The 60,948-nt window shown below is 47.0% G+C and overlaps 1 protein-coding gene and 1 long non-coding RNA gene across 4 annotated transcripts; one reads left to right on the plus strand and one right to left on the minus strand.

Annotated features, from left to right (window-relative positions):
* Positions 1–5,263: 5,263 nt before the first annotated feature.
* Positions 5,264–18,528, minus strand: LOC135227270 (uncharacterized). The gene is made up of 3 exons (XR_010317416.1): positions 18,402–18,528; positions 15,445–15,920; positions 5,264–12,600 (listed from the first exon to the last, which is right to left on the minus strand). It is a non-coding gene; the product is annotated as an uncharacterized LOC135227270 (long non-coding RNA).
* Positions 15,892–56,161, plus strand: ANP32A (acidic nuclear phosphoprotein 32 family member A). 3 transcript variants are annotated; one of them, XM_064267335.1, is made up of 7 exons: positions 15,892–15,996; positions 47,911–48,060; positions 48,340–48,462; positions 50,937–51,135; positions 52,333–52,430; positions 54,967–55,030; positions 55,314–56,161. In XM_064267335.1, the coding sequence occupies exons 1-7, from the start codon at positions 15,943–15,945 to the stop codon at positions 55,373–55,375; spliced, it is 750 nt and encodes a 249-aa protein (XP_064123405.1). In that variant the 5' UTR covers positions 15,892–15,942; the 3' UTR covers positions 55,376–56,161. The 3 variants fall into 3 exon arrangements, with proteins under 3 accessions (XP_064123405.1, XP_064123404.1, XP_064123406.1); XM_064267334.1 differs by lacking the exon at positions 15,892–15,996 and adding an exon at positions 17,546–17,805; XM_064267336.1 differs by lacking the exon at positions 15,892–15,996 and adding an exon at positions 17,553–17,757.
* The last annotated feature ends 4,787 nt before the right edge of the window (positions 56,162–60,948 follow it).

A 60,948-nucleotide genomic window follows, 5' to 3' on the forward strand; every position in this document is an offset into this window, starting at 1 on the left:
TACCTTATTACTAGCCCATACATTTCCCTTTATTAGGGATCTTTCTTTTTATGTGTAGCTTTGAATTACTTTGTATTATCTTTTCCCTGCCATCTATAGAACTCTCATTAACATTTTTCATAGGGCCGGTCTGGTGGATATGAACTCTCTCAGCTTCTGTTTGTCTGGGAATGTTTTGATTTCACCCTCTTTCCTGAAGGATGGTTTCACTGGGTATAGTATTCTTGGTTGACGGTTATTTTCTTTTAGCACTTTAAATATATTATTCCATTACCTTCTGGCCTGCACTGTTTCTGAGGTGAAATCAACACTTAATCTTATTGGGAATTCTTTGTGTGTGACTGTTTGCTTTTCTCTCACTTCTTTCAGGATTCTCTCTTTACCTTTACATTTTGAGAGCCTAACTCTGATGTGTCTTGGTGTAGATCTCTTTGAGTTTATCCTGCTTGGGTTCTTTGAGCTTCTTGGATTTGTAGATTCATGTCCCTCATTAGATTGGGCAAATTTTCTATCATTATTTCTTCAAATGTCCTTTCTGTCCCTTTTTCTCTCTCATCTCCTTCTGGAATTCCTATAATGTATATATTAGGTCTCTTCTTGTTGTCCCATAATTCTCTTAAACTGTGCTCAGCCTTCTTGAGCCTTGTTCTTGTTGCTCTTCAGCGTTGGTAATTATAACTACCTTATCCTCTCATTCAGTGATTCTTACTTCTGCCTGATTAAATCTGTTGGTAAGTCCTTCTGTTGTGTTTCTCATTTCAGTTATTGTCCCTTTCAGTTGCAGTATCTTTTTTTTTTTTAGGTCCTCATTTCGTTCTTGCATTGTTTTACTTATTTTAGCTCTTTGCCTGTGTTTTCCCTTAGTTCTTTAATTATGTTTAATGTTGTTGCATTTTATTTTTCCTTTTTTTTTTTCTTCATTGTTTGGTTATCCCTAGATGTGCTTTCAGTCCCTTTGTCACGTTCATTTGGATGGGCCATTGCTTCTCTGTTCTTTGTATGTCTTATGATTTTTTTATTGGAGCATTGGAATTCTCAAGCATGTTAACTTTCTCAGTTTTCCCCAGTATTTTGGTGTTTTTGCTTGCACACTTTCTGCAGAAACTCTTAGGTGGGCAGAGCCTTCGGCCTTTGCTTACTGTTTTCTCCCCCTCACTGTTATAGCTCGTTCTCTCTCCCTAGTTTAATTAGGTTTTGAAAATTCCAAGTCTTGGTTTTCAACTTTCTACCTCTCCCAAACACACTAGAGAACACACTGTGGTCAGTCTGTCCACCAGCAGGCACCACCACTCAGGTGAGGTATGGGTACTAGTCAATCTGCCCACCAAGGTGGTGCAGCTCTCTCTCTCGTACTCCCTACAAGCTTTTAATTGTAAATCAGCTCAAGATATTTTACAATTTCCACTGTAATTACTTCTTCGAGTCATGGATTATTTTGAAGATTGTTCCTTAGTTTCTAGATATTTTGATTTTTAAGATATATTTATGTTATTGAGGTCTAATTTAATTCTGTGGTGGTCAAAAAACATACAATGTATGATTTTAACCCTTTTTGAAATTTGTTGAGACTTGCTTTATAAACTGAAGAATGTTTTATTTAATAAATATTACCTGTGAGTTGAAAAGAAAATATGTTCTGTACTTTTGATTGTAGTATTCTGTAAATATTGATTAGGTAAAATTAGTTGATAGTGTTGTTTAAATAGTCTATATTTTAATTTAATTGGTTGATCTATGAGTTGTTGGGAAAATTATGTTGAATTCTCCAAATATGACTGTGGATTTGTCTATTCTTTAATTATATCAGCTACTGCCTTAAGTATTTTGGAAACATGTTCTAAGGTGATATAAATTTGGCATTGTTATTGCTTTTTTTGAATGATCCTTCTATCAATATGGAACTTCACTCTTTATATCAAGTAATACTTCTAGGCTAAGCCTATTTTATGTGATACTAATATAATCATATTACCTTTCTTTGGTTAGTTGTTAGCATGACATATGTGATCCATCCTTTTACAGTAAATTATTTCTGTTTTTAGAGTTCAGTGTGTCTCTTGTCAGCAGCATACAATTGGGTCTTTTAAATTTCTAACAATTATCTTTTTTAAATTGAGTGCTATGTTCATTTATACTTTAATGATGGAGTAATTAAGTTGGTTTTAAATCTATCGTCTTGCCATTTGTTTTCCATTTTTCCCATCTATTTTTTTTCTTTCTCTCTTCATGCTTTCTTTTTTATTTATCAGATGTTTTAGTATCCCACTTTATCTTTTTGTTTTTCCTTTTACTATCAGTCTTTTAGCAGGTACTTTTTGAAATTACAGAGCGCTGGTGGCATAGTGGTTAAGAGTTCAGGCTGCTAACCAAAAAGCTGGCAGTTCAAATCTACCAGCTGCTACTTGGAAACCATATGGGGCAATTCTACTTTGTCCCATAGGGTTGCTTTGAGTCGAAATCGACTTGATGTTAATGGGTTCTTGAAATTACAAAATCTACTCTTAACCTATTGCAGTATACCTGTATATCACCGATAATGCAAGAATCTTATAACAGTTTATCTCTCTTTACCTCTATACAAGTCTTTTTCTTTTTTTTTGCTTTTATATATTTTATTTCCTACTACTGTTTATAACTATGCCACCAGGGTTTCCATAACATAGTCAGTAGTCTTTAATAATCTTTTAGAGTCAGTAGTCTTTTACCCAGTTTTGATGATCTGGGATCACTTCCCTTCAACCTGCATATATTCCTTAGGATTTCTTATTATGTTAATCTGTTGTGTATGCAGTCTTCCAGCATTTATTTTTCTGAAAACGTTTTTTCACTTTCATATATGTGTACACACACATATATGTACAGAATTATTGATTGGTTGGCAGAATTTTTTTTTCCTTTCATTAGTTTAAAGATGTTATTCCATTATTTTCTAACTTCCATAGTTTTTGTCAAGAAATCAATTATCACCTTTATTGGTTTCCCCTGAGGATACTGCATCCTTTTTCTGTAGCTACTTTTAAGATTTTCTTTTTATTTTAGGTTTTCCGATTTTGACTACGATGTGCTTAGGTGTTATTTTCTTTGTATTATCCTGCTTGGGGTTTGTGAGGATTCTTGAATCTGTGACCTTTATCATTCATTAAAAAAAAAAAAAATTTTTTTTTTTGTTAATTAGATCTGTAAAATTCTCAGCATCATTTTAAAATACTGCTTATGTCCTTTCCTCACTTTCTGGAATTCCAGTTATATGTATGTTAGACCTTTTGACTGTGCTCAAATTTCTCTCAGACTTTTTTCCCCATTCCCTTTTCCTTCTGTGTTTTAGTTTAAATATTTTCTATAACTATCTTTGAGTATAGACTGATGCTGCAACAATTCAAACCATTCTTAATTTCAGATATCGCAACTTATGTTTCTAGAATGCCCATTTGATTATTTCTCATATATTCAAATTCTCAGTTGAAGTACTCCATCTTTATATCCATTTTGAACACTTTTCCTCTAATTTCTTTAACAAACTAATTATAGTTATTTCAGAGTTCCTTGTCTGATAGTGCCATTATCTGAATCATCTCTGGGTCTACTTCATTTACTGTATTATCTCATGATGATTGTTCTTTTTTTTTTCTCTCTGCACATGATGTGTGCGTGTGTGTGTATTGGATATAGTGGCTAGTACAGTGAAGAGACTTTAGATTATGTTACCTTCCTCTGAGTGTTTAATCTTATTCTGGCATTAAGTGTCTATTTAAGTTTAGCCCTTACTCCTGTTGTATAATGCTACTAGATCATGGTCCTCAATCCTTGGATGTGACTTCTCTGGGGTCTCCACTAATTGCCTCGGTGTTCATGAAGGTTTATTTCTTAAAAGGACTGACTTTGAGGGACTAATATGTTTTTCTCATTTCTAGCAGTACTGCAAGGCTAAATGTAAAGAGCCTCTTATCAAATGCTTCCACTCAAATTCAGACTCCAAATTGAAAGTTCTGCTTTTTCAGAAAGTTCCGTCTTTTATTTGCATGCCTTTCATAATACAGTTAATAGCTTAATAAAATGCAGGTAGTCTGCGACTTAGAATGGGGTTCTGTTCTAACGACTCCATTGTAAGTTGGTTCTGACATAAGTCAAATACTTTTTTTTTAGCTTCTATAATTATTGCCTTTTATTAGTATTTTTATGAAACCAATCTTTATTTGTCTTTGAGGTTTGGCATGGAATGATAACATCAGCAAATTACATACTGCAACATTGTATATAGTACATATACTAACAATATGATGTACAAAACAAATGGATGGTTATAAATGCGGTTCATCGTAACTCAGATGCATAAGTTGGGGGCCGTCTGTATACCCAACTTAGTCTTTGATAAACTTTCTGTTATTCATACAATTGGAGTAAAATGAATAATTTAATTTAATTTAATGTAATTTTTATATTAACATTACAGAAAAAAAATTTCTTAGGGCAAACATATAAAAAAAAAATATGGAAGGGAAAAAACAAGAAGTACAAGTGCTTAGGTTTCCACCAATTGTTAAATAAGAGTAAAATACATGAGCTTTTTCATCCCATTCCTTCTTGCTTTTTGATGAATGGAGAACCTAAAGGAACAGAAGTTGTGTACCTTAACTAAACCTGGCATGGAGACAGAATTAGAGTCAGGGAAGTCTGTAATTCCTATAAAAAAAAAAACAAACCCACTGCCGTCAAGTCGATTCCGACTCATAGCGACCCTATAAGACAGAGTAGAACTGCCCCATAGGGTTTCCAAGGAGCGCCTGAAGGATCTGAACTGCCGACCTGTTGGTTAGCAGCTGTAGCACTTAACCACTATGCTACCAGGGTTTCCTGATATCCCATAACAGAGAAGCTTTTCTACCGTGAAAGTTTTGTTTGTAAATTGCCTTTTAAGACAGTTCAGTTCCTGGATAGGAACCTAAAATAAAACTTTCACGGTAGAAAAGCTCCTGTGTTATGGTCTTAGAAATCAGAATTTATTTTTGTTTCCCTTATGTTGGAAAAAATGAAGAAGTTACTTACCAATTCCACTTTTCCAAACACCCCTGTTGCTATGTACTTGACATTGAATAATGAACTAATTTGTTTCAAATGGACTTTTAAAAGCAGGGTGCCCACTGTGTTCAAAGCATTTATTTAGTCATTTAATATATATTGAATATTTAATGTTCAAATAATGGAGGTGTAAATGAGCCAAATATTTTTCTTGTCTTCAAGAATCTATTATAATTTTGTTGAAGGGGTAAATATAGTAAGTGCAAGTAAGTAGCCATTTGCTATCCTTTATTGTGATATGAAAGTTCAAGAAGAGGAAGTATGTTTGGGCGGGTAGAATGGATCATAAAAGGTTTCATAGAAAGTGACATCAAATTTGGACTTAATTTTGGATAGAATTTTGATTTGTGGAGAAAAATGGAAAGGGTGTACAAGGTGGAAGAATACAAAGATAGAAAAGGGAATATCAGAGAGTCTAATTTGCCTGGAAATTAATAATGAGACTGGAAATGTAGTTGTTATGGATTGAATTGTGTCCCCCCAAATGTGTGTCAACTTCGCTTGTCCATGATTCCTAGTATTGTGTGATTGTCTGCCATTTTGTCACCTGATGTGATTTTCCTGTGTGTTGTAAATCCTACCTCTATGATGTTAATGAGGTGGGGGTAGTTGTGTTAATGAGGCAGGACTCGATCTACAAGATTAAATTGTGTCTTAAGTCAATCTGTTTTGAGATATAAAAGATCAAAGTGAGCAGGGAGACATGGGGATCTCATACCACCAAGAAACAGCTAGGAGAGTGGCACATCCTTTGGGCCGGGGGTCCCTGTGCTGAGAAGCTCCCCTACTGCGAATGATTGATGACAAGGATCTTTTCCCAGTGTCAACAGAGAGAGAAAGCCTTCCCCTGGAGCTGGCACCCTGAATTTGGACATCTAGCCTCCTAGATTGTGAAAGAAAAAATTTCTCTTTGTGAAAGCCACCCACTTGTGCTGTTACAGCAGCACTAGCTAACTAAGACAGTAGTGTAGGGTCTCTTTGTTTGGGAGCTTAAATGCCAGGTAGAGGAGAATAGACCACAAGGAACCAAAGACTGTTGTTGATTAGACGAGCACTGTGACTAGAGCTCAGACATGTTCATCTGGCCACAAGAGGACATCAGGGCCTCAGGGCCAGTGCCGGTCCACAGAAGAGTTTCCAGCCACCTAAGTAGAAAGTCTAGGACAACATAGTGAGTTTTCATAAAATCAGATTTATTTAATATAAAGGACTGCTGTATATTCTGAAGTTGTCTCCCTTACAGTACCAAAAGTAGTCTATAAAAAAAAAAGATAGTTTTTTTTTTTAAAGAATGTTTTTATCTGGCAAAATTAAAAGTTGCCAATTCTATGATGGTCAGTACAATTTTTTTTTTAAAATGTTATTGTTGAGAAAAACAGAAGCTTGGGAACAACTGACACATGGGTTCATTAAGACATCGGAGAGTTTGGAGCTGGTGCAGGCACTCTCATTGTGTGCTGTCGTGTTGATTCCAACTCCTAACGACTGTACTATATGACAGAGTAGAGCTGCCCCATAGCGTTTCCTAGGCTGTAATCTTTATGGGAGTAGATTGCCAGGTCTTTTCTCCCATGTAGCCACTGGGGGGTTCAAACCTCTAACCTTTTGGTTAGTAGCTAAGTGCTTAACCATTGCACCACCAGGGCTCCTTACTCTCAGATTAAAACTCAGCTGCCATCGAGTTGATTCCGACTCATAGCGACCCTACAGGACAGAGTAGAACTTCCCCATAGAGTTTCCAAGGAGGGCCTGGCGGATTCGAACTGCTGACCTCTTGGTTAGCAGCCGTAACACTTAACCACTATGCCACCAGGGTTTCCACTCTCAGATTAGAGTAGTAAAAATAGGAAAACAGTGAAAGAAGGAAGATATCTGGGGGAAAAGAGCAGAGAATGAACCAACCATTGGTTATGGGAATCATCAGAGGACAATTCTAAGGGTGCTACTGATAAAAAACTGGAGTCAAGAGGATGATGGTAGCTTGATGGAGTCAGAGTAGGCAGAGGCTGACAGAGGAGATGGTTTTGGTTTTGAAAATGTTGTGTGGATGTTCCTCTAGGACAACTGTTTATAGATGCCCATCGGGCAACTGAACTGTCACTCAGAAAGGGAGGGAGGATCACTTATTGGTAAGAGACAGCAGACATTTGTTTTACACTTGCAACAAGCCAAGCCTAAAATTTGGGGGAAAGAGATATATTTGCGTGTCACTTCTATAGACTCCTTACAATTAGTTTTTCCTTCATTAAGTATTTGTCATTTAATATAATTCTTTAACCTCTGTTTTTTGGTGCCTCTGGGGACCTGTAATACAAAGATATATTGCAAACACAACAATAAACCTTTCAAATCTAGAGTTGATCTTCAAAATCATAAATGAATAGAAAACTAAGACTGAAAAAAACTTTATTAGTATGTTAGCTTAGGCTACAGTAGCAAATAGACCCAAACATGTAATGGCACCAAAACCCAAAAGAAATCAAACCCATTGCGTCAACTTGATTCTGACTCATAGCAACCCCATAGCACAGAGTAGAACTGCCCCATCGGGTTTCCAAGGAGCACCTGGTGGATTTGAACTGCCAACCTTTTGGTTAGCAGTCATGGCCCTTAACCACTATGACACCAGGGTTCAGGACCATAAAAATTTCTATCTTGGTTACAGTTTGTCTTTTGATGGACAAGCGAACATGCTGGTGTAATGGCTGTCCTTCAGGACCTAGGCCAAAGTTGGCCCCATCCTCATGAACACATGGCTTCTAAGATCACTCTGTCTCTTGCATCTTGGCCAGCATGCGTTGGAGATTTCAGGCCTCAAAGTGGCAAACATCACTTCCACTCACAGTCCAGTTAGGACTCAGTCACATGGCCCCATATATCTGCAAGGGCAACTGGGAAGCCTAGTCAAGCTTTGCATCCAAGAAGAAGAGAGAATGAATTTTGTTGAAGAGTTAGCAGTCTGCCATGATTTGCACTAAATCATCTGAGAAAATGTGAAGCTCTAATTAGTAAAACATGTGGTCAGGAAGAGCACTTTGTGTATCAATGAACAGAACCTGTAGCGCTGCTTCTCTGGAAAGACAGTCATTGCAATTAATAAGAACTTCCAGTCATGTAACAGTTAAACCATGCTTTAATAGTAGCAAAAATAAAGCTAGCAAACAGTTGAATTCCCCTATAACAGTGTTCAGAGTCTTTGCAAGGGTATCATTTGCTTTTTCTAGCTGAAAAGCAATCTAAGCTAATTGACCTGAAATGATGAGGTCAAGAGAGAAGAGAACCATGTCCCAACGTTAATCATGTTTTCTAAAGGTGAATCCTTTGCAGCCTTCTTCTTTGTTGGTAGGGATGTGGACCCCTTTGATGTGTTCGTGGTTTTTGCACTTCTTTCACCATCAGCGTTTTTTGTTCTCTTAAATTGTCCTTGAAGTAACTGCATCTTGCTCTGTACCCTTTTTTCCTTCCCTTGGCCTGTGACCACTTGCCTCCTTCCAGTAAACTTACTACAAACCTCATACCTTTCAGCTTAGGTCTACACTTGAGCCTGAACAAAGAATAGCAAATAGAAACCCATTGGCAATAATCCCTCGCTACTCAAGATCTTACATCACTTGGTATCTAGAGATCTCTGCATTTATTCATGCAACATAAAATGGAGATTATTCCTGTCTTTATCGTGTCCCTTAGGACTAAATTCCTTCTAATTTAAAATCAAATGTCTCTGTTGGGGATCCTTCTTCTCAAAGGCTTAAGGTTATTGTCAGCTGTGCTTCGTTAAGTACTTCATTGACATCGACAATAATATATTGTTTCTTCTGGTTTAGGATTTGGAAAGGGAAGCATTTTAAAGAAATTAAGGATTTCAAATATTAGCTTTGCTTTAGATTGATCCTCAGTGGATGATGCAGCCTTGTCCTGGTAAGTAGTAGGGAGCAGTTGAGGAGCTAAGGTGGGGGTAAGCTAGATGGGTAGGAAACCTTCATGTTGTTGTCGTGTGTGCCATCAGGTTAATTCTGACTCATAGCTACCCTAGAGGACAGAGGAGAACTGCCCCATAGGGTTTCCAAGGCTGTATGTAATCTTTATGGGTAAAATGCTCGGCTGCTAACTGAAAGGTCTGCGGTTTGAACCCACCAGCTGCTCCGCAGGAGATAGATGTGGCAGTCTGCTTCCATAAAAATGTACAGCCTTGGAAACCTTATGGGGCAGTTCTACTCTGTCCTGTAGGGTTGCTATGAGTCAGAAATGACTCGACAGTAGTGGGTTTGGTTTCCTTTTTATGGGAGCAGATTGCCAGGTCTTTTCTCCTGTGGAGCCACTGGTGTGTTCGATCCTCCAGCCTTTTGGTTAGCAACTGAGCACTTAACCATTGTGCCATCAGTGCTCCTTAGGAAACCTTTCATAAAATAGTGTGGTTTAATTAGAACACTTTAGTGGCCACCTAGTATGAGAACACTATTTGGGCAGAATACTAAAACAGGTAGAAGGCAGGGTCACACATCCCACTGTGGACACTAAAGGAGGCAGATCATCTTTTTCCCTAACAGCTAGGGCATCTAAAAAATACCCCTGCCACGGGCTCTGATCCTTAAGGGAGTGGTGGGAAAAGCAGGATCCTGAGAAAGCCATCATTTGCAGCAGTGGTGGAATGCAGAGTCCGTGGCATAGAGATGACTTCCAAGGGGCGGGGTCCTCTGCAGACTCTGTCTGGGCGGTCATCTTGCCTGTGTTCTAGGCTAGGCTACCCAGCTTCCTGGTTCCTGCTTATTTCCTGAACCTCGTTCTTTGCTTCTGTGATTGCTCTACAAGAAATTGTGTTCTGCTTACATTGGTCAGGGTAAGTTTCTGTTGTCCTGGAACCAAGAATTCTTGACTAGCATAAAGACCCAGAATGTCAGCTATACCTATTGTTTTCCATTAAAAATCACTCATTTTTTAATTGGGAAAATTATATATTAACTGAAAGAACTTAGAAGATATAGACAAGCAAAAAGAAAGGAGAAAAAAAAGCACTGTAACTTCATCACCCCTTGTGGTGTATACTCTCCCAGATTTTTTTCTGTGCATATGAATGATCCTCCCTCCTTCCCTCCTTTCACTATTACAGACAGTGCTATAATACTATGATCAGCACGGTTACCTATCTTTTCACACCTGTGTCCTGCATTTGCTCTTATCTATAGCATTGCTTCTACTCATGAACATAGACTAAGTTGGTCCAGCCTAGCGTAAGTATTTTTGTCACACTTAAGTTGCCTTTGAATAAATATATGTAGAAGTGATACAATTCGAACACACTAGAAGGCATATAAAATGGTTTCAGGCGAAGCGAGTCAGAGTATCAATCTAGCAGAGTAAAACCTGTGTTCCCCCTGCCAGATCAGAGTCCTCAGGCACCTGACATGGCTCTCTCATTTGGTCATACCCAAATGAATTCGACACATTTATACTCATGTTGCTAGGACCCAGGGCTTCCAGAGAAAGACTGGGACAGAAGCATGCTCTCCTGAAAAGACCTAATCTTTCCAGAGAAAGACTGGGAGGGAGGCATACTCTCCTGAAAAGACCTAATCTTTCCAGAGAAAGACTGGGAGGGAGGCATACTCTCCTGAAAAGACCTAATCTTTCCAGAGAAAGACTGGGAGGGAGGCATACTCTCCTGAAAAGACCTAATCTTTCCAGAGAAAGACTGGGAGGGAGGCATGCTCTCCTGAAAAGACCTAATCTTTCAACTAGAAATATATACACATTTTACTGATTTCTCAGAATGCAATAAATTGAGCTCTAATTCAAGACGAGTTATAGAATATATGTTTTTAAATAGATTATTACTTATAGGTATAAACAGTAACTGCCATTACTAAGTACTCTGGGAGGACAACTTTACTGAGTATACTTGAACTGATAAATGGCATTTGCAAACAGCAAATATATTAAAAGTTTTTAGGAAGTCTGTTCTCTACCTTTTCCTATTTAATAGGTTTTAGTACGCTTTTCTTCATAAACGTCAACCCCACAAGGATTAAAACAAATAGACTCTAAATTAATTGCAATTCTATTTTTCAACCTAGATCGCCTTTAGTCGGTCTCATTCTATGGCTCTTTATTCCATTATTTGTCCTTAATGTGTTGACTTTTTTCCTTTAAAGCCTTATTCTGATACTAAAAATTACAGCTTATAGCTCTTGTCTTCTTCCTGGTGAGTAGTAAGCAAATTTTCCTTTTATTGCTGACCCCAAATTAAAATTAATAAATATATTTGAGAAACTGATTTACAACATTTCTAGTGATTCTCCAACAAGTGTGCAGGCAAAACAGTTATCCCCCCCCCCCATAAACCGTCTGTAAGCTGCTTATAAGATTCTTACTATTAATTTAATTTTTAAATCACATACATATAGTGACTGTGTTCATGCAACAGCAGTCTTTCTCCATGATAAGGTAACTATTTAATTTTTATTATTATTTTTAAAAAATATCCAGACACAGGGAAAACAGGGTAGAGAGGAGGAACGTGCTGTCTCATTAGGGGGAGAGCGGCTAGGAATACATAGCAAGGTGTGTATAACTTTTTGTATGAGAGACGGACTTGATTTGTAAACTTTCATTTAAAAAAAATTTAAAGCACAATTAAAAAAAAAAATCCATCCAATGCTTTGTTAAGTACAAGAAAATTAAGAATAAGTAACTTTTTAGATCCTGGGCCTCAACATTCCTTTGCTATTCATATCAAAATGCAGTAGTCTTCACATTTGTTACCCTGGATTTCAAAAGAATATATTTCTAAAAGCTATTTATATAGAAACACAAAGGAGAACATAATTAAGCTGGAGTCTTCCCATATCATTGTTTTTGGGGTCTAAGCAGCAGAACCATGATGTAGGTAAAAGAATACAATGGCCAGGTTCCAGTGTATGTGATTCAAGCTGAACAAAAAGCTGAATGGTGAATACGTTAACCTCACTCATGGAAAGGATGCTCAGTAGAGGGTCTCCGTCTTTAGAGACCAAACAAGGGCAATTGAGCCAACATGGCAGCAGCAATGATGTGGGTATTTATAAAACAATACTTTCTAACACTTATCAAGATAGGCTAAGGACACCCATTCCTCATCCCTCTTTGAGTACAAGATAGGCTGCTCATTTGTTTGGAATGGTTCTTGATGGGAAATATTCTGCAAGACAGAAAGATATCTTTTCTAACTTGAGAACCATCTTTCTTCCTTGAGGCTTGTCTTAGTCATCTAGTGCTGCTATAACAGAAATACCACAGGTGGATGGCTTCAACACAGAGAAGTTTATTCTCTCACAGTCCAGTAGGCTACAAGTCCAAATTCAGGGTGTCTTTTCCAGGGGAAGGCTTTCTCTGGCCACTCTGGAGGAAGGTTCTTATCATCAATCTTACCCTGGACTAAGAGCTTCTCCATGCAGGAACCCCGGGTCCAAAGGACACATTCTGCTCCTGGTGCTGCTTTCCAGGTGGTGTGAGGTTCCCACTCTGCTTGCTTCCCTTTCCATTTATCTCCTGTAAGATAAAAGATAATGCAGGCCACACTCCAGGGCAACTCCCTTTACATCGGATCAGGGATGTGAATTTAGTAAGGGAGTAATAATCCCACCCTAATCCTCTGTAGCATAAAATTACAATCACACAATGCAGGACAGTCACACAATACTGGGAATCATGGCCTAACCAAGTTGACACGTATTTTTAGGGGACACAATTCAATCCATGACAGGGCTCAAAACTTTGTCTCATTCTTTCCAGTGTGAATCAAGCCCAGTTACAGAAGTCACAGACTCTACACCTCTCATAACCTAACTCCTATTGCAGAATCACTCAGCAATTAGGAACTCACCCTGTTCCAACTCCACATCAAAATTCAGCAAGAGTCCTTGGTATGGGCTTCTTTTACTATTATCTTCCGATTTGCAGAGCCATTCAGAGCATTTCTTTACTGCTATAGAAGGGTCGCTACGAGTCAGAATCGACTCGATGGCACTGGGTTTGGTTTTTTTGGTTTACAGTATGCAATAAAATGTAATCTAAGAAACAACCCTAGTAAATAAGGAATATAAGAGCAAATATTTTTTGATGTTTTGATTTTTTTGATGGCTCAGTTTTACCCGAGCTATGTCTGTTTCCTTTTGACAATTAAATCAGTACCACATGAAAATTTTCTTAGAAATAAACTTCCTGTGCGCCGTCAACACCAACTCAGAGAGACCCTATAGGACCGAGTAGAACTGCCCCATAGGGTTTCCTAAGCTGTGATCTTAACAGGAGCAGATCGACAGGTCTTTTCCCCCTTGGAGCTGCTGGTGGGTTTGAATTGCTGACCTTTTGGTCAGCAGCTGGACATTAACCATTGTGCCACCAGGGCTCCTTAGAAATAAACTACAAACATTAACTTCTGTCTGCGAAAGTGAGAGGAAGTCTCTTCTTTCAAAGTATGTGGAAAAAAGTTAAGTATTCAATTAGTTATGGAGCCTTTTTTGATATTTCAAATTCTATACTGACAGATATCCAGGAAAGCATTCTTTCAATTTTCTAACACTAATACAAAAGCAGTTAAAATTTTAAAGGGCAAGATGCTTTTAAAAACAACTGTGTTACATTTCATATTTTGATATAGTGATCAGGCTGCAATTTTTCCAATTCTAAACATTACCACTCTATGAAGGGCTCTTCCGTATCTTAATTTGTTCAGGTGCACTCTCTTTAAAGGGGGTTTGAGCTTCCAAGCCATACTCTCCCGTTCTTACACTCTAAAGCTATCTGCTTCTGTTTCAGAGTATTGGATGGGACACATCTCTGCACTTGAGTGGATGGCTTTTAAGGGATCCCTCCTCTGCAAAGGTACTGTCCCATATCCCATTTTAACTGTGGTAAACGTTTTAAGTTGAAGATGAGTCTTTACCACTTAGAACATAAACGTCAGAGCTACTATGTTACATAGATGCTACACACCTTATTGATTTCATGTGTTTGTGATGTTTTCCAGAGGTCTGTTTTGAAACAACCTTAAATACCATATTCAGAAATAACTGACTCAATGGTAAAAGAGATAATTTGGGGTCCTTCCTTATGTTTTAAAAAGAAACCAATACCATTAAAAAAAAAAAATTCCAACTATGCAAACCAAACCACACTTATTGCCGGCAAGTCGATTCCAACTCATAGCGACCCCATAGAACAGAGTAGAGCAGCCCCATAGGGTCCCAAGGGGTGGCTGGTGGATTCAAACTGCTGACCTTTTGGTTAGCAGCCAAGCTAAAATGAGATTAACAAAACTAAAGATGACAGGTATGTCAGCTAAGCCAGCAAGTTAAAATTATTCTAGGTACACCCAAATCGATTAAAATGCCTTTTTTATTTTGCATTTCCCAACTACTCAAAGTGTAAGCATTATCAGTTTTTAAATTCCATTTATTACTATTCTATCTGAAAGAAGAATTTACTGAATAAAGTGTTAAGTTGCAGGATGTCGCCTGTATCTGTCCTTGTTAACAATTCCTGTGATTTATTAAAAGCCATAGGCAGCCAATTTAGTACACGAAGGTCTAGGCCTGGCCGTAAGTAGTTGGTAACCCAGTGAGAATTAAGACTTTAAGGTCTCTTAAAACTAATGTGATTCAAACTAAAAGCAGGTAAAGCAAAAACACCTGGTGAAAATGCTCCAAGTAGAGCCTCCCTGGTAAGTCAAATCTAACCAATGACTCAAATGGACGATTAAAATGAACTGCACCGTTTCCTTCAACTATGTCTATAAAACCCCATAAATTATTTTTGGCCCAGAAACCCAGGAGTTACAATAGCACCTTCCTTTTGCACGTTTTAATGTTCTATATACATTTATCAACAGTTCTTATTCCAAGTTCATGGTCTTCATATACTGTCTAAACAAGACCCTGGTGCCTCTTGGTGACCACCCCCCCCCCACGCTGTTCCCTACGGAGAGGGTCGAGACCGCACGGTAAAGTCATCCAAAAGTGGAAGGAAACATTTTGCTTTTCTTATTTATTGAGAGGCAGCGATGGCCCTGGCCGAGGGAAAGGGGAGCGCTGGGCTGAGCCGCGGCCACCAAGTGTGTGTGTGTGGCGGGAGGGGGACGGCCACGCTCCTCCAACTCAGCCCTCCGGACCCAGAAAATGACCAGCCCCTCCGCCCAGCTGCACCCTTGACCCCTCCCCCCTTTCCGGGCCTCCCCCGGCCAGCCCGAAGGGCAGCCAGCGGACCCCGACCTCGCGCCGCCCGCCTCCTTTCGCAACCCCATCGGGCGGGCCGGAGCGGCCGCGCTAAGCCTGGGGCCCGGCGGGGACCCCGACCCGACCCCTCCGGCCGCGCCCCTCCCCCCGTGTAACGCACCTGCGGCCCCGCCCCCGGCCAAACGCTGAGGCGGCGGCGGACTGGCGCGACCGGGAGGCTCGGCCCTCGAGGCACAGTCACCTTCCCTTCCCCCGCCATTCCGCCCACCCCCCTCGCTCAGCCACCGAGCAGCCACCGCGCTCCTCGGCCGCCCCGAAATCTAAAGGGGTCCGTCTCCGGCACCACAACCAAATGGCTGAGCCTCCCTGGCCGGCTGCGCAGCCCGCCCATTGGTCCCTTCCCCCCCGCCGCCGCCACCATGGGCTGTTGCCCGGAGACCCTCGGCGATGATTGGCTCTGGCTGCTGCCACTCGTCCTCGGGGCCGCAGGTCCCGCCTCCACGGCGATCAGGTTAGTGTGCGCTGCGGGTGCTGGGGGCTCGAGAACCGAGCGGAGCTGGTTGAGCCTTCAAAGTCCTAAAACGCGCGGCCGTGGGTTCGGGGTTTATTGATTGAATTCCGCCGGCGCGGGAGCCTCTGCAGAGAGAGCAAGCGAGAGATGGAAATGGACAAACGGATTCATTTAGAGCTGCGGAACAGGACGCCCTCTGATGTGAGCATTTGCCAAAAATATCTCTGTCGGTCCATTCTCCTACTTTGTCTGTCTGTGTTGGGGGGGGAGGCACTGTTTTTTGAGAGGGGGGCGCCCAGAAGGTGTGGGTTTGAGAGTCGGACTGCAAATGAATTGCAGGGTTGGGGGATTGCAATGCCATCCGAGAATGTTCCGGCTGCTGCTGCCGCTGCCCTTGGTGTGTGACTACCTGTGCGTGTGCTCCCGCGTGTGCGCGTCCAAGTGTGCGAGTGTGGGTGCGAGTGTGCGTGCGAATGTGCACCCATCGGGGGCCAGCGGGCGCACGCGTTTGGGTCGGAGAGAATGAGGGAAAATCACCCTCTGAGCTCGCTGCTCCCGTGACTCCGTCGGGGGGAAAGATTAACGAGGGAGGGGGAGGACAGGGGCTGCCTCCTGGATTTAACAACAAAAATAAGGGGCTTTTATGTTTTATAAACGTAGCCCTCCTTCCGCGCCCCCCCCTCCCGCGCCTTCCCCCTCCCTTTCTCTCTCTCACACACAATAAGTTTTGGGCTTCGCGAGTCCAGTTTAGTTTCAGATAAATGTGGGCCGAGGCCCCCGGGGACAGCGCGTGGGGAGGGGGCTGCAGTGGAGTTGGGAATGGCTCGAGTTTAAAGTGCGTCTTCATTTCTTTGCAGTGATGAGGCGAGAGACGGGGGAGCCATATTTGTAACTTTGTAGTGTTCGTGAACGCGCCCTTTCTCTCCCTCCCTCCCTGCCTTTCTCTGCCTCCCTTCCTTTCCTCTTTCTCTCTCACTCTTTCCACCCCACCTTCGGGCCAGATGCTGATGTTTCTTCCTTTCCTTCGGAAGGGAGGATAAATTAGAAGGCGGGGGGAGGGATTTTCGAACGTGGAAAGGCACAGATAATCCCCGCGCCTCCCCACCTCGAGCCACCACTGTTGCAAGTTACCGAGAGGCTACGTCCCGGACCCCTTCGCCCCAGCTCCTTCCGGCCTCCCTAAGATGCCAGCCTCGGAGCCTCGCCTCCCCGTCAACACGAGCCCCCAGCCCGGCTTTCTCTGGGGTGGGCTCTTTGGCAGCCATTCGCGCCTGGTTCATAAATGGGCACGGGAAACTTTGTCAGGACGCGAGCTGCCCAGAGCTGGTGCTGGTGTTGGGTATTGGCTGGGTCCAGGTTTATGGGGGCATAGAAAACACGCAGCTCCGGGACGGAGTTTGCCTTCTCTTCGCCGTTATTGATTGGGCAGCGGAAGGAGTCCGGCCGGAGAAAACTTACACGGATGGGAACCGGGAGGCTCTGGCAAAAGCCCACTCCTAGGAGAGGGGACAGTGAGGGTGGGTTACTTGCACGCTCGTTTTTATTTCGGTCTGCCTCCCGCGTGCAAACATGAGTGTTTTATGCGAGTTGGCTCAGCGGAGGAGACCCCCAGGCCCGGGGCGAAGACGCTGGCCGACTCCCCTCGTGGCCCTGCGGGGAGATCTGGGGCGCGCGGGCGGGCGAGGAGGACCCTCTATAACCTCGGTGGCCGTGTTTGCGCAGAGTTGGGAATTTGGGTAGCACTGTGCGCTGACCTGTCGCCTCTCTAACCCGCTAAAACCCGAATCCCTGGCGGAGGTCGGCTTTGCTTCCCCTTTTCCCTAGTTCCTCCCCCAAACCTGAGTGTGACTTTTGAAAACAAGAGCCTTTTTGTGCCCCCCACCCCCATCATAACGCAGCTGTGGACTGGAGACGAGCGAGTGCCTTATGGCGCGCAGGGCTGGGGGATGGCCGCCGGAGAAGGCAGGAGTTTCCGCGAACAATTCGCTGGCGGTTTTCTTTCTCTGGCCGGTATCATCCCAGCTTGGACCCCGGGCCGGAGGATTTGGGGCTGGGTGTGGTGATGGGGGAGGGGGCTGGAGGCCGCGGTCTTCCCGCGTACTTTCCGGAAGCCCCCGGTGCGGAGGGGGAAGGGCGCCAAGTAGGGGGCCGGGGTCGCAGCTGCTCGGTGTGGGGGCGCGGTTCGCCGGACGAACCCTATACACATTGCTGGCCAATTGGGAGCGAGATCGAAAGCGGGTCGAACCGGCTCTTTAAACTTCACCGAGTGTGTGTCTCTGTGTGTGTGTGTGTGGTGTGTGTGTTGGGGGAGGGGAGCGCGACGCGCCGAACTGGGAGAGATTTCTCACGCTTCGCCCCCTCGCCTCCTAGTCTCCCTGCCCACTCGCCTGCCCCCGGCCTTGAGGAGGGGTGGGGAGCGGATGGGGGTTGAGAGGACACTTTCTGCATATTTGGATAGGAGGGGGAAAAGGCTACCTAATGAGGGACAAAAGGGGTGGGGGAGGAGGAACTGTTTTCTTTTAAAATGTCCTAAATGCAAATAGCTCCCGGAGAGCGCTGCCTGCACCCCTCCCTGCCGCGCTGCCCCCGGGCCCCCACACACCCACCTTCGGAGCCTCTCCCAACTCTGTTCCGGCGGCTGGTGGCCACGCCGCGACGCCGAACTAGGACGAGCAGCCATGTTTCCCCGGGTCTCTCGCGGCCCGCCCCGCCCCTCCCCCACGGCGCGGCGGGCGCGGAGCGCGGGGCTCGGAATGCGGGCGCCCGCTCCATGCGGCGGGGCGCCGGGGCGGCCGGGACGCCGTGCGCGCGGGCCGGGGCGCGGGCGCGCCGCCTCGGCCCCCGGCCCCGCCTCGCGCTTTCCCGAGTGGTTCCGAGCGCGAGGTGTTTAATTTAGGATTTTTTTTCACAAGCAGGCCAGCCTGGGGCCGAGCCCGAGGGGCGCGAGGCGTTATTGGGGGGGCGGGGGCAGCCGCCAAGGCCTTGCGCGCCTGTGGCACGACTGCCGGGCGCCGGGCTGCCATTTTGTCACCGTGGATGTTGTCGCTGTGGGGGGGGGAGCGGAGTCTTGCGCCATTGCCCCGACGGCCCCGGGCACGGAGGCAGTGGGGGGGGGGCCGGCACAGGGGACCCCAAATCGTTCTCGGGGCCCCGATGGGGATTCTCTCCCCACGCCTACGGCCCGAGGTTTCGCCGGAGCGTCGCGGCGGCGGTTGAATCGGGAGGGTGACGGTCCTCCCGGGAAGTGCTCCCCTCACCCCAGTCGCGCTCCCTACTTCCCCCGCCCCACTTCTCTCCGTTTTTCGTTTTTCCTCCTCCAGGCGTTTTAGACGTAGTCTTAACTACGCCTAAAATTAAGACGAGCCGATCACCCTAGTTGCTCTTTCGGCGGAAATAAAAGGATGGGGGAGAAATTAAACATGAGGTTTCTTTTTTGGGAGGGGTTCGCGCACACGACTCTGATGGAAGCCAAGGATAGCAGCCGTTTACCCGGGAAGGACGAGGTGTTACTTTGGGGAAACGCCCTCCGGGGCTGGGCTCTCCGGGAAGGTAGGTGTTGCTCCGTGTTTCAGGTGTGGGTGTTGCAGCGCCCCGCGGGGTGCTAGGGCTACCTTTCGGAGCCTCCCTCGGTTTTTCTCTGTCCACCTCCCCCGCCCCTCCGCTCAGTTTATTTTTGCTCAGGGAAGTAGTAAATGTGACCCTAAACCGAAAAAGAGAATAACGTTTGCATTCAATAAAAATGATGTCTTTCAGCCGGTCCTCCCTGGCTTTTGACTGCAGAGCCAGGCCAGGCAAGGCAAAGCGTCGCGTCGCGCCCTCCGATGCTGGCATTTCTTTGGGACTTTTTAAAAGCTGACATCGGTGCTGGTTACAAACCTCACTGGCTGAACTGTGGTGTCTGCATAGAGACTGGCTCTCACTGCAACAAGGGCTGCCCAGGAAGCGAGGTTTAACTTTGACCTTTGGAATACATCGCATGATGTTTTCCAGGCTGACTTACTGCCTAATTGGATTCAAGTAGCCTGGTATTAAGTCCAGTTTATGCAGGTTAACCAGGGATCCATAGGCAGAAAATTGAGCTTGTCGAACTCAGTATAGTCCTGGTCAGTTGTGTTTTCTTACTGCATTGTTGCTGTCGCTGAATGGTAATAAAGTCCAGGGATCTCCACAATGAAACTGGGCTCTGGAACCACACAGACCTGAGTTTGAAACCAGGGTTTCAAGCTGGTTTATTCAGTCTTGACCCCCTGCCAAGAATTTGCATTTCCACCCCAGGTATACTGAATCAGAATTTACAGTTTAACAAGATATACGTAGATTCTGATTCACCACATCTGGGGTGGAAATGCAAGTTTTCCGCAGGGGGTTGAACTGGACCAGGTCTAAGCCCTGTTTGAAACCAAGCAACCCCCTTACACACACACACACATTAACCATGTGACCTTGGGCAGGTTAACTTAACCTACCTCTTTGAACCTTAGTTCCCTCACCTGTAAGGTGGGAGCTATAATGCCATTTCATTAATAATTGGCAAGTTGGTCTGATGTGGTCCTCAGTAGATGCCCAGCATATGATAGTGTTAGTCTCAGAGAAAGGGGGTGGTACAAGGTAGAACTGTGAACCTCTCCAGGGTTTAGAATATCAGCAACAACAAAAATAATAGCTAATGTTTATGTAGCACCTGTGTTGTGTCAGGCACGGTTCTAGGTTATACATATCATCTAATTTAATCCCTATAATCAGCCCCTGAAGTTGGTATTATCCATATACTCATATTGCATGTCAGGAATTTGAAGCACAGACATGTCATGTTACTAGTGAGTGGCAGGAGCCCCGGTGGCGCAGGGGTTAAGCAGGTCAGCTGTTAACCAAGAGGCTGGCAGTTTGAATCCACCAGCTACTCCTTGGAAACCAGGTGGGGCAGGTGAGTGGCTGAATTAGGATTCAAACCTAGACAGCCAGTCTAGTCTGCACACTTAGCCTCTACTCTCTTCCTTGAAACCCCCTTTTGAGTGAGACACTCTGGGGAGGAGCTTTTTCCTCTCCAACTTTGGAATGGTACCACCTTATGAGAGTGAGTTTCCTGTCATTGAAGGTATTCAGGTGAAGGCTGGGTAGCCTCCTGGCTGAAGATACTTTGTGTGTGTTGAGGATGAGGTTCAGTTCCAGAGGTTCTGTGAATTGTCATTTTAGGGGGAAGCCACGCATGTTTTAAGTTTGGGTTAGCACGTCACATCTAGACTGCAATGAATCTGACCTTTTAGGTTTTGATGGGGGGTCAAATATGTGGTGAAACCCATGTGAAATTGCACTACGGATTAGTAAGTAAACACAAGTAACCCTGTGCGTACCTTGCTTACTGTCCCGCCCTTGAGACACCTGCCACACCTGCCACATTTTGGGTACAGGGAAGACGAGCAGGGGCCACTCTTCGGCAGTGGCTTTTTTGGGATCTTGCATGTTGTGCATTACTCTCTGCAGCCAAAACACTGAACAGAGTTCGCATGTCCTTGAGACCTGGGGTATAATACACTCATAACACCTCACCGGTCATCTCACTTAATCCACCCAGCATCTCCTTAAGGGTAGGCCAAGCCTCGAAGCATCCTCCCATTTGGGAGGCTGAAACATCGGAGTTTTGGAGAGAAAGTCAGACAACCACAGGCAGCTGAGCTGGGTTCTCTTCCTGCTGTAAAAGCAGAGGCCCCTTAGGTGGGCAGTAGACACTTTGAGGAGTGTGTAGTCTATCCAGTACCTGATGAGGCCCATTGTCAATCACCTGGGGAGCATGTAAATTGCCAAATACGGTTTCCCAAGCTGCCAATTTCTGTACAGCCCTTTACAGCCCATGAGCTAAGAAGAATTTGTGCAGATGAATATCACAATTGATTGGATAATAGGGAACACAAGCTTTGAACTTCAATTATGTGAAATATCCCCCCAAAATATAGTTCCATTTGTCTTAATGGACCTGTGTTACAAAAAATTGTACTCTGTTATCTTTTGAGTTTTACCAATAAATTTGTGGAATTTTGTTTTCTCTTGTTACGTAAGTACCGACATAATAGCCTCAATTTTGTCTTTGGCAAAATTTACTGTCTGGCCTTTTTACAGAAGAAGTTTGCTAATCCCTGGTTTAGCAACCTGGGGGACCCTGGGTGTTTTTGTTTTTTTTTTAAAGTATGTGGCAAGCCATGCATTCAGGTGGTGCCTTGAGGGTCTTTCTTTCTAGCCCTTTGAGGTATGACCTTGTACGTGGTTGGAGCTAGTGAGAATCAGCCTGGATCGGAGCACTCTGGAGAAATGGTGCATGTTATTTAGTATTAAACACTTCTCTCTCTCCAGAAGTTCTGTGCAACCAACTGAAATTCTTTATGTTGCATACTTAGAATATTTCAAAAGGCTTTTGCATGTCCTGTAGTTGAATGGTTACTCTTCAGTGTTGCTGTCTAGAGGGAAGAGGCTTTGAACTGCAACGATTCTAGCTTTGAGGCCTGTGGAAGGTGCAGCATCTGTGTACCTGGTAGCTGACATCAGATCCTCAGAACACAGATAATTGAAAACCACAGATAGTCCTGGAATCTCTAGTTTTGGTCTGCTGCTCTTCCCACCATGCATGTTGCCTGGGGAACTAACCAGCAGCAAAGTGGCTTTGAGTTTTAGAGCCCTGATTTCTACCTCCAGCCTCTTCTGCCTGAGCTGATGTGCAGAAGGAACAGATAAAGATCCACTGGGCAAAGAGTTGGAGGAGCGAATCCCAAGGGATGAATTCCTGTCCCATAACTGCGGCCTGTACTTATAGGACAGCAACCGACGGACCAGTTTCCTCTCCCAGACGCTGCTATACCACTAGCCTCTCAAGGTGACTTACTCTAGACTTAACACAATTGAGCCTTTGGGACTGGTCATCCCAGAGCTTTAGTCCAAATTTGTTACACCACTTTGAAATAAAAAAACTTGGGGCTGTTGATGACCTTTTATGGAGGTTGCATAGGATTCTCAACAGATGTTTCCGTACCTCCCTCCGTACCTTCTCTACCCTGGTGTAGTCACTTGAGCAAGGAGAGAAAGCTTGCTGCTGAGTGGTGGTTGAATAAACATGGCTCTGTTGTTTGGCCTGAGATCTTAGTTTAAGAGGAAGCTCTTTGCTCTGGTGTCCAGAGGGGGTGCTCCCTTTCAGGCATTTTCTGCCACCTCCCGCCTCATTTTCATCTGCCTACTCTCTGCTCTAGCTGCTTCTCTAGTCTCTAGGAATTACCCTCCACTTTTAGTCCCCTATCCTGGCCGTCCTTCTCCCACAAACGAAGAGAGGCATGGGCCTGACTCTGAATCTGGTATTACATTGGAACAGAATTACATGATGAACGAGAAATACCTAACAATGATATTTTCGTAAAAGAGATGGACTCTGGCAGGAATGAAGACTTGCGAAGACATCTGTTGTTAGTAACATTCTTTGAACCCAGCTGAGTAAAGCACTGTGGCCTTGGGCCACCTTCGTAGGTTGGAAGCAGCCACAATGTATATAGAGCCAGTTGTCCTGATGATATTTGTTAATACAAAGTCTGTAAACAAGGCAAAATTGCCTCTCTTCTACCACACCAAGCCTTGTCCTGAGCCACACCCTGTATCCCTGGTGTTTTCACTCTAGTTTATGTTCTTGTAGCTTTCCAGCTGCCCGGGTGCACTCATCTACTTACCGTACGATTACTCTAACATGGTTCAGGTCAGCGCTGTTTTCCCCAGATGTGTTTGCACTTGGGGATTCTGGTTTGGTGAGGAAGTTATCAGAGAACTGTTAAAAGACCTGGGTTCTGGTCTCCCCTGTGCTGGTAACTAACTTGGACAAGTTGTTCAGTGTCTTTGGGCTCCTGTTTTTTCCCTCTCTAAAATGTGGGTGTTGAATTAAATCAGTGACTTTCAAACCCTTTGGTCCTAACAGTGAGAAATAGATTTTATACCACTACCCAGTATATGCGTACATAGACCTTACAGGAAAAAGGTTTCATGAAACAGTAGGCTCCTTTACTGTGTGTAAATCAGTTTCCATTTAAAACAAAACAATTAACTGCATTTGACCCATAAATTGATTTCAATTCTAATTAATGTTAGGAAGACATTAAAAAAGGCAGATAAGAAGGCTCCTTCATCCTCAGATACCTTGTGGTTTGATTTTAGAGGATGAGGGGATATGTGGTAGCTTGGTGAAATCTCTCCACAGAGGGTCAGTATTAATTTCTCCTGCTTTTAAACCAGCCTGTCCCTGGGTCCTGTGTTCTCAAGCTGGTCTCCTTAATTGTACCTCTTCCCTATCCCAAACCTCATGACATTAAGGAATCATCATCCCAAATTCCTGACCCAGATGGGTGCCTTCCAAGTTCCCTGGCTGTGCCAGTGGTCCTTGGCCGGCCATGTTCCCCCAGCCCCTTCTTGGGGTCTTGTCACCCAGTGCCCTCCATCTCTGAAGTGTGCCACGCCTGTGGAAGAAGCCTTAGGGCTCCCACATTTTCCAGCACTGAGGCGATAAGTGTAGAGAAAAGAAAAGAACGCCCTGATGAAGCCCTTGACTTCTGCTCCCACCCAGATGGCCTGGTTGTGTGTCTGTTTCCCCCACTTACAGCCGTGGGCGTTGGGCAAGTCTCTTCTCACAATGCCTTTTGGCCTCTGTAAAATGAGGGTGTAATAGTACCTACCACACAGTCTGGTCCCTGGGTGGTGAAAACAGTTAACATGCTTGGCTGCTAGCCAAAAGGTTGGAAGTTCTAGTCCGCTCACAGACGTCTTGAAAGAAGTACCTGGTGATCTACTTCTGAAACACCAGCCATTTAAAGCCCCATGGAGCACGGTTCTACTTTGACACACATGGGGTCACCAGGACTGGGAATCTATTCCACAGCAATTTTTTTTTTTTTTAACCACACAGTCTGGCACAGGGAAAGCATTCAATAAACATTAGCTGTGTTGTTACTGTGGTCTGTTCCCACTAACACCATAGTTGACATTCATTTAAAAATACGCATTACTTTGTCTAAAAGACATTATATTAAAAAGTAACAGTTGGGTGAGTGGGAAAGGTTAGAAGCTACAGTTTCAAACTTGACAGAAGAGTAATTTTTTTCTTGCAAGAATTTCAGCAGCGAAGATGCTGTTTCTAGATCTGGATATAGGGATAGCATCTAAACATGGAGCCACCTTGGCATTGGATTCCAGGTAGCTTCTGCTGGGGGTAGTGTCATGACTTGCCACTCCCTGAGCAACTCCTTTTCTCTGGACCTACACTCTTCATACCACCCACTGGCCCCCCACCCTTCCCCTATAAGCTGGTGACCTCGCCCTTACAGAGAATCAAAGCCTCTTGGTTTGCCTAAGAAATTTCTAGACCAAACCTGCCTAAATCTGTGCCCAGCTCAACTGTCTTTTGGGTCTCATCTGCTCCTGCCCTTCACTCTTCCTTGCATTCTTCCTCCTGGGCATCTAGCCACTGCTCTCATTTGGATCCTTCTCAAGCTTGGAATGTTTCTTCCATCTTAAAAAAGCAAACAAGGCCTCGCCCAGTCCTGCATCCCACCTTAGCTACTGCCCCGACACTTCGCTTTTACATCCACACTTGACTGTAACCACTCCCTCCCCTCTCTCATGCCTTAACCCTGTTGGACTGGTTTGCTTCCTAAATAGCTCCTAGAATCCCAACAGCCTTTGCCATCTTCTATTACATGACTCCTCAGTAGCAGCAATCGGCACCCTTGACCTTGGTAAAAATTATATTCCCCCCCCCCCCATGCTCTCCATTTCTCTGGTTTTTCTCCTGCTCTTGCCATTTCTCAGTTTCTGGTGCCCTTTTGCCCCCCCCCCCCCAACGCCTATGCAGCCATGAGATACTGGACTCTTGTCACAGCTGGGGCCTGGGCCCTCGTATCCTGTGTTCCCTCCCCAGGAAATCGTGTTCTCACTGTCAGTGTACATATCATCCATGCATTGCTGGGATATACTATTTACATCTAGGGCCCCAGCAGCCTCTTGGCTAAGGTTGGGACCCACCTGATGTCTCCTCTTGGGTGTCCAAAATCATTCCACACTCAACATGTCCAAATGGAAACCATGACCTCTGCCCCTTCCCCCCCAATCTTTCCATCCATCACAGTTCCTATCGATGCAAAATCATCATCCTTTACTGCTTGCCAGCTGGTCTCTATGTCACAGCCTGGCCTCTGAAGCCGCTTCAAACTTCAGACAGAATGATCGTATGAAAACATAGATGTAATCATGTCACCCCATCCTTAAAATCCACATCGTTCTTAAGATAAAGCCTAAAATCCTTAATAAGGCCAACAAGGTTCTGCACAGTTGGCCCTTGCCAGCCCCTTGCTCTCATCTTTTTCCCTTGCTGCTGCTCTCTGCCCTGGCCGCCTTCTTAATTAGTGGATTTATCTCAAATCTACTCCACACTATTAGCATCTAATCATCTTTACCATCTCCTGCTTCATCTGCCATTCCTCAGGTCAGGGCCTGGTCTCTTTGGTATAAAATTCCTAAGGAGCTTTTTCTGCAAAGTGCTTCAGTTTGTAATTGTTGTTAGATGCTGTCGAGTTGACTTTTGACTCACAGCTACCCCATGTGACAGAGTAGAACTGCCCCAGAGGGTTTTCTAGGCTGTGATCTTTCCGGGAGCAAATGGCCAGGTTTTTCTGCTGCAGAGCTGCTTGTATGGGTTGGAACTGCCAAGCTTTCGCTTAGCAGCCGAGTGCTTAACCATTGTGCCACCCGGGCTCTAGTTTGTAATTATACATTCCTAAATGTGATTAATTAGCATATCTGTCTGCCTTTGTAGCTGGTAAACCATGTGATGTCAGGGGCCTATTACTGCTCATCATTGTGTGTCCTCAGAGCTGAGTACGGCACTTGTCAAGTGGTGGGCATTCTAGAAGTATTGATTGACTGAAGGAACCTCGGTTCTTATACAGTCTTGTCACTTTCATCACCCACTGTCTGGTAAACCAAGCACGAAGCCACCAAAAGAAAGCATCTGAAACAAAGCACCAGTTTGGTGCCCACAGCTTTTCCCTGGATGGTAGGAGTTTCTAACTGAGCTTGCCTCTGAGGTGGGCAGCATTGCTCCTCAAGCCCAGTGGACTTCAGACTTTTTGTTTATCAGTAACAAATTTGAACGTGAGTGCCAGTATGCCTACCTTTTAGTTATTGATTATATACAGTACAGATAGGTATGTTATGTACAACATAAAACCTAACATGAAGAAAGTAGAATTTACAAAGGATGAAGTAAAAGAATGTTAAAAGTGCTAATATTTTCATCCTATGCCCACGTAGATTGTCTTAGGCAATCCACTTAGGAGAGCACCGCTTTCTCATCAATCGCTTGCTTTATTTTCAGTTTGGTTACAAAAGTTCATACTGGGAAAGACATGTCCGTACCTTGCCAAGCACCGCTTCCTTGTTAAGATCTTCCCAGCTCTTGGTGTGTGATGGGCAGGGATGGAGGACATTCATAACCCACCTCTGATAGACAGGAAAGATCCAATGGCCTGCCTGAGACCCCCAGCGAATCTAGGGCCCATTGCTGTGTCCGCTGAGTGCTGCCTGACTAGGCTGTGAGTGCAGACGTGCCAACTCACCCTCACCGTCCCCAAGCGTCCAGCAAAGGCAAACCCTGAGCTACCCCTGCGGGTCTCCAGAGAGGCCCAGAAGTGTCTAAGGGGGGAGGAGGATTCCTTAGATTTAGGGTCGGTAGGTGGAGAGGCTTTCTCCTTCTTATCCTTAGGCTGGGATAAACAAAAGGCAGGACCTGCTACAGGCTGGAAGAGCTGGAATGGAGGGCAGAGGGGAAGCCTGAAGGAGATCAGCCTGCCAGTGTTTCTCTGTGGCTTGTGGACACAACCCAGGAGCAAAGCTGTACTTTGCTCTGCAGCCAACAGTACCCAGAAGGTCTGTATGGCTGGGTTTTGCTGCCTCCTGCGCAGTGATGAGAATGGGGGTGTGTGTGCATGTGCGTGTGTGTGTGGGTAGAGGGGTGATAGGGTTAAGGTAAGGACCTGCAATAAAATGAGAGGGGTTACCTTTAGGTATTTTCAGAGGTCATATGTGGGGGGACACATTATATACAATCAGCTTCCACCGTAAACATTCGCTGGTCCCAGGTGGTGTGGCTGTGGAGGGAAGGGCTACGGGAGCCCACTTTCACTGGCGTGTATGCCCAGCATCTGGAGTGATGCAGGGAATTAGATGAATGCTACCTAAGTACGCAGCAAATTCAGTTTACTGAATCCAGTTCCTGTGTCCTGGGTGGGTGGGGGAGGTGCCTGGATATGGCAGAGTGGCTACAGACCGATAGTATTGCCAAAATCAAGATGGCAGGAAGGAAGGTATGTGGTTATCAAAGCGCCTTTCAGCCCCAGCTGTGTGTGGGAACTACCTGAGGAGCATTTTAAGAAATTCCCAGGCTTTACCCCAGTCAGTCTCTGAGGATGGGGTCCAGTCTGTGGGTTTGCAGAACGCTCCAGAGGGGGACTTGTAAAGCACAGCTGGGAATGACCACACCGAGATAGGTGTGGAATTTCACAGCAGGTAGGAAGAAGTAAACTGAATGCATGTGAAAGAGGAGGAAAATGAAACAGAAAGCAAGAAATAGAAAGAAGGGTGCAGGATCTAACCTGCTGGGGTGCAGGCATCTTCTCTCGCACACACCCCTTACAGCCGTTCCAAATTCACACTCCTGGCCACGTCTGAGGTCATCACATTTGTGATTTTTCATTTATCTGTATCTCATGAGGTCACTACTGGAGTGTTGAGTGGAATTTATTAAGCAAGACTGGAACTTTGGCCCATCCTAAAGCTCCAGGAGATTGAGAGGCCACCGGACCCTTTGGAAGAAGAAGGGGGGGCCCCAGGGTCAAGCAGCCGGGTGTAGTGGGCAGAGCTGAGGTTTGCGAGCTCCATTGCTTGAGGCTCTCGGGCAGTTGCCTTATCTATAAAATGGTGAATAAAAGTAGTACCTGCCCTTCAGGGGTTATTATCAGGACTGAAGGAAAGATGGTTTGAGCCAGGTGTGGTGTGGACAGCCCCTGAGTGTTCATAGATTCTGACTGGCCCCGGCCTGAATGGGAGGGGGGCGGCCAGCTGCTCTGAACCATGCGCTCGCCAGGTGTTGGAGCTTGTGTGTGGTGGGAGCTGTTCTTAGAACTGTTTTTATCCCTGAAGGAGGCCTCACTTGGAGCTGCTGAAGCAAGTGGGAGGGGGCAGATGGGGCCTGGGACAGGGGACAGAGCCCCCAACTTTTGTTGAGGTGGGACTGGAGAGACAGCCAGGCTACAGACATTCGCTGCCCCGGGCCTCCCTTTCCCGTCATGGGGGAGCCCTCAGCCTGGCTTCCCTTTTCTGTAGCAGTCACCTGGAGGCATCAGCCCCTCCAGCCTCTCAGCTCCCTCCTGGCTGTAGAACTCTGGGCCCGCCCCTCCCAATTCTTTATCTGTCGTTCAGACAGCACTTGAGAAGGGGCCCTTCTCCAGGAAGTCTTCCTTGACTCACTGGAAGAGAGGAAGCTAGTTGTGTCCATTCAATCTGACATAAGAGCACATCTCCAGGGCTTGCAGGTCACGCTGTGCTCTCGGCTAATTCTGGGAGTGCCTAGCACCTCGTTTGGTGTGCACTTGTGGCTCTGCTTTCCGTTGGCTCTGGTCAGCATCTCTCTCTGTGCCCCGTGCCAGAGGGCAGCGTTGACGGTTTGCAGAACCCTGCGTGACTTCCTTGCGGCTGGGGATGTCGGGAAGGCTGTATGATGACGTCAGATGTGGCTGTCCAGCCTCCTGCCTGGCTGCCTGTGGGAAGGATCTGCCTGTTCTGGCTCTGGGACCTGCTCCATATGGAGAACCAAACTGGCCGGCACCGTTACCAGCGAGTTCCTTCCACTTCTACATGTTTTCCTTTCGCCATGGAGATTTGGGTGTACCTGGGGTGTGGCCTAGGAAGAGTGAGGACAGGCATACATTTTTAGAAACCCCCCCCAGCTGTCTCTGGCAGGCCTTTAGCCTGTCTGCAGAGGTTGGCCTGGGGCCATGAGTAGTTCTGCTCCTTTAGTCTCCATCCAGTTTGCTGCTTGGTTGCAGACATGCCGTTGTGTGTCTTGGTTGAATACTGGTATGTCTGAGTCTAAGCTGGTCTGTGGGCCTAGAGGAAGATAGCTCTCCAGAGCTGCTGTTTGGGATGGGGGTAGAGGAGCAGGCCTGGGAGCTGGTGGGGGCAGGGGGAAAGCTAAAATGAAAAATCAACCTCTCAAAGCTGAAGGGGCGCAGGGCAGGCAGCGGCCTCCATAGGCACTCTGGAGTCTTCTGGAGTCTTCCGTCAGTTCTAGTGGCCAGTGTGGTCATCGTCAGGAGCAGCCGATGAGCAGCCTCAGAGCAAGGTCAGATGGGGAAGTGAGCATGTGCCTCTGTTTGCCCAGTGGCCAAAGACTCCAGCAAGGTCTGGATTGTGGTCTGAGAGGTGTCTGCTGCATCAGAAACCAGACTTGAATCTGGCCAATGCCTTGTTAGCCCCAGGAGGCTTATTACAGCCACAAATGTCCCTGATGATGGGCAGCACTTGGCCAGCCTGCATCTCATGTTAACGAGGGTCATAGGGGTGATGTCTGCAAACAAAGTATGGTGGAGGGGTAAGTGCCAAGATCACCAAATAGTAGTAAATGGAGATGTGCAGGACTGGAAGCCCTTGTGTTTCTGACAGACCCCCAGCTTCAGCAAACTCATCTATTTGCTCATTCAGTTAACACATATTGATTGAATGCCCACTGTGTGTCAGGTTCTGTTCTAGGCATTGTGGGTAGGGCAGTCAACTGGACAAACATCATCTGTTCTAACCTCATGGAACTTCAGTTGCAAGGGCGAGACAGTCAGTAAACCATCCACAAAGGCATAGCTGCTGGTGTGATACATGCCACAAAGACAAAGCTGTGTTAAGGGGGTGGGTGATCCAGAAAGCCACCTGCAGGTGGCTTTGGAGCAGGTAGTCAAGTGACCCACACTGGACTTCCGGCCCCCGTGAGCCAGAACCTTAGAATGTCTGACCTGGAATTACCTTAGGAGTCACCTTCCCAGTGAGGGGGCTGAGGCCCAGTGAGGTGAAGATGTGAGTTCCTGAGGTGATTGACAGGAAAGATGGAATGATACAAAAGAGGGACAGAATATGACAACTGGCTAGTGGTCTCTGCTCACACCCAGCCTTAGGCATTTCCCCAGGCCAGCTGACCTTCTTGTCTTTTCTTTCCAGAATGTCTTAGTTCTCATACTTTGAAAGAGTTGTACTTCCAAATTGCATTTATTAACAATAATTTATTTTCTCATTTACGGCTGAGTGTATTTGTGGAGAGGGTGGGCAAAAGTTAACCAAACATGTCTAACTCCCCATCAGCCCTCCAGGCAAGGATTAACTAACGACCTGGAGTGGGTCTTATTCCGGCCTAGGCAGAGATGCTGCCCCTTTTTGGTAAACCCAAACTCTCAATACAGATCAGAGCAGGATTTCCATTGGTCTTTTTGAAAAGTCAGTGTTCTTCAGTGTTCCGTACTACTTTCTGGATTCCAGCTGGACCTTCCAGCCCTTCCCACCTGGTTTGCCGGAGGGTGAGGGAGGTGGTCAAGAAGTCTTTGGGTGGGCTGGAGAGACCCTCCAGATGCTGCTGACCAAAGATTGTGAGGCTAGACTCAGAGGGCCTCCAGGGCTTAAGGAGGAGTGAGGCCCACAGTTAAGTCAGAGGTCCTAAGTCCAGCTGCTGACCCACCTCTCCCTCCCAGGGACCAGGATGAGCCATAGTTGGCTGGTAGTTTTCATCTAGAAGCAGGTATCCTATATGAATTTGAAAGGAGCTTCGAGTAAAATAAGAATTTGTTAGTCTGTTAGGAAAACAGCTTCCCAGTATCATGGGGTGGAATAGTGTGATGAGTCCCCTCCTAAGGATCTTTGATAATGGAACACTTCTGTCCACCTGTCTCCCCATCCGTCGTACCCCTCTGGGGGCTGCAGCCACTGACCACACCGTGCTGCCCAGCACCTCCGTGTTTGCTTTTCTCACCCGGCATGCCCCATTCTTTCTTCTCTGCTGACAAGCCACTCATTATTCAGGGCTCAAATGCATCTGTCTCGTCCCCCTGCTGTAAGCGTCTAAAGAGAAGGCATTACATTTTCGTCTTTTTGCTCAATGTTGAGAAAGAATAGTGTCTTTTCTGTATGTCATGTTTATTTTTATGTTGAGTACCTATGTGCCAGACACCACATGTAATCTTATTTCATCTGTACAGAAGCGCTGTACGATGAGTGGGATAGCTCTCGTTTGAGCAGATGAGGGAACTGAGGCTCAGAAAGTTTAGGTAACTAGCCCAAGGTCACAAAGTACTGAGGATCTGTTCTTGGGTACAAAGCCAGGTCGTTGGACTTCAGAGCTGTGCATGTAACCTCAAATCTCTGCTTCAATTTCCTGCCACCTCTCCTCCTAATCACTTGGGGGCTGCTGAGAGTATGGAAACGCTCTAGACTGCTGACTTCTGTCCCTCACTCTTGTCTATCGTCAAGTCCTGGGAAAGTGAAATAGATCAGGCTGAAATTTCTTAATTTTTTTTTTTAAAAAGATGTTTTGTTGTAGAATAAGACACCAAAAAGTAAACAAAATAAACATACTGTTCAATGATTCTTTTCCTTCTGATTCCCCTCCCCACCTTTTAAATGCTGATTTCACACTCTCAGGAAAACCCCCATCAAATCAGCTTGCCATGTGCGGGCCCATAACTTTCAGTGGCAGGGTGCTTAATAATGCGTCTGGTTTCCCCCTACAGCTCTGACATTCTTCGAACACTGGGGCCGGGCACGGAGATGAGACACATATCAGGGTGCCTCAGAGATACTAAAGACTGCCTGAAAAGCCCCCTGTGGGTGGTTAGTTGGAGGTGGGAGAGAGGCCAAATCATTTTCCAGTAAAAGGAGGCTAAAACATAATTGAGGAGTCCCTGGGTGGCACAAGGGGTTGAATGCTGGCCTATTGACTGAAAGGTTGGTGGTTGAAACCCACCAGAGACACCTCAGAAATAAAGCCTGGTGATCTGCACCCAAAAGGCCACAGCCTTGAAAACCCTTTAGAGCAGTTCTACTCCACACACATGGGCTTGTCATGAGTCACAATCAACTTGAAGAACAACAACAAGACATAATTTGGGACTTCCTGCTGCTTCAAAGAATAAGTAGCAGTGTATTCCAACTTTAAGAAAAGGGTGGCGGTGGTGGTGGTTGAGTGGGCATGAGAATGCTTCGTGTTTTGTCTGGAACACCTTGCTGCCTTTGGCATCAGCTAGAACCTTCTGGGATGGGAGGAAGCGTATTCCTTATTGAGCACCTACTGCAAGCCTTGTCCACTGCTTGGTACTTGGCGTCACCTTTTTGATCCTTTGGAGCACCCCTGAGGTATAAGTGTGGCCACCCATTTCCAGGCAAGGAGGCTGGCTCAGAGAGATCAAATGTCTCTTAGGGACCCTGAACAACCACTGTAGGAACAGTCCCTTCTCTTGCTTGTCCCTCCCAGTTTGGACACTGGGGGCAGAAGATAAGGATACCTTTATCATTGTATAACAGTCCCCAGGGCCTGGCATAGTGCCTGGCATTTAGTAGGTTCTGAGTAGCATTTATTGAATGAATGGAGATTAAGTAACTTGTCCACATGGGTAGACAGTGGTGACCCCGTTTGGGCCAGGGGACCCCAGTGCTCTGTGACTGCCGCCCTGTAGGTCAGAAGTGATATCTGTTTTCAGCTCCTTTGTTAATCAGCAGGGTGAATGCAAAATGACATGCGTAAGATTATTCATTGCAAAATTATTCAAGCAAAAGATTGGAAGCAACCCAAATACCTATCAGTAAGGACTGGTTAAGAAAAACGGTGATATATCTACCCAATGGACCACCATGTAGTTGAAAATAAGAAATAAGGAAGGTGTTTTTGTACTGATATTAAATGAATGCCATGAAAAAAGGCAAGATAAAGAATGGTATATAATATGGTAGTTTGGGGTAAAAAGGAGAAAAATCAGATTCTGAATTTGTATATGTGTAAACAGACTCTAAAACGATAACTTACTGGTAGGGTGGTTAACTGGACAGACGGACAACAGGTGGAAGGGAGAAGTAACATTTTTTTAAACTTTCTGGTTTTAAAACTATGTGAATGAGTGCGTTAACTTATTTGAAAAGTTTAAAAGGAAGAAATAACAGGTGTCTTTAGACCAGTTATTTGACATCATCTGGGCTTCAGCCTCCCCTCTGTACTGTTGAGGGGCTGGACTGGATTGAGGCCTTTTAGTTTGTGGTGTGTATTGTGCTTTTCTGTGCCTTTCTTCGGTATTTTCAGGAAACCCTGACCCTCTCCTAGGATGGTCCATGGGCCCTTCTGCTGGTGGCCCAGCCTGGCCCTCTTGATTCAGTTAGGACCTTGGCAGGCCATGTCTCACCCCTAAGGTGAGCCTGGAGCTGAATCAGCTCAGAGTGTTTGAGAAAGGCAGGGTGGGGCGGAGTGCAGGGAGCCTTCCACGCAGGTGTTCCTGACACTCTGTCTTGGTGTGACTCCGTTGGTTCTTCTCCCTAAGTGAAGGGTTACGGGGAAGAGAGACTGTTCTGGAGCATATTGGCAGAGTGCTGCAGTTTAATAGGAAGGAGAAATGGCAGATTGTTTGTCCCTAGGTTATTTTGAATGCTTTTCAGTTTGGTAAACATGTATTGAGAGCGAAGTGCAGTGCACTGTGGGGGATCCAGAGTTGCCTAGCACCCGGTCTCTGCTCTCTGGGGTGTGAAGTCTTGGACAAGAGACTTGCCCTTACTATTCAACACAGTAACCTCCAGGACAGTCTGGCTTACACGTTGCTTTCATAGCCATTACCTCATTCAGTCCCGCGGGAACTTGTGAGGTTGATAGGGACTCTTCTCCCCATTTTACAGATGAAGAAATTGAGTTTCAGTGTGAAGTCCTATCCAAAGTCACACAGTTCCTGAGTAGCAAACCCTAGAATGAAACTAGACTTCCCGGCTACTTCCCATGCCCAAACACTCAACATAATCAAAACATTTTCCTGGGGGATATTGCCCAGGGGTGTAGCTTACGCTCACTGTGTGTGTGAGTGCAGCTCTGAATAATCCTTTACTTTTTTTTTTTTTTGCTGTTTTTTTCCTTGAGGCAGGGCAAGGGAAGCATCAGGCTTATGGCTGGGCCTTGAGTCTTACCTTCTTTGCTAAGGTCCAAACAGTTCTTCCACTGTCTGTGGAAACCTCATCAGCCCATGACCAGTTACGCATTAACCCATTGCTGCCTAGGCTATTCCAACTCATAGTGACCCCACAGGACAGAGTAGGGCTGCTCCATAGGGTTTACAGGGAGTGGTTGGTGGATTTGAACTGCCGACCTTTTAGTTAACAGCCATGCTCTTAACCATAGTGCCACCAGGGCTCCGTGCAGAATGTCCCATGTGTCCATATGTATGTAAGGGTGCCTGTGACATACAAAAGCCTTCTCCCTGCCCGATTCCCACACTGACACCTCTTTCCCTTCCTTCTACAAATTCTTTTGTAGCTGCCTGGCCTCCTAGCTAATACCCGAAAGGGCCAAGCTTATTCCCATCTCAAGGCCTTTGCTCTTGGCTCTTCTCTGTGCCTAGAAGACTCTTCCTCAGGTGTTCGCGTGGCTTCAGGTTTCCTCTGAAAGCTCACCTTCTTGGATAGACCTTCTCTGACCACCCTCTGTAAAGAAAGCAGTGTCCCTTGCCACTCTTGCTGTGTATTCTTTTTTTTTTGTAGCATTTATGTACATCCTAATAGATACATGCATTCATTGGTTTATTATCTCATTTCCCCATTAGAATGAAAATCCAAAATCAAACCCAGTGCTGTCGAGTTGATTCTGACTCATAGCGACCTTAAAGAACAGAGTAGCCTCATATGGTTTCCAAGGCTGTAATATTTACGGAAGCAAACTGCCACATCTTTCTCCTGCAGAGTGGCTTTGTGAGTTTGAATGGCCAGCCTTTCGGTTAGCAAGCGGGTGCTTTAGCCACTGTGCCACCAGGGCTCTCCAGCATATAATCAGACAAACAAAAAACAAAACAAAATAAACCCATTGCCATCAAGTCAATTCCGACTTATAGTGACCCTATAGAACAGAGTAGAACTGTCCTATAAGGTTTCCAAGGAGCGGCTGGTAGATTCAAACTGCTGACCTTTTGGTTAGCAGCTGGCATATAATAGGCACTGTAAATATTGTTGAATGACTAAATTAGGAGCCATTAGCCTAAACAAGTGAGGAGCCCTGGTGGTGCAGTGGTTAAGTACTTGGCTGCTAACTGGAAGGTTGGTGGTTCGAACCCATCAGCCATTCTGCGGGAGAAAGATGTGGCAGTCTGCTTCCAGAAAGATTTATAGCCATGGAAACCCTATGGAGCAGTTCTGCCCTGTCCTATAGGGTCTCCATGAGTCAGAATCGACTTGACAGCAATGGGGAGGCTAAACAAGTAGGCTTCTTTAAAGAGGAAAGAATCAAAGTCAGCCATTTTAAGAGGTAGAAGAGACCCAGCTCCACCTCCTTGCAGGACTTCTTCGTACACTATTATTCATTCATTCATTTGGTAATCCTTCAGTACTCTTGATGTGTGACATCCTGTAAACAGTCACTTAGCAGCGGCTGCTCCATGTGCTCATAGGGGCAGGGAGCTCACTCATTGCCAGAGCAGCCCCTTCTTCTGTGGGACAGCCAGAATGAGTTAAACACCCTGTTGTACATGGGCAGAGAGCTGCTGCTGTGCAATTTCTGCACACTGGTGTTAGTCCTGGAAGCACCTGAGCCGCACAGAGTACATGCACTTCCACTGGCACATGATACCCCTTCAGATAGTTGGATAAAGATAGCACTCAGTGTCTCCCCACCCTCCGGCCCAAACATCACTAGTTCCTTCAATTGTTCCTCCAGTGGTCACAGCCTTCCTCACCCTGCTTGCCTTCCTCAAGTCAGCTCTTCCTCAATCTTCCCAATGCACAGAGTGGAATTTAAGAGTTGGTCACATCAGTGCACAGTGGTTTGGGCTCTGACCGAGGAACCTTGGTTCGTTCCACTTGTTTCTGTCAACATAGCCAGGGACGACCTTGTCTGTCATGGCTGCCACGGAGGGACCTCCTTCTCGTCCTCCTGAGGAAAATTAAAATCATTATGTCCTTTTTACGTTGTCTCTAGTCACCTAGCACCCCCTCCCTAACTCTTAAAGATACAAAAAGGTTGTGAGGCTTTTGCTTTTTGGCTTGTTTTTAGCATTTTAAGGTTAAAACAGCTGCAGACCTGTGAACAATTAACTGTTAATCTGTAACCTAATTTCAAAAACAGTAAGTATGGGTCAAGTTCTAGTTCCAGAACCCAAGTCAGCAGGGTGGGACTCAGGAAGTAAGACCTACAAAGCCCATAACCTTCTATTTTCCCTCCTTTTGACTGCCTTTGACTCAGTGTCTCTGTCTTTGTCTGTCCGTCCCTCTCCCTTGCCTGCTCTGTCTCTCTCCTGTCCTTCCAGCAGCCCTTTGGTTCCCCACTCCTGTGCTTCCTCATTCCACTGTTTCCCGTTTATCCCCCTTCCAGTTCATAGAAATACAGAACTCTTACTTAGCATTTCTTGCACTTCAATCACCAGTACCTTTAGCAGACTTACCCACTTAGGAAAACACCACATTTCACGTTTCTCTCAGGGAGAAAGAACCAAGATTAAATTGCTACTTAACACATGACCCTTGGCTAATTTGTTTTGTGGTCTTGGGTAGAAAAAACTCGCAGCCCAGCCTTAGGTTCTTTTGCACAGTTGGTCCCAGTTTTTGCCCAAACCAGTGGTTTCCAATTGGCGGCTGGACACTGGGCTTCAGTACCGTGGCATTTGCTCTGCTGCCGTCATTTTTGGATAGAGGTGGTGGGGAAGGAGGCCAAGGTCGAGGGTTTTATCTCTGAGGCCATTTGGCCTTTCCCTGCCTCATCTGTGCTTCCAGCCCTGCTGTAGGGTGTGGGTAGGCTGGGCGTGGGGGGAGATAAAGGGGACCGGGATCAGACCTTATTCTTTTGGGTGAGACCTGGGCTGTTTTCCTGACAGCCATTTTTATTTTCAGCGCCTCTTTCCTCTGCTGCGAGGAATTCACCATGGAGAGGCTGTGGCTTTGCAGTGTGGACCCGAAGTTAGGTGTTCTTGAGCACAGCCCAAAGCTGGATTCCACCATGGGCTGTGTGACCTTGGGTGAGCCACCTACCTTTGTCAGTTGCCCAGGAGAGTTGGATTGGATCCAGTGGTTCCCGAGAGGTGACAGTGATATGGGTCTTCTAACTCTTTGAAGCATTTTTTTAATAGCCAACTGGAAACCTGGCAGATCCCCACCTTGAGGCTGCAGGCATTCCTGTCTCTGAGTCTGAATGGTGTGGTGTCCTCTTAGAATGAGTTATGCTGGTGGGCTGGGCTGGGCAGAAGCTTTGATTTGCCAGCTCTTGTGTCTCTGATTAGTTTAACTGGGGAAATGAGTCAGCTTTGTTCCTCAGACAGTTCTGCCCAGGGGCCCACAGGGAGTGGGTGGGAGTCAAGGTCCCACCGGGCCCACAGCAGAGTCCCTGGGCTGGGCTGGGCCGGGCCATCTTTTCAGGCTTTGTTGGCCGTTAGGAAGCTGAGAAGGCTGGTGGAATTGCCTCAGCAGGCAGTCCTTGCTGTCCCCAAGCGGTTCTATAGAGGCTGGTTTCCCAGGAAGGATAGAGCAGGTAGAATTCCAGATGCCTGCATATCAGTGAGGCGATGCCTGGGGAAGAGCTTTGTAAACTGGACTGTGCTGAAGAAATGCCAGGTATGTCAACATTTTTCCACAGGTCAGGCAGGCTGGCAGAGGTGTGAGGCTGGGACGGGGCTCATTAATGGATGGCAACTCAGAATCCTACTCTGGATTTGCACTTGATCCCCATGGCCATTAAAGGCTTTTGAACAGGGGAGTGATGGGACGGAATGTGACATGATCAAAGCAACATTTTAGGAAGATTGGTCAGGATTTGAGGAGCCCTGGTGGCACAGTGGTTAAAGTGCTTGACTGCTAACCAAAAGGTTGGTGATTTGAACCCACCAGCCAGCCGCTCCACAGGAGAGAGACGTGGCAGTCTGCTTCCGTAAGGATTTACAGCCTTGGCAACTGTGGGTCAGTTCTCCCCTGCCCTATAGGGTCACTGTGGGTTGGAATGGACTTGCTGGCAGTGGGTTTGGTTAGGTCAGGATTTACCCCCTTTGCTCTCTAGGCCTTCTTGTGTCTGCTCATGGCTTCTCCTTTGCATGGGGACAGTGCTGTGGCTCTTTAATAAGATCATGGAGGACCGTGGTTCATTATGAACCACAGAAGTGGTAAGCTGGGAACGGGACCCCCTGAGTTGAGATGCCTGCTCCCTGTTGCCTAGAGGAGGTTGGAGGCACCTTGGCTGGCCTGTGCAATGGCAGGCATCAGATGGGACAGTGCCAGGCTCCCACATTTGGAACCCAGCGCCCTGGGCCTCAGGGGGCTCTTTTTGTGACCCCGGTGTGTTTTAAGAGACTACCTGATTGATTTTCACATTTCAGTGATTACCCGGGATAATTGCCCAGTGTCCCAGATTTCCTTTCTGGCATCCGTCAATGATGAATCCAGGGTTCCTTTGGTGCATAAAATCTTCTGCCTCCTTTTGGGGAACAGTGACTGAGTATGGGCCCACAGAACAATGAACTAGTAAGGATCTCATCTCTGCACCTGGGCTCCATTGTCCAATGGGCAGATTAGGGAACTGGCCAAAGCCCAGTGAGTGGAGGTGACTTCCCCAAGGGCACACAGCAAGTTAGCGGCAAAGAACCCAGGCCTGCCTCTCAGTGCTTCTTGTCCCTTCTCCTGGTTGCTGTTCAGATACTACCTGCTCGGACTAGTGCAGTCATTGGGCTCTGTCTCCAACTCCTGGTTCTCAGGCATTCCAGCATATACTGAAGGTAAAAAGGAACACCATTTAGGAGATGGAACCCAGGAAGTTCTCAATCAGTCCTGTCACACCTGCCAGCCAATTCCAAAACCCTTATCTACCCCTCGCCCACCACCCTGCCCCCGCCCCACCCCGTACCTCCCTACCTTCCCCCACAGCAAAGTCAGACCCAAGGCTTCTGCTCCTCCCTGGGCCCATTTCCCGCTGCTCAGAGAACATTGTTCTGCACACATGGGGCTGGGGCAGTCAGGGACGGCTTCCTGCAGGAGGTGGGACTGACGGGTCCTTGAAGTAGGAGCAGAATATAGATGTGGGAGGCAAGAGGTTTAATGGAAGCAAAGGCACAACATGAGGGAGGGGCCCAGCTCTGCTAGGGTTCGCCATCTAACCTGGCCCATTCGACAAGCCCAGAGCCTCTGCCCGGCACTTGCCTGGGCCATCAGATTACTGCCCTTGGCTGGAGGAAGCTGTGCTGTGGAACCAGCTTCTCAGCCTCTGCCAGGCAGAAACCAAGGACTCCCCACACCTGTGGGAGGAGTAGGTAGGAAGCCGGTTCCAGGCGGCTCAGGACGAGTTACAGGGTTTATGTTAATGCCTCCTTGCTGGCCCTCCCCCAGCCCGGCAGCTTAGCCTATACCCCAGCCCTGGCAGACAGCTTAATTACCGCTGCAGCGCGCCTCCGCTGAAATAATAAGGGATGGCGTCACCGCGTTCCCGCTGCCATGTGCTCCGCGCTGGGCCTTCAGAGCGCTATTGCAGAAAACAAAAACATTCAGGGACACGAGCTCCTTGGAGAGGTGGTTTTAATTTGTTTTTAATATAATGTGGGACCCTGCTCTTAGTTAAGCTGTTGAAAGATCTTTGAGAGATGTGGCATCCTGAGTCTTAGGTACTTGAGATTTGCAGAACCGCCTTCTGTTAGCAGACACTTGAAAGCTCGGTTAATCGATGGTCTTCCTTTGGGGACAGACTCTGATCCAGGTTGGTGGTGTGGTGTGGAGAAAAATCACCCAGCTCAGGGTTCCTGGACTAGGCCCAATTCTAGACCTTGCTTCTTCCTCTAAGAGAGCTAAACTAGACTGATGTTTTGCAAACTACAAAACCAAAAACAAAAAAAAAAAGTACCAAACCCGTTGCCATCAAATCATTTCTAACTCACAGCGATCCCATGTACTGCAGAGAAGAACTGCTCCATAGGGTTTCTTAGCAGTAATCTTTACAGAAGCAGATTGCCAGGCCTTTCTTCCCTAGCACCTTGGGAGCGTTGGAACTGCCAACTTTTAGGATAGTGGTCAAGGGCAAACCATTTGTGCCACTGAGGGGCCTTCTGGCAAACTATAGGTCACATTAAGAATGACCAAGAAAAGTAATAGAGAAGAATGATTGTAAGGGTAAGTTTCGTTTCGGTTGTATATACCTGTACACACTCAGAATCGTGTGTGCACTGAGCCAAGGGGTAGGATGGATTTCTTGCTGTGAGTGGTGATCAGAAAGCCACTGGCCTAGATGACCTTTAAGACCCTGCCAGCTTTTGAAATATCCAGCTCTTCCCCCAGAGCCTTGACTTTCCCCTCATGGAACATGACTGATGTTTATAGGTTTTGCCACACTTGTCTGTTGAGACAAAACCCATAGATTTTATGGTTAAAATGACAAAATCGCTAGCATCCATCACTGCTGTGTAACACCTTTGGGAAGCCTTTGTCTCCTCTGCCTTGGTGTCTCAAACAGCTTGGCCTTCTAGCTAGAAATGGATCTGCAGCAGGGGATGGCCCATTTAAAAGCTGACCTATTTAAAACCCATGAGCACTGAAAAACACGGGGTCAATTTGATTTGAGTCTTCTCTTCTGTGCAAAGACTGGAACTTGAAAACTAAATTGGTCAGGGACTGACAAGGTTGAAACCAAAGCTACAAATATTTATTGAATTCTTACTCAGTTGTAGGAAAAGAAAACCAAGGTTCTGTGTTAGTGGGAAAAGAAACACCAAGCAAACAATGCAAAAACACAGCCCTCGGCTGATCTGAAATTGAGGCGGTATGCTATGGGCACACCATCTTGGTTCTCCAAAGGGTTAAGATGCCTCGTGTTTTCCTAAGGAAGCCTTGCAGGCAATCTAGGTGACTCGGGTCTACTGGGCTGCCTCTCATCCCTACTCAGTGAGGTGGCTGTGGATGCAGGGAAAGGCAGGTGACTTCTTCCAAGCTGGGGACACTCTCAGTACATTATTTATGCCAGCCCTAGGAAATGGGGATTATTGTCGGAGAAAACTGGAGCTCAGAGAGGTAAGATGCCTTGCCCAAGGTCGCACAGCTAGTGACTAGAGAATTTGGATTTGAACCAGGTCTGTTTGACTCCAGAGTCAGCCTGCTGCCCCCAGGAAAGTAAACAGCAGTTCCCACTCTGAGCTTGCTTCTCTCTGGTTCCACCCTTCAGGAGGCTCCATTTACACCCAAGCTGTCCATTTTAATCAGGGTGGCCTTCACGGGCGTGTGGCCTGTGTAGTTGCTCAGGGCCCTGTACTTGGCTTAATGTGTTGCTGTCATCGTCTTGAAATTGTTAGTAATTTTTGATCAAGCAGCCCACATTTTCATTTTGCACAGGCACCGTAGATCATGTAGACAGTGTTGGTTTGCATCCCCTTCTAGGTCTTTCTGGGCCCCTCTGCACCTCTTTTTAGCATGCTCATCGTTTCTGTGGTGCAGGCGTTTGAAGAATGCACTCTGTCCTGACCTCAGTCTCGCTACCTGCCACATTAGACTGGCTGTTTACCGGCCCTTTGTCCCCTCCCGGCCCTCCACATCTCTTGCTGGCAGGGACCCCAGTCTTGGCTTGCAGTGGCCAGTGTGCCCTCAGCATTGGCCCAGGTGAGCAACACTGAAGGGGTGCCCTGTGCGGAGGGTGATTTATCACGGGGCTCTTGTTTGAAGATACCAGGTCCGGTGAGGGTGGCGGTGGGGGGATGTGTGCACAACTGACCTGGCCCCCCAGGGGCTATGCTTGAGTCCAGGCAGAAAATAAACACCTAAAAAAAGTTGTTTGTGAAAGGCAGGGCTCATTCAACACTTATTCAACTAGTGACGTAGAAATTTCGCAATGGTGTGACTCAGTTCTGCGTTCCCAGCTCCCAATGGTGTGCCTGGCACAACCAACAGGACATTTGTTAAGCAGTTGCCCTGGTGTCCGGCTGCCCGCTAGGCTGCTTACGGAGGACAGTCCCTGACCTCTAGGCGGATCGGGTGCTTAATACACGATTAAATGATTCATGCGGCGGCTGCCCTCGGGGCCCCAGAATGCTCCAGGATGCCCAGAGCTGGGTGTGGGAAGGTCCCTGGCTTCCTGGGGAGGGGACTTGAGCCAGATTTGTAGTGAGGGTGAGAGGTGGGGAGAAATGAGATGGGGGAATAGGGGAGAGGTCAAGAATGGGGGGCCTTGGAGGTCCTGCCTTAGGAACTTGACTTTTTTCTGGAGGCAGTGGGAAGCCAGGAATGTTTTCTAGGATGGAATTTGCACTTTATAGGCTAAACAGATATTACCATCCCCTTTTTGCAGGGGCAGAAGCTTGAGACCTCGGGGACAGAGCTTAGGGACATTCCGCCAGTTGGGTCCTTGGACTCCAAGTCAAGGTCTGTGTCCTATAGTCCAGGCTGCCTCCTCCTGACGATATCCGTCACTGCAGTCACAGAACCCCATTTTGAGGCAAAAGGAGGCTTGAAGTGACTTGAGGTGACAGAGACCAGGGCTGCAGTGTTGGGAACGGAAAGGAAAGGTCAAATTTAAGACGTTTTTTTAAGGACAAAATTTCAGTTTTGAAACAAGCAGCAGTTGTTCCTCAGAGTGATAAATAATGTTTTCATGTCTGTAATGGAGGTTTTAGCTCCTAGTCGTGAGAAGGACTGATACCACCTTGCTTTGGGGACAAGTTTTTCAGGAAATGCAGGAGGGACCTTCCACCCTCCCTTCCCACTGTCTGACTTCTGGGAACCTCCAGTTCCTCCCCATTGACACCTCTTGGGGCTAAATGAATAGTAGGGTTCCACTTGGGCGTTAACACTGGAGGAACGAAACTTGCAATCCTGTGAAGGTTTGGCTTTGGGGGCTGCGGAGCTCCTGGTACAGCGTAATTCCAGTTGCTGGACCAGAGAAGGTAACCACATTTTGGTATTTTTAAATAAGCCAGTGGAATTTTGAGAGAGTTTAAACTCAAAGTACAAGTTTTCGGTTTAATTTTAACTTTGTGCTTAGCTCACACCCAGGACTTGGCAGGCAAAATGGGCTTTAGTTTTTTTGTTTTGGGGTTTTTTTTTTTTTTTTTTTTTTTTGTCCTTTTTAAGCAGAACACACCCTGGATGTAAAAGAGTTGTTCTCTTTGCATTGGAGAGTTTCAGAGAGTGGCAGCCAGGCACAGATGAGAGGAAGTGGGTTGGAATTGCAGCAGAGTTCAGGGTCAGATGGATTGGAAGCTTCGAAATGTGCTAGCCTACCCAACCAGGAGGGGATTATCGGATAGGCAAGGTAAACATGGTGCTTACCAGATCATCTGTAGTGAACAGTTTCTAATTTTTTCACCACGTCAAAGATTTTGCTTCTAGGTATTGTTGGCATCTGTCTCTATACCATCCCCACAGCACCTTCCTACAGAACCAGAGCCTTTCAAATTTACAATCCCTGTCAGGGGCAGATGACCCAGGAAGCAGGGTCAGCATGGGCTTACTTGAGTTCACTTACTAATCTGTAGTGAACGGCTTCACTACCCTTCACTACAGAAGGGTAGCCCCCGGCGGAGGCAGGGGGTTGGACTGAATGACTCCACAGGTCAACTGTCAGGCAGGTGTTTCTGTTTTGTCTTGTTTGGTCTGTTTCTAACACCTGGGCAGTCCCCCGTGTAAGGCACCACCCTGCTTTACTCTGCGGGCTTTCCGTCACTTGGTTTGGGCTTTTTGGTGATATCAGCAACCTCCAGATCTAAGCCCTGCCCGTCCCATCTTATCTTTGATCTTGCCCCAAACAGTGGTGCGTCACCAGGAAGGAAATGCAGAAACAGTGGGGATTCCGGAGACCCCACCACCCAGACCGTTAACAGCCACCTGGTGGGTCAGAAACCACAGGGTTTCCCAAGGGCTGCTTAGGGAAGAGTGAGGTCCAGACCTCCTCTGGATTGCTGCTGCTTGGTGCAGCTTCATCTCAGCCAGGGCTGGCCTAGGCCTTGTGCTTTGGCTACTGAGGAAGTGTAACCAAGGTGGGGTCTGCTGGGAGTGGCACCCAACTGGCTGGTGGGGCAGTTAGAAGAGGGGCTAAAGGGGAGCAGCCAGGGTCAAGGGAACTTGGAGAATGGAGTTGGGAGTCTGGAAGAGCTTGGCTCCTCCATTTGGGAATGTTGGAGAAGCTGTCTGGGCACGCTCTTCATCTTACAGCCAGTACTGCCCAGCGCGGTCCAGTAGACACCCTCCTCTCTGACCATGTCATGGGACTTTTACCGTGGGGAGAATGCCCCATAAATACCCCATGGGGTAGTTGTGGGAACCAAGTGTGGTAATATGTGTGAAGGACTTAGAGTGTCCCTGGCTCATGACATGGGCTCAAAAAAGATCTGTTGACTATTAATGGAAAGTAGTAGTAGTAGTGGCATGCTCATTGTCCCTGGGGAGGAGTGGCCACCAGTTTAGATGTGGTGTTGGGAGCTGGGGACTGGTCTGGTCAACTCTGTAGAATTCCTAGGCAGTCTGTCCCCAGCAGTGTCCTCCACCTGGCGTCCCCAAGGCTGGGATGTCAGGCAGCATTGTGCCTCTCTAGGAAAGAGGCGGAGTTCCCTTGATGCCCCAGCAGCCCCCCCCACCCCTCACTGAGGCCCTACTCTCTCCTTGGCTGAGGACTAAGCAGAGAAGCCCTTGATCCACCTAGAAAAACCACATGTCTGAAATCTTTGAGGGTGGACTGGAATCCCTTCTCATATTTGTCTTTCTTTGGTGGAGCTTAAGGAATTCCCAGGGCCTTCCAAGGGAACCAGTTGCTAAAGAAGACCGTGGACCTTGTGATTCTAGTGTTTACTGCAAATGAAGGCAACGCTCCTCTCCCCCAGTGCAGTTAATCTCCCTCCATTTGCTCCGGTCCCCTAAGGCCTGGCTTCCTGGCTCTATACTGCTTCCCCTGCCTTAGGGCAGAAGGCCTGCAGCATTTAGTCCCAGGCACTCCGGCCAGTGACCTTGAGAAGGTGGCTTGACCTGGCCACCTGGCTTCTCCTGGGGGCTGAGGAGGTGGAGAAGGACTTATCTTCTCCTGTCCCAGAGCCAGTGGCAAGGTGGACCCTGGTGGCCAGTGCCCAGGCTGAGAGCTCCTTAGCTCTGGGAGAGAGCTGCCTTGCCCCTGCGCGCCTCCTCCGTGGGCTGTGCCAGATGGAACCTGCAAATTGCTGCTGTGCTGGGCAGAGCCATGCACCTCTATCCACTAGGGAAGGATGAAAACAGGGCAGCTGCAGGGCTCTGAGATCCAGATGTGCCCAGAGCTCCCCTGCTCTGCCTGCTGGCAGGAGTGGACTTGAGGGGGTAGGGGAGAGGGAGGGACAGCATGGTGTGGATCCTGTTCCCATGGCCTCTTCCATTAGTGAGAAGTCAGGATCTGTGTATGGAGTTCCCAGGGGGCAGTGTATCTAGTCGACATCGGAGTTTCCTAGAGGGCGGTAGGTAGGCGCAGGTCAGGGTGGCTGTGTTCTGGGCTGAAGGTACTCTGGGCCAAGCATTGTAGGGGGTCACCAGCACTAGGTGCAGCCAGGAGGGATCACCTCTAAGGTGCCTCTCAGACCAGGCTTTGCAGGCGGCCAGACTGCTCTGTAGGCAGGAGTGGCTAACTCTGGGCCATCTGCCTGGAAGACCAGGCATCCTCGTCTCTCTTGCTGACTCCCCTGGGTCACTTCATGCCTGGGACTTGAGTACTCTTCCTCAGCTTGTCTTTATTCGTCTTTCCTGGAGCCTGGAACTTTTAACCTTTTAACAAACTAATGACAGGATAGCTTCCTATTGGTTCTTTCTACCTCGTTAGAAATAAAGGATTTAGGATCCAAATTTTGGGGAGAGAAGACTGCCTCCAGGGAGTTAGAGGAGGTTTAGACGGGGAACAGAGGTGCCTCTAAAGACAGACTTTTGGAATTTGCCAACCTCAGCATTTCATTATGCGCCCATCCTGGGTTTAGGGATTTCCCCCTCCCACATCCATACCCAGGACCCTGAAAAGCAAAGTCTGCGGCCACACTGTCCAATATGGTAGCCATACATGGCTCTTTACACTTACGTTAATTAAAATGAAACCACATTTACAGTTCAGTTTCTCAGTTACACTCTCCACATTTCAACTGCTTAGAAGCCACATGGCCACTCTGGTGTGCAGTGCTGTCTAGGGAACGCAGAATCAGAGGGGTCCCTGGTCTGCTGCCCCTGCCATGGGGCAGGCCCAAGTGGGTAACCACAGTGTCAAATGTCAGGCCCCAGGTGGGCAGGCTCTGACTCATGGTGAGAGCAAGTGTATGTGTGCATCTTGGGAACCATCAGCAAGCAGAGGGTCCCAGACTTGGGGGCTGAGGACAGCAAGTGGGCTGGGGTCATGATGGGGCACTGCTGGACAGGGGAGATCTGATGGAATGGTGAGTCCTGGGCCCAGAGGGCCCTGAACAACGTTATGGCTGGTGGTGGCAGGGAGCTGTGGGACTGGGTGTTTTCTTTTTAATGGGGTTTTGGGAGAATCTGGCAATAGGATTGAAATGAGACCATTGTCTCCTGCCTACCAGTGGCAGCAGGGCTCATTGGTTTCGTCCAGTAAAGGTCCCCGTCTGGAGTGGCGCTCTGGTTCTGCAGCTCTGCTCATCCCAACCCTGCCCTCCCCTCAGTATTGCTGAAGTCAGGAAGACCAGAGTGCATGAATCCAGCCTTTGATCACTGGCAGTCCAGTGGGCCGGAAGAGCCAGAAGAACTGACGTGTTTCAGTCCATTGTCATTTGGACTGCTTCCCGGTCCGTCTTTCTGTCCTCCAAGAAGGCTGTCTGACACCCTTCCCCGGCCCCAGCCGCCATTCCTTGCTTCCATTCATGCCTCCTTCCCTTGCAGGTGAAAGAGCTTGTCCTGGACAACTGTCGGTCGATCGAAGGCAAAATCGAAGGCCTCACAGATGAGTTTGAAGAACTGGAGTTCTTAAGTACAATCAACGTAGGCCTCACCTCAGTCGCAAACTTACCAAAGTTAAACAAACTTAAGAAGGTAAATACAAGTGTCGAGAGCGTGTGGGTGCACATGTGTGGGTGCCTGTATGTGTGTGTACGTGTGTTGGGAGGAGGGCGGCAGGAGGAAGGGGTTATTACCTGGTGTTTAGGGAGCATAATTGCCTGTAAAGCCAGGTGCCTGCAACAACATGCCGGATAAGTCTCTGACACCACTTTCGCTTCCCGCTCTGCCTGGGAGAGAGTCAGGTGGCTTGTAGTTGCTGAGGAGCCTCACTGTAAGAGCTGTTTCTGCTTCTTCTCTCCCTGCCTTGTTTAGCTTGAACTAAGCGATAACAGAATCTCAGGGGGCCTGGAAGTATTGGCAGAAAAGTGTCCGAACCTCACACATCTAAATTTAAGTGGCAACAAAATTAAAGACCTCAGCACAATAGAGCCACTGGTAAGTCATTTGGATCCTCCCTTCTCTGTAGGGGATGAGGGGTGGGGAGGAATTGGTGTCAGGGAATACTACTATTTCTCTTACTTTATTTGATTCTCATTATCATTCTGTGAGATACACTTGGAGCTACGATTTCCTTGTCCATAGAGAAACCAAGGCCCATAGAAGTGGACTGACATGACCAATGTCAAATAGTCAAAATGGACAGTCATTGGGAAGGTGGGGTGAGGACCCTGGTCTCAGTTGCTGGTCTGATGCTTTTCCCTGCATTGTGCCCCTCTTTGGGGGTGAGGAGGGAATGCCATCCAAGGATTAAGCTGACCTCATATCTTAGCAGGTACCGTTTCTCCTCGGCTCACTTGATCTGAGGCTGGTGACTCTGAATTGATGGGAGTAGGCTCACCCCCTCACAACCTCTGGATGACAAGGACCTGGGGTGGCGGACATCTGTGTGGTATGGGAGCCTCTTGCAGGCCTTCCCCTGCATGGCAGGAAACGACCCCTGGTCACTGGTCTTGGCGTGACTTGACCAGGGCTGCAGAGAGCTGGACAGAGTTTCCGTCTCCTGCCCCTCCTCGTAGAGCTGAGCACGCCCTAAACCTCACTGATGTATTAACCAGAATGACCGTCCTACATGACCAGGGTCTGAATTATATTAAATAAACACACTGAAACACTATCGTAAATGTTCATATAAGAATTGCCTCATAAACCATGCACTTAGAATCAGGGAGAGACCGTGAGGACATCTTGTTAAGTCCGCTTATGCTTCCCTTTTCTGGGCTTATAGGGTGGAGGTTGGGGGCACCCCCTCAGTTGTTTGGGTTTGGGTTTGCAGGGTTGTTGTCTACATTCTTTGCTCTCCATGGAAGCTGAAGGGCCTGGCTGACGGGGTGGGGGTGGCAGAACAGGAAGCTGGCATTTCTTTGCCAAGGTCAAACTTGACTTGCCTATCTGTGGCATGGGTCAACTAAATAGTATGTGCTTCCCACAGTACTTTTTCTCAGATTTTCCACTGATCTAGGAGGAAACAGAACTGTTCAGATCCACTGGGAAGTCTCAGTCTCGTAATTTCCTTAGGAAAGGAAGAATCTTTGAAGTTCTGTGTATGTTATACTTTGGGGGCAAGGCGTGGGGACTGAGTGTATCCAACCCTTGTTCAGTCACTATTAAAGATTAGAGACCCTCTTCCACTGGCCCCCTGCCCAGCTTCTAAGTGTTTATCTGTGTGGTGTCTTACACTGACCTCCTGGAATGGGAAGCTGCTTTTAGCGGGGTGTTACCCTTAACCCCTCTGCTGCGAATGAGCCAGTTCCCTATCGCAAGATCCTACAGAGAGGAACCTGGACTCCCAGCATTGACCCTGAGGGCCAGGGCTCTCCTCTCCAGTTAGGCAGAGTCTGGTCAGAGTGGGGCTTCCCTGGGATGGGGGTTCTTACAGACGTGATGAGTGGGAGGTGAAGATACAGCTCTGTTACTTGCTAGCCACGTGGCCGTTCTACTTTTTGGGCTTCAGTTTCCTCAGCCATCAAATGGGGATGATATAGCTACAACCCGCCTGGTATAAAGCTTTAACCTAATCCTGTTAAGTTGTTGGGTGCCATCGAGTCAGTTTCAACTCATAGTGACTCCACGTACAGAGGAGAGCTCTGCCCCCCAGCGTTTTCTAGGCTGTGACCTTTACAGAAACAGATAGCCAGGTTTTTTTTTCCTGTGGAGCTGCTGGGTGGGTTCAAACCACTAACCTTTTGACTAGCAGCCAAATGCTTAACCATTGCATACCAGGGCTCCTGTAATTGTGTTAAGTACCAGAGACAAAATCTGACCCCCCAAACCTCCCAGCACCACTCAAGAGTTCTTCTAGCTGCAGAGAAGGGTTTGCCCATTGGTTTTTCTCTTGCTCTTTTTGGCAGTTAGTATTGCAGGGTAAGAGCACTAGTTTGAACTTGAGCTGCCTAACTTCTGTGCCTCCTTTATTTCCTCATCTGTAAAATGGCCTGATGGCAAGGGTAAATTGAGTTATGATACATACAAAGTACAGTGTTAGCTATTATTATTATTAGATATAGACAAGGTTAGTTCACATTTCTTTTTTAGTCCTGCCGAGGCTCCCTGGCCACAGAGGAAGGACAGGGACCAGCAGCAAAGCCGTTGGCTTATGTTCCAAGAGCGCCCTGGTTTAACTTCAAGCCAGTCACTGTTGAGGCAAAAGCTGAATTGCAGAATAATGTTCACTAGGTTTTAAAGATCCTCAAGTTCAATCGCCTTGTGCAAATGAAGGACTGAGGCCCACAAACCAGGACAATGTGCCTGGGCACACACAGGGCTGAGCAGAGCCGCATCAGGGGCTCCTTGTCACCTGAGTGCTCTGCATGGTCTCCTTTCACCCCCGCCTCTATCTTGGGGTTGCTTATGAACTCCCCGCCCAGCCTCCAACAAATTGCTCACTGTTGACTTCATTTTCCCACTTGCAGAAAAAGTTAGAAAACCTCAAGAGCTTAGACCTTTTCAATTGTGAGGTAACCAACCTGAATGACTACCGAGAAAACGTGTTCAAGCTCCTCCCACAACTCACGTATCTCGATGGCTACGACCGGGACGACAAGGAGGCCCCTGACTCGGATGCTGAGGGCTATGTGGAGGGCCTGGATGACGAGGAGGAGGATGAGGATGGTGCGTGTTGGAGGGGAAAGGCCAGGACTGTTGGGAGGCCACCACCAGCTGTGAGGGCCAGCTGGCAGCCTGCCTTTTTTCAAGCCGTGGAGGGGGAGTGGGCTGTCTGCCTTGTTTGCTGTGCTCTGTAACCTCTAACATGTCCCAAAGACACATCCTGAGAGTCTTCAACTGCATAGAAACTTCTTAGGTAACCATCTATCTGGAATGATTCTCACTTCAGTTTTTCCTCTTTCTGAAGCTGTCCAGGGAATGAGTTTTACATTTTCTCTATAATATGACCATGGACTTAAGATACTCTTCAAAGGGGGTTGGAAGGCTAGGGAGGACAGAGGAAGGACGGGTGCAGCCTGCAGGTCCCTTTTCCCCATCTGGGTGTCCAGTGGAGGGGAGGTTGTGGCACCTTTTGGTGGCTGCAGCCCACAAGGCCACAGACCAGGACTTGGGGGTGTGACCTCAGGAGCCCCAGGGGCCCCAGGAAGTGAATGAGGCCACAGACAGCAGGTTCCACGCACACTGGCAGCAGTGGAGCAGGGCTGGCACAGCCAGGTCTTCAGGGAGGGGAAAGGAGCATCACCTGTGCCCTCCATACCTGCTCAGGCTGCGAGCCCTGCAGGTCTTTGTGGCCAGGGTGAAGTTGAAAATTGAGACACTTGTCCAATTAGACACATGCTTGTTGTGCTTTTCCGTGTGAGGCTGGGAGTCTTCTGCAAGATGTTAGATACCCTGTTTGCCTTACCAGAGATCTTGTGATGTGGCAGAAAGGGCACAGGGGTCCTGAGACCTGGTTTCTAGACCTAGCTCTCCCACTAATTTGATGTGTGGTCTTGAGCAGATCACTTCTGTGCCTCAGGTTTCCTGTCCTTAAAGTGGGGAGTTTGGATGCTTTTTTTAACTGAGTTGACTTCTCAGCTTAGGCCCTATAGCTTGTTCCTCTGTTGTCTCAGCTTCCACGTGGGATCTTTGGATTTTGTTAAACTTGGATTGCTTTCAGACGTGTTTGAGGCTATATATTGGTACTGTTTTCGTGAGCGTTAAAGCACTCAGATTTTGGCCTAGGTGGGCGTGGAAGGGTCATGGGCCCACATTGAAGTCCCTACCACCCCTGCCCCTCCCACCAGCCTGGGGCCAATGTTGGTGTGAGGGGGCAGCAGCCCACTGCCAGGTCCGTTCTTATTCCCCATTTTGATTGTACAGAGGAAGAATACGATGAAGATGCTCAGGTAGTGGAAGACGAGGAGGATGAGGATGAGGAGGAGGAAGGTGAAGAGGAGGATGTGAGTGGAGAGGAGGAGGTAAGGAGCTGGGCCAGGCTGGGTGGGGTTACTCTCTCCCCGCACTCGCTTACTTGCTGCCTCTGAGCTAGTCCAACTAAAGGACTTGGTGATCAGCCCAGGAGCCCTGGCTGGGGAAGTCCCCTCCCCTGTGGGCAGGGAAATGGTTTCATTCCATACTCTTTTACTGGTCTTGGGGAGACAGGACTTCCAGCGAGCCCTGGGGAGGTGGTTGGACTAGGAATGGGGAATCGAGGATTCTGGAGGCAGGTAAAGAAGGGGACTCACCTGCCAGGTAAGCCCAGCCCTCATTTCTGTGTGAGTTAGTTCTTAGAGATGTGCAGAATCAGTGTTCCCATTTTCTGCCTTTTTTGCATTTATGTGTGAATTCAGTGACTATTCCCTGAGCACTTAGAGTGTGCTAGGGAAAATCAAAGACCAGCAGCACTGCCTTGTACGTGCTTGCTGGATAAAACGCTGCCGGGTTCCCCGTCAGAGTGACACAGGTCACCTGTGAATGGTGACAGTTCTAGGTCAAGAGTTGTGCATTATCCTAACAGATTGGCTGGTTCACAATTAGTTAATAAGATCTGTGAAATGTCTGTGAGGGGTAATATAGTGCAGAGGTTAGGAGCACAGTCTGTGGGGCTGAACTCCACCTAGCTCTACTGCTTGCTAGCTGTGTGTCCTTGGGCAAGGTATTTGACCTTTCTGAGCCTGTTTCTTTATGATAATTATCCTACTAACAACCCTATTACACTGGTTTCGTTAGTAGGACAAAATAAAACATAAGTAAAATGCTTAAGGACTGTCTGATGGGATGGATAACCATTCATCCGCTTATTTTAGGCTGTTACATCCTTTCCCAAGGTCCTGGCTTTTGTGTTGGGATGTCTAAGTCTCTCTATAGCAGAGTCATATTCCATGACTTTTTCAGAATTCTTAATCAACTCTTGGAAATTGCCAGAGTCAGACCTACTGCTGTGGAGTCAGTTCCGACTCATAGCAACCCTAGAGGACAGAGTAGAGCTACCCCATAGGGTTTCCAAGGAGCAGCTGGTGGATTTGAACTGCTGACCTTTGGGCTAGCAGCCGAGCTCTTAACCACTGCACCACCAGGGCTCCATAGTTAGACCTAGGGAGATTTAAGATGGCAACAGCACTGGCAACAACACCCCTTCCTTGCCCCCTCCAGGGACCCCCCGCCCAGTTTCCTGTCTCCCTCCATTGAGAGCAGAGACATCTGCCTGCCCTGCAGACTCACTCAGGCAGGATCTCCTAGGCGCCCCACCCCAGGCCTGGGAGGAGCAGCAGAAAGAGGCAACGAATAGGAAAGCTGATGAGATGGGATTGGTGTCTGTCTAGTTCTGGGCTGGGTTTCTTTTCTCTGTAAGTTGCTAGGCTCACCTCTAAAGGCTATTGGGAGTATTTTAAAAATAAAGACTTTGAGAAATAAGTCCTCCTAGGACAGAGCAGCCTGTCGCGTTGGCTAATGGATTTCTCATCTTGCCCTTCCTGTCACAAGAGCTGCAGCGTGCAGGGACTTTTCTTTTGTAATCTCATTGACCATCTGTAGATTTCCAGCTTCCAGTAAAAGAGAGTTTATACACAAAAACAGAACCTTCACAAACAGACTGATAAGGGAACTGCTTGACCTTATAAAAGCATATTTCCCTAGATAAAAAAAAGTCTATCGCTAAGTTCTTTATAACAGTGGGCCGCATGATGCTTTAGGAACATGGTAAACGTACAGAAATACAACTACCCCATAATTTCAGGAGCAGGATAAAACACTAGAATCCTGTGTTGACAATGATGCTGTATGCCTTGCTGAATCTCAGGCAAGTTAGGAACACCGTCCTTGGGGGACCCTTAATTTATCCCCCCTCTCCCTGGGTAGTGCAGATGGTTCACGACTAGACTGCTGACTGAAAGGTTGGAGATTCGAGTCCACCCTGAGGTGCTTTGGAAGAAAAGCTAGGCAGTCTGATTCCAAAAAATTAGCCATTGAAAAATCTATGGAACACAGTTCTCTAACACATGAGCTTGCCGTGAGTCAAGATTTTCCTTCGGCACCAGGTGATCAGGTGGTGTAGGTACTGGGTAGGCTATGGTTGGACTTACCCTCAGGATCTGGATTTGCTGAAACTGGGGTCTTCCCTGGAAGCCAGAACTAGATAAAGGACCAATGGACTGATGGCCTTCTTTACACGGCAGGGGATCTAAGCTGCTGTTATAGGGGCTTCAGGCCTGGAGTTCTTAATCCGAGGGTAGAAGCTACCACCTCCTAGCACGTTGTTGGCAGATCTTGTATGTGATATGGGTGCTTCCGGAGGAAGGGGTTCAAAGCCTTCTGCAGATTCTCCAAGAGGTTCTTGATCCAAACTAAGCTAAGAACCTCTGCTTTAGGTTTATCCTGAGGTGGCCAGTCCTTGGTATGGGGCTCCTAGAGACTTGACTGCCAGCAGTTGGAACTAAGTGTTGGGAAAGTGATGGCCTATGCGTGTCCCTAGGCTAGGAGTATCTCTAACATTGTGATGTCTATCTTCTCTCTTAGGAGGATGAAGAAGGTTATAATGACGGGGAAGTAGATGACGAGGAAGATGAAGAAGATCTTGGTGGTATGGCAGCCTTCTTACTCTCAGTTGTGGCAGGCTGGCCCCTTCGGTTGGCATGACATTGCTTAGGCCCTGAGGGCCCTGGCAGAGGGTGGAACACTGCCTCCAACCTGAGGCCCCAGGTGCCTCCCTGGCTCTGCAGATAGCCTGCCTTAGTTTGCCAGGGACGATAGGCCTTGGGTTAGGAAGCTTCCTAGATGTGTGGTCCCCTGGTTCTCTGTGGGTAGGTGATGTTAAAGAGACAAGATCCATGTTTAATCTGAATGCCTTTTCCTTATTCTTCCAGAAGAAGAAAGGGGTCAGAAGCGAAAACGGGAACCTGAAGATGAGGGCGAGGACGAGGACTGAGCGGAATAACCTATTTTGAAAAATTCCTATTGTGATCTGACTGTTTTTACCCGTACCCCCACCTCCCAATCCTGCCCCCCCTCCCCGAAACTTATTTTTTTCTGATTGTAATGTTGCTGTGGGAACGAGAGGGGAAAAGTGTACTGGGGGTCCCGGGGGGAGGGAGGGTGGGAGGGGGTGGAATAAAATACTATTTTTACTGCCACTCTTTATTTTTCTCCCCCTACTTTTTCTTTGTGTCTGGTTCAGTCCCTGTAATGCAATAGCTGAGGACACACAGAGTGAGCATTTGTTCCTTACTCGCAAAGAGGATGGTTTGGAGGTCTCTTATATTTCCTGCTATTTCCCGTATCTCTTGAGTTGGTTGGAAGCCTGTGGCTGGCCTCTGTTGGTTACTAATTGAAGCCCGGGAAAGGCTGAGCACCAGCTGTATCTTAAGTCTTGTTCTGGATCACATGACTTCCACATTTCTTGGGCCTGCTAAAGGCATCGGACGCCCGGGTTTGTAAATAGTAACCTAAAGGCGTATTTTGGCACTGGTTTGGGGATATTCCCCGTCTCTCCTCCCCTCCCCCCTTCTCAGATGGTAGTGGGCTTCGCTCTACGAAGAGAACTCTGATATTACACTGATGTTTCAGCAAAGAGCTGAAAACCGCAGGCTGACAAGTTATAAGTAAGATGAATTTCATGACTACAATTAAAAGAGAAGAAGCAAACCCTCAAACTTGAACCTCTTTAAAAGGAAAAAAAAAAAAAGAGCTTGCCCTATCTTGGTTTGTAAACTACTAGAACGCTTTGTTTTACAAAATGACAAGAGAATTCTTCCACATGGACTTCTGTGCTTAGAACATTTTTACAGGCCTAACTAAGCGCAGGAGACATTGCTGCATGTCGGCTGGGTTTTTGTTTTTGTTTTTCTTTTTTCATACACCCGAGCACGGAAAAACTAATGCAAAATTGTATTTTCTTACCTAGTGAAAATCTGAAATGACTGCAAATTCCTAGTGAATGTACAGGTTGGCTTTCATGTCCCTCTTCCGGATTGCTTTAGAAGTGATGTGTTATTTCCTAGCCCGTGTTTCACCTGTAAAAAAGAACATCTGCACCCATTCTTCTCCCCCTCAGAGGAGCCAAACTTTGAGTTCTATGTCTGTTTGTCATTGATAAATTTCAATAAATCTTTTTATACAATTTTTTTGGGGATGACTTCTTTGAGTCCAACAGGCCACTGATTTTCTAAGATACAGTCCAGGTAAATTGGTAGATAGCTGGGTGGGAGCAAGGGGGGCTTTAGTTTGGTTACCTGATAAACTAGCTTTTCCTATAAAGTGTGCAACCTGACAATACATTTGAATACCTCTGGTCTCAAAGCCAGGCTCAGTGGTATGCTGTCTGCAAAAAAGGCTCATTTACAAAAAAACACCAAGAACTTGGTGAAATATGGGCCACCCTTAGAACTTCCTTTTGAATATCCTCCATTTTGTTTTTCAGACTGAAAAAGAATATATGCTTGAAAACTAGGAATATCTAAAACGAGTTCATAAACAGATGTATATGTAGTATCTTGTTCCTTTTTTACTTAACAGATGATGACATGTCTAACTCTAAATAGTTTTCTATTTATATTAACTGGCTACATAGTTATCAACTATATTCTGATTTGCTTAATTCTAATCAAATGGTAAGATGTTGGGGTTATTTCCATCTTGCCACTATACCGGACATTTTGCTACATAAGTAATTGCTCACACTTTCTATAGGTCTCTTAGTACAAACTCTTCGAGTCCTTGGACCAAAGGTTAAATTGCTTCATCCTTCATGCTTTTTAATAACAAATGTATAAAAAGCAAGCATAAAATTGTTACAGGGCACATGAAATATAAAGACGTAATTAGTGATAACAAGAATACTACAGGTATAAAACTTCTTGTATGTTACTGAAGTTTAGTTGGTACCCAGGTTGTTATAAGCTGTTAAATGAAATATTCATAGTAACTGCTAAGAAAATACCTAAAAAATATAAACAAAAAGGAATGAGATGGGAACCAAAATGGCTCAGTAAAATAAACCAACAAAACACAAAAGCAAGCAATAGTAAAGGACAAAGACAAGGCTTAAGACAAAAAATGGCAGAAGTAAGTTACTTCTAATTACAGTGAATGTAAATGGACTAAATATTCCAACCAAAGGGCAGAGAATGAACCATAGGTTTATAAAGTCTGTAAGTCTTATATGCAAGGCTCTGTTATGTTTTCCGGAAGGGATATATCAATTTACTGTGGGGTTTTATACATGCACACATATATTCATCTTACAGCTTTGAACCCCATGGTGAGCCAATGTGATTCCAGCAGTATGAGGTGGTAACCAGAGAAGACCCACCCTCCTAGTTGGTACCCTGGCATCCACTTGCCTTTTCTTTGGGGTTGGCAACTTCTGGCTTTGGGCGCAGGATGTGGGGAAGTGGCCTCCCCTGAGCCAGATGCTGTAGCACTGGGGCTATGAAGATCAAATAGGCAAGGCTAAAATTGAGAGACTGACCTGGCCTCCATGGCCCTCCAAGGGGACTTGAGCGATTGATGGACTCATCAATTAGGAAATGCTATAAAATGAAAGGTAAAGTGGATGAAGATAAAGAAGTCTTTTTATGTACAAATCATGTTAGGCACTCAGCAACCCTTGAGGAAGATTTTATTTTGCCTGTTTTACAGATGAAGAAAATGGAGGTTGGATCACTTGGAAGTCAAGTAAGAGGTGGAGCCAGGACTGTCATTTCTGCTTCATAGAGGTTAGTCATGGATGGCAAGGAGGAAGAGGATGCTCAACCAGAGAGAGAGGGAGGAGTAAAAGTAAGCCAACATTTGTGGAGCTTTTCGTGTGTACGAGGCACGTTAACTATATACAGCATCTCATTCATCCGATTGAATCCTCACAGCCACTGGATGTAGACAGCGTGATCCTTGTTACACAGTGGATCACAGAGTGATCGACCCAAGTTCATACATCCAGAAAGACAAGCAATGTCAGGGTTCAAATGAGGTGTGTGTGATCCCAGCGCCTTCCCTCTTAGCCCTATATGAGAGTGTCTCCACTCTTCTGCTTCCTGCCCAGGCTTTCTGGATCTGTGACCCCTTCCCCTTGTGTGAGCCAGCTGTGTTGAAGCAACTTCTCCCCTTGACCATCACACCTCAGGTGAGGAAGATTTCAGCACTGAGCAAATGTCATGAGACCTTTGTAAGGGAGGAGCCCTTAGAAATCCCCTGGTCCAACCCTCTCATTTGATAAAGGAGGAAACCAAAGCCCAGAGAGGGCAGCTGAGGTCCCCAAGGTCACACAGCAAGATGGTGGCAGACAATCCTGGAGCCCAGGCAGGGATGGATTTCCCAGTAAGCCCGGTATGTGCAGGTTTATGTATGCTTACTAATCTAGTGTACAATGTTACCTGTTTCGCCACGTCAAAGATCATAACACCTTCCTCACTAGGTAATTGTGCACTACAGGTTAGTAAGTAAACAATATTAAGCCCATGTGTACCTTGCTTACTGGGTAATCCGCCCCATTCCTGGGCTTCTCCATCATATCTCCCGCTGCTGTTCTGTGTGGCTGGGGGAGCCAGGTGTTGTGAGAGAGAAGATCCACAGTGGAGTGTAGCTTCCGGGAAGGACACCGTAAGCCCGGGTGGACAGCGTAGTGAGTGCCATGGCCCATCTGAGTTTCGTATGGTTTTAGAATGCATTATATGTTAATATAAGTATCCCTGGTGGTGCAGTGGTTAAAGCCATCGATTGCTAACCAAAAAGTTAGCAGTTCGAAACCACCAGCAGCTCCACAGGAGAAAGATATGGCAGTCTGCTTCGGTAGAGATTTACAGCCTTGGAAAGGCTATGGGGTAGCTATGAGTTGGAATCAACTCGATGGCAGCGGGTGGGTTGTTAATACTCACGGTGATAGTGTCTGTGCAGGAGTGTGCATGTCTCAGTGCAGACCAGAGCCTAGAGAATGATAATCAAGAAGATTTGAGGTTATGTGTTGTTGCTATGTACCGTATACTTTGTATCCATCACCTGCTTCCTTTAATCTTACAGGGCGCTCACAGGTTGAGAGACTCAGAGGGGTGAGACAATTAGCCCAGCTAGTAAGTGGCAGTTAGGCCTCAAGCTTAGGTCTTTCTGATGCCAGAGACCTTGTTCTTATCCATTGTGTTCCAAGTGCCAGGCAGGCGAGGAAGGGGGATGAGCAATTCAGTTTGTCTCATTTGCTGACTTGCAAAGGTTGTTTTTATCCTGCTCCAGAAACTCATTGTTCATGGTTGGAAGAATTCCCACAGTGGGTCCCTCATAAGCAGCTTTGGACGATGGCGGCCGTGAGCCCCTGGGCCAGCCCTTGAACAGGCCCCGGTGGCAGACTGGGCATAGAGGTGAACAAGGCCAAAGACAGGGCTGGAGATGGGTGGACAGACAGGGATGGGTCTGAGACTGGATCAATCTGATGCAGGCCTTCATGGCCAGCCGTGAATATGCCAGCAGAGGAGAGACTGGGGCAGGATTCAAACCAGATGGGGCATCAGAGACTGCTAACTGACTGGGATTAGGGAGCAAATGCAGGGGATATCTGTGGGGTTGCCTGCCGAGCTTCAGTTTCTCTTGGTTTAGCAACTACATAACGGGACCGTCTAAAGGACTACTGCACCCCCCCAAAAAAAAACCCTCTGCCGTCAAGTCAATTCTGACTCACAGCGACCCTGTAGGACAGGGTAGAACTGCCCCATAGAGTTTGCAAGGAGCATCTGCCAGATTCGAACTGCCAACCTTTTGGTAAGCAGCTGTAGCTCTTAACCACTACTCCACCGGGGTTTCCTGAAGGTAGGGATAATTCTCTATCCATGAAGGTCAGATGGGACTGACTTCTGGGATAAGCAGGTGACCCAAGCTGGCCTGGCCAAGCAATGTATTCCAAACTCTGGCCATAGTGACTGGTATAAGGATAAGTCTGGGATCTAAATTGCTCCAATGAGGCTTGGTCCCAGGGATGTGGAAAATGAGAACTCTTCCTGTTGGGGGTGCTGGGCTGGGAGGATGTAGGCCTGGAGTTGTGAAGGCAGACTGGTGAGAAACTACCCGAGATTGAAGCCAGCACAGGAGAAAGCAGAGACAGGAAACAGGGAGGGAGCTGGCCTCTGGATAATTCCATTTCAGCCTGAAAAATCCTAATGCAATTGAAGTAAGGTAATGAACATATACTTAGGACTTCCTATTTTCCGGGCAGTGTAAATGATTTTGCTTGTTTCTTGTTATAGCCCTATCTGGTTAGTCATTCCCATTTCAAAGACTGAGAACGTATAGGTATTAGCTGTTTAGTGCCAGACACAACAATAAATGCTTTACAGAAATCAACATAGTGTTTCCCAAACTTCCCTGATAAGACTCCACAGAGCTTGTCAGACTGCCAGGCCTTGCCCCTGGGAATTCTGGTTCAGTAGCTCTGGATTGGGGCCCACAAACCAATTTTTAACAAGTACCCTAGGGAATTCTCATCAGCAGGGAAGTTTGAGAAATGCTGTATAAAACTCAGTA

The sequence above is a fragment of the Loxodonta africana genome, chromosome 13, assembly GCF_030014295.1.
Source record: "Loxodonta africana isolate mLoxAfr1 chromosome 13, mLoxAfr1.hap2, whole genome shotgun sequence".
In the NCBI taxonomy this organism is placed as follows: domain Eukaryota; kingdom Metazoa; phylum Chordata; class Mammalia; order Proboscidea; family Elephantidae; genus Loxodonta; species Loxodonta africana.

Bases quoted from the DNA above. Each gene is read 5' to 3' on its own strand.
- ANP32A (XM_064267334.1), top strand. From the start codon at position 17,722: ATGGCGCGCAGGGCTGGGGGATGGCCGCCGGAGAAGGCAGGAGTTTCC. The intron at 52,431-54,966 runs GTAAGGAGCTGG...CTTCTCTCTTAG, and splicing joins ATGTGAGTGGAGAGGAGGAG to GAGGATGAAGAAGGTTATAA. The intron at 55,031-55,313 runs GTATGGCAGCCT...TTATTCTTCCAG, and splicing joins AGATGAAGAAGATCTTGGTG to AAGAAGAAAGGGGTCAGAAG.